The sequence below is a fragment of the Hypomesus transpacificus genome, unplaced genomic scaffold (assembly GCF_021917145.1).
Source record: "Hypomesus transpacificus isolate Combined female unplaced genomic scaffold, fHypTra1 scaffold_159, whole genome shotgun sequence".
Classification (NCBI taxonomy): Eukaryota; Metazoa; Chordata; class Actinopteri; order Osmeriformes; family Osmeridae; genus Hypomesus; species Hypomesus transpacificus.
In genome coordinates, this window is record NW_025813724.1 from 147,229 (window position 1) to 219,317 (window position 72,089).

The 72,089-nt window shown below is 39.9% G+C and overlaps 1 protein-coding gene across 4 annotated transcripts; it reads right to left on the minus strand.

Annotated features, from left to right (window-relative positions):
• Positions 1–2,716: 2,716 nt before the first annotated feature.
• On the minus strand, positions 2,717–59,767 carry si:dkey-81j8.6 (serine/threonine-protein kinase 10). 4 transcript variants are annotated; one of them, XM_047051535.1, is made up of 17 exons: positions 59,373–59,767; positions 49,902–50,066; positions 49,338–49,386; positions 44,164–44,313; positions 43,999–44,071; positions 43,593–43,787; positions 39,850–40,018; positions 38,083–39,450; positions 37,002–37,129; positions 36,262–36,385; positions 32,994–33,173; positions 32,711–32,840; positions 22,441–22,565; positions 14,705–14,890; positions 4,381–4,506; positions 4,008–4,121; positions 2,717–3,226 (listed from the first exon to the last, which is right to left on the minus strand). In XM_047051535.1, the coding sequence occupies exons 1-17, from the start codon at positions 59,520–59,522 to the stop codon at positions 3,101–3,103; spliced, it is 3,558 nt and encodes a 1,185-aa protein (XP_046907491.1). In that variant the 5' UTR covers positions 59,523–59,767; the 3' UTR covers positions 2,717–3,100. The 4 variants fall into 4 exon arrangements, with proteins under 4 accessions (XP_046907491.1, XP_046907492.1, XP_046907494.1 ...); XM_047051536.1 differs by having other exon boundaries at positions 2,723–3,226; positions 50,019–50,066; positions 59,373–59,758; XM_047051538.1 differs by lacking the exons at positions 2,717–3,226; positions 4,008–4,121; positions 4,381–4,506; positions 14,705–14,890; positions 22,441–22,565 and adding exons at positions 22,963–24,048; positions 24,247–24,327 and having other exon boundaries at positions 59,373–59,758.
• Between the last annotated feature and the right edge of the window lie 12,322 nt (positions 59,768–72,089).

Here is a 72,089-nt window from a genome sequence, read left to right on the forward strand (position 1 = left end):
TTCATTTTTGGTGCGGCGTTTAATCGAGGGCAGCGTTTAATCAAAGAAACATGATACATTAAACTGTAATTTTATGTGCTCTTGGGGGCCCTCTGGTGGCCACGGGGGCCCTAAGCAGCCGCTTACTTCGCTTCTGCCTTGGGCCGGCCCTGTATACGGTCATTAGATAAATGCTGCGATTATGTCCCGCCCTGGACGCTCAGCGTCTCTGGGGGTGAATGGAGGAGTGTGTTGGTCTGGACACTGGGCTTCTACGCTATGATTGGAAGGTCTGTCGAAAGACTGCATCTCCTTTTGATTGACAGCGATTTTGTACTATAAAAAGTCGCCGAAGCTATTCAAGCTCAGTCCCATCACGGATTTTGTAACTGTAGTTGAAAGACAAACTACTGCAACCTATTTCTTGGTATTTGCTTGGCGGAATTGCTAGCCAATTTTCATCATACATTTCATAAAATTATACATCACATTCCTTGTTTCAGTTGAACCAAATTCCCACATTTCCTTCGGGTTTAATATTTTTTCGTTAGATCGTTCATTCATTCATACAGTAGGCTAGGCTAGTGTCGTAGGGGTGAACTATCCAGTGAACTGAAAATGTATATGATGTAGGCCGAAAAATGAGCTTCCCCTGTTTGAAAGACCAGCAGCCGCCACTGGTATCCACTATCCCCAAGGAGAATGCCATTCCCTCTCCCTGCCTAAAATTCCTGATTAAGGGCACTCTTTCGGTAGCCTGGCTGCCAGCCCAACTTCTCCCCGCCTCCAAAAAAATTTGGTCGGGAAGTTGGGTCTGGAGGGTCTCGTATTGGGGACCAACTACAGAAAACCAGAATCTGGGCGAACCAATTAAATTGCCAGGGCGTGCTTTATACGATGATGGACAGATGATCAACAGTAACGTAATCACCCACGTCACAAAAGAGCGCTTAAGTTGAATTTGTTTTGAACAAACATGGCTACCGCTGGAGATCTGGGATGTTATGATTCTGCCATCGAGTCTGTTTTAGAAGACATCGACAGCGCATTAATTTTGAAAGAGGAACAGAGAGACGCAATCAAGGCATTCGTCGATGGAAAATATGTTTTTGCCGTCCTTCCTACGGGATTCGGGAAAAATTAAATTTATCAACTGGCCCCAATGGAGTTGTAATCCTAAACGGAGAACTTGTTCGTATATGCATTGCCCTTTATTGTTTCGCTCAAAAATGTTGACCTTGTGAACAAGTACTCTCCCTACCCTTAAATTAATTTTACAACATCGGCAAAAATCGTTTGTATTCATTCTTCAAGCATACTTCAAGTCTGCTTGTAGTTTAGTTCTGTTGACAACAACTATGCGGTGCTTAACATACGTCACATACTCTGTTGCTCTGATTGGTTGTAGATCTATCCAATTGAGCGAAGAGGCATTTGTTTTCCAGGCTCGTTTGAAACACGCCCTGTAGTCAAATCCCAACGGAGAGTTCTCAGACTCATATTCTGACTAGAATTATGAGTATGACAACGTCAGGCTACTCTTTCGGAGGATGCGCGCATCAGTTGACCCAGGCCATCTTGCCACAAGGTCGATAATGGACATGTCTGAGTTGCATACTATTTGCACATAAATTGAATGGTAACCCTTTCTATTTACATACAATATTCCTGATCGGAGGGGGCCTGAATACGAACATGGGTACCATCAATGCACCTGACAATACCAGGTATCCCAGCTTTCTAATAGAAGTCCTGCTTTGTTTTTGATGCTTCTTCTAGGGTGGGTAGGTTGGTATATTGCCTACAATAATACTACCTTGAACATATCCAGAAACCACCTTGTTTCAACACTAGTAAACTAGAGTGATATCGCAATTCACCCCCCCCCCCCCTGGGAGGAAGAAATCGTGTGCCTACCCCGTCGGCCGCCCCCCGACAGAGCGCCCCCAGAACGAACACCGCTACTACCTGGCTGCGACAAACGAAAATTCTGCACGGCAAGCAGGGGTGCTGAAGGGGGCGCCAATATGGAAATTCCCCACAAACTGAAATGATCGCTAAGAGAAAACCGCGCAGAGATTTCTTTTTTTTTAATGCTTGTGCGCCCCCCACGTGACATGAAAAAATGCCCCGGGCGGCCCGTGCCTAAAACCGCCCCTGGCTATGCTAGATTCTCCAATGCAGAGAGTTTCCCCTTAGATAGGTTTGTCTTTGGCAGGTGTGGTTCTATCTGTATTGCCTATTTGTGCATTTTGACCCAAATTGGCAGAGTTAGTTCTGGCATGGCACTTTGACTGCACATCACTTCATGATGTCACTCACCCAATCAACTGAATGTGTGTTGATTGAAGGTCTAGGCCTTCCCCTTTAGAGAACTTGAATACTACATAAATTCACAGACCCGTACACACACTTAACGTTTGGCCACAAAAACTTAAATTATGCCTAAACGTAAAACTTACCCTTCGCGGAGATACATGCAACACAATCGGGACCAAGATGAATGTTTTGACACAGACATTGTCTATGTAGTGCAAATATTGAGGGAGAAGTTAGGGTTGGGAAATAATAATAAATATATAAGACAGAATATAAGTTGTGCCTTGCCAAAGGCAAACACACACATCAATCTATAGCCAACTGAGATTAGCTAGGTTGTAAAACATCATGCAACTTTTTGATCAAGTTACTGTTAGGACTGATAGAACAGTAAAAAATAAAACAGTGGTTCCAAAAATGCATTATAACAATAATATGCTTTATTTGTGGCTTTATCACAAGGTACTAGTAAAACATACAATGTTAACTTCACCATCAGTTCCTTAATAGGGAAAAGAAAAAGCTACTGTAAGTGTAAAACACTACAATTAAATGTAATAATTGCAAGTAGAATAACCAACAATAAATGTAGATAAATATGTCACTGTAAATTATAAAATGGTATAGGTATTTAAAAATAGGTATTTGCTTTAACATTTGGTTGCAGATCAAGACACGGCAGTTAAAATTGTACTTTGTATCAATGTCTCTACTAAATGAATACTTGATATTGTTAATATTTTTTCCTGTAATGCTCCAATTTATGTGTCTGCCACACCATAGGTTATGATTGTTCATAAGGTTAAGAGAGGTTCAGGTTGGCAAAAAAAAAAGTTCTCCGATTTGTAGATTTTGACTCTTGTTCATGGTCACCTCTCCTTGTTCTGTCCTTTTCCCTTCTTTGATGAGTCAGGTCCTCCTCTAAAACCTTCACACAAAGATAGCTGTTTTATTTCAGTAGTAATAACTCAAATACGGAACCGTTTTGCATTCACGATAGAAAAGAAAATGTAGACACCTTATCTCGTAATATTGAGAGAATATCTCTTAATTACGAGAAGATATCTCATAATTAGTCAATAGGCCACGGCTCAGTGGCCTCACACAAGAGAGCTGTTTTCTGTTGTTGTGAAAATGCATTAATCTCGTAATTACGAGATCTTTTCTTAATATTACGAGATCTTTTCTCAATATTACGAGATAGGGTGTCCAATAGAAAAAACATATGGTCAATGCAATACGCTTCCGTACTTAAATGTACTTCAGAACAACAAATTATATGGCAAGCATCACCAAAGTTCACAATTCTTGCCATAACAAACACCTCTCTTTGTAACTATACAACTGCTCCACTTGGCAGAAAGGTGATGTAATACTAAATAAAACTCATTATAAAGCCATGTTGATTTAACTGATTGACTGATCAATGGTCATGATTATTAGAAGGTATACATTTAGAACAGACGTATTAAATAAAGGAAGCTAAATTTGGATAATCGTTGTAATCAGATTGTGTGGTAGGGAATCTGGATTGGATTGTTAATCAATAGATAATGAATGGGTGTTAGTTAAGGGTAGTATTAGCACAACAATTAAACTGACAGAATCAAGGCTTAATTTAGATACTTTGTTACTGATGTCCTCCTAGATAACTTATTATTCATTTGCATGACCTTTTATTTCCTTTATAACCTCCCTTACTCTCATACCTCTTTCCTGAAAGACAGTTTGTCTTTCCACTCATTGTGTTCCAGTTTGTGTTCATCATCTAGACCACGGATCTTCTTCTTTTCCATGTCCACCAGCAACTGCAATTTATCTTTCTACACACAGACATGCACCCATTTAGACAAGCATGTATGCACAATAACATAACACACCCAGAACACCGGCAAGGAATAGATATTATTTCTCACAAACTCAAATGCCGTAAATTAGTCTGATCACATCTCCATGAATACTACCTGTTTCACATTACATCTGCCAATGATTTACGTTAACACAACGTACCACAATGTAACACGTTTTTCTAAACTTAATTGCATGTATGGTTTTAGTTCGGTTGCATTATTCATCTTGTACCTGTAGTTGTTGGAATTCTGCCATGTTGGCTTCACACTGCTGCCGGAGATCCAGAAACTGACTCTCTTGGACCGCCTCTAAACTCTGCTTTATCTGTTTTTGTCTGACCTCCTCCTCTGCAACAAACTGAAAAGAGAGCTGTCATTATTTACAGGTATTATGAGTGTTGGGTGGGATGATGACATTGTTGTCTGTGAACGAACTAAGGTATTGGGTGTATGATAGGCAGATTTTCTGTGTACAGAGAAGCTTGAGTCTCTTGCTGTGAGTGTTGTAAACTTAGAATTGTCACACGGAGATGACGCTTGGGATTTTACCCGTATGAGAAGAGGGGTTTTGACCAAGTGAGTGTCTGTGTGGAGTGTAGTGTAGATTAGCCGCATGATCTTTTACTCATTCTTTGCCAAGTGTGGAGTGGGGTTTTGGTTGTGCAAGTATAGAGTACAAGTGACTGATAACTCATGCATCATTGGTAATTGTGATGGGAATTCAAGTTGATTCCAGATTGATTAAAGGGGTGCAGGCTTATCAGACAGTTGTTCAGTGATTTAGTGTGTTGAAAATGGTAAAACCATTTCCAAAGACAGAAGAGGGGGGACTGATAGGCAGATTTTCTGTGTACAGAGAAGCTTGAGTCTCTTGCTGTGGTCAAGAGGTCACGCAGCAGGTCTCGGACAATACACATATAGATAGGAGAATGTGCACTTTAACCTTTGGACAGAGCAACATGCAGAAAATAGTATAAACAATGAGTGATTGCTGCACCACCTGTGCGGTGTTCTTCCTATGCCTTAAGTTGTGGAATGTCTACCATTTAAGGACATGTTTTGGTGGTTACTATATTTGTATGGTCCAGCTCATATATAATGTCTATCTGAGAGACATGTTTCTCACTCATGCCTATCACTCTGTTGTGGACTGATGGTGTGATCCGAGCAGCTCGATTAATAAACGAAGTCAACTCTTTTTCATTGTGGTGCGTTCCTTGGCCCATCCTCCGGCAGAATATCATCATAACAATTGGCGTCTTGTAATGTTGTTGCAGCTGCTAGGATTGTTAATCTGAAATCAATTGATTTTCCTTTTTCAGATAAACTTATAGATCCAGATACCTTGCAGGAAGTGCCAAGGAACATATTTATCTCACCACATGGGATTCTGTTATTGTGGAAGACTACTTCTGGTAACATTGAGACTTTTGTGTGTGCAGTACGGAATGATTTTTTGGATGTCCCACATTTGATTGATTCTTGTACTCAATATTTATTGAAGTCCCCTGATCAGGAGGAGACTCATAAAAGTTGTGTCATCTGGACGTATGGCGTGGAACCTACTCACTTCTTTATTAAAGATTTGCAAACTGACGTGAAACCACAGATTCATATTCATGGCAATATTAAACTATCATTATGTGCACCATGTGTGTTGCGTGAGGTACCATCTACTCTATGGGCACTACATGCCAACCATGTAGGATTATTGGATGTACCACCTTATGAACCTAAGGTCAATATGAGTAGATATCCAGTTTACATTAAACAGTATCCTTTATCCAAAGAAAAAGAAGAGGGGATTAAACCTGTCATTGATAGTTTATTACAGCAAGGTGTTATATGTAAAGCTCAGTCCCCAAATAACACTCCTATTAATCCCATTTTGAAACCAGGTACTAACAAGTATCGCTTTACACAAGACTTGAGAAAGATTAATGAAGCAGTCATACCTAGTTCACCTATAGTACCTGACATTAATTCAATATTAACAGCATTACCAGCTGACTCTAAGTGGTATACAGTGGTGGACCTCTCCTCTGCATATTTCTCAATTCCAATACATAAAAATACCCAACCATTATTTGCATTCACATTTCAACAACAACAGTATATTTGGACACGCCTTCCAATGGGTTATGTTGACTCAGCAGCTGTCTACAGTGCCATGGTAAATAGACATCTGGCCCAGTTGTCCCTTCCTTGTAACTCAACCTTATTGCAATATGTGGACGACATTCTGGTGGCGGCCAGAAATGAGACAGAATGTGTCTCAGATTCGATAGCTCTGCTAAAACACTTGGCAGCAGGTGGACACCGGGCCTCACTTGCTAAACTTCAATTCTGCCAAGAATCAGTAAACTACCTGGGATACATCTTAAAGGATGGCTGTCGATTTTTGTCACAAGAAAGAGTGAACAGCATTAAGGACATTGTGCGACCGAGGAACGAAACTGAGATGTTGTCTTTCCTAGGACTGGTGAACTATTGTAGGAACTGGATAGCTGAGTATGCCGTCCATGATGCAGAATTGCGCAAAGCCACACTCAAAGACTCTCCTGAAGTCATTCAATGGAATGAGGAAATGAAACATGCCTTCCGTCACATCAAATATCTCTTGTGTACTGCTCCTGCACTGGGATTACCTGACTACAAACTAACTTTTCATCTCTATGTTGCAGACAATGGTGAAATAGTATCCGCAGTATTGGGACAGGAACATGGAAACAGAATCAGGCCGGTAGCCTATTATGGTAAAATGTTGCCATTAATTGTCAAGGGCATGGTTCCCTGTTTAAGAGCTGTTGCATCCGCCGCTTTGATGGTGGAGAAGGCACAAACTATAGTTTTGGGACATCCCATGGTGTTACATACTTCACATACCGTAAACATTATCTTAGTAAATATCACAACACAACACCTGACAAGCCAAAGACGTAGTAATTACGAACACATTTTGACAGGAACTCAAAATGTAACTATTTCCACGGCCACACACACAAATCCAGCTGTGCATCTAAAAACATTATTGCATGGAACAGAACCAGAGGAAGTAGCTCCTCATGATTGCATGGATATTATTAACTCCACATCCAGTGTAAGGACAGACTTGCAACAAACAGCTTTGGAACATAATGATTTTGTATTATTTTGTGATGGTTCAGCAATGCGCCCAGATGATAAAACTATTCTTTCAGGATATTCCATAGTGGATAATTTAGGAAATTGTATCGAAGCCTATAGATTACCTGTTTCCTCTGCTCAAGCTGCCGAGATAGTTGCTTTGACTAGAGCATGTCTATATGCCAAAGATAAATCAGTTACCATATATACAGACTCCAAATATGCATTTTCAGTGGCACATGACTTCAGTAAAATTTGGGAAAACAGAGGTTTTGTAACTACTGCAGGAAAACCCATACAACACGCAGATTTAGTAAGAGGTCTATTGGATGCTATGATGCTACCAACTAACCTTGCTATAGTAAAATGTGCGGGTCATTCAAAGGCAGATTCTGATATTGCTAAAGGTAATAATCTAGCAGACGAACATGCAAAAGATGCAGCGTTAAATGATTCCTTCCCACCATGGATGAATCATTCTTTTGTGAATATTCAAATTTCTGATCCTCCGTTTACTATTGATGATTTAATATTGTTTCAGAATCAGGCGAAACTATCTGAAGTTCTACTTTGGGAGAAGAAAGGATGTGTAAAGCACAATGATGGTTTATGGAAAAATATAGATGATAGAATAGCATTACCAAAAATAGCGTATGAATCCTTAATATCCTATGTACATGGTGTTACTCATGTAGGGTATAAGAGCATCATGCACTATATTTCACAACTGTTCTTTACAATAGGACTAGAACAACATATTAGAGAATTTGTAAAGAGATGCTTAATCTGTGCTCGTTGTAATCCACACGTCAATCCGGCTAAAAGAGATCATTTGCCAAAACCTGAAGGTCCTTTCCAACAATTACAGATAGATTTTACTCACATGCCCAAGTGCAGAGGATTTTCGTATCTTTTGGTGATAGTGGATCGATTTTCAAAATGGCCAGAAGCCTTTGCGACAAGGAAAGAAAACGCTCAAACAGTAGTCAAGTGTTTGATGGAACATGTTATTCCTCGCTTTGGGATACCAAATGGGATAGATTCTGACAATGGCACTCCTTTCACATCTAGAGTAACTAAACAATTGGCCGCTGTATTAGGGATTAATTGGACATTTCATATTCCCTATAACCCTCAAAGCTCAGCACAAGTGGAAAGAACAAATAGAACCATTAAAGACAAATTGGTAAAATTACATCAGACTAAACAAACAACTTGGATAGACGCCCTTCCACAAGTACTTCTATCTATCAGGGCGAGGGCAAATTCGGGTACGGGTTTGGCCCCTCATGAAGTTTTGATGGCTAGACCTTTTCCTCTAGGTGTGCTGATGGACAAAACACCGGCGAATGATTTAACCTTGTTGCAGGAGACTCAACAAAATTATGTGAAACAGTTGTGGTCTCTTGTGTCTGAAAATAATCAACAAGTCACAGATTCTCTTCCCACTCCAGGTGATCAGAGTATTCATAGTTTTAAGCCAGGAGATTATGTTTTGGTACGCAGTTTAAAAACATTGGCTCAGCAGGATCAACCGAGGTTCGGACCTCCGACTCCGGTTCTTTTGGTGACCAGAACAGCTGTTAAGGTTAAAGGCCAACCACAATGGATCCATGCATCTCGACTACGACAAGCACCTCCTATAGCAGATGCAGTATTGGACTTGTGGAGTGAAGCAGACAGAAAACCTCAAAGGATGGGTAATATTTCTCTCCTCAGCATAAATATTTCATTATCTTGAGTTTGGATATGGTGTTGTTTTTCTCTTTCTGTTTCATGTTATATAGAGAAGTGGTGACATTGGCGATAATACCGAGCAGTGAGCATCATGAGACCAGAAAAAAGGATGGGGGATACTCCACAGAGAACTCGAATCGAGTTCATGGTCGTGAGGAGCATCATCTCACTTCTAGCGTTGATCACGGTCAATTATGCGGTCATGCTCGAACACCCTACTAATTTGAATGATGTTTCAGGGATTGATACCAAAGCCGGGATAGAACTGATTGAACATTCTAATTCTGATCAGCATGTTCGTGTACAAAGTAACGTTCCACCACCTGCAAGATGCGAGAGGCCAGAGTGTTAGGAGGATATCATAAGAATCAGATCTTGGATGTCGTAGCTAACATGTTCAAAGGAAATTCTCTACTGACATAGATAATGGGTTACTGCTTTCCAATATTTAGAGCACTTATGGTGAGATCTCTGCACTCCATCACTAACATGCCGGTCATACCCACAGGGAATATAGCGGTTAACATCAGATCTATTAGAGGACGTTCTGATACTTCTTCTGAAGACTCATTCTCATCAATTGACTCCATCGAAAATGTTGATTAGGAAAGATAGTGTTGCATGCCATGTAATGTCTAATTATGGGTAAACTGAGTTGAACAGATGGAGAAGGAGAGGAGAAGGAGAGGCCATACCTAAAGAGGAATTTGAGTTCGGCTGAATCTCGGATGAAGACATCCTCTTTCTTGAAACTTGTTTGTGTGTGATGTTGATTTAGATTCATAAGTTCAGAACCTTCCTCCGTTAGGAATGTAATAAGGAATCATATTAAAAATTGTATTGAGTGTTATGTATATTTAGCATGTGAGTGTTGTAAACTTAGAATTGTCACACGGAGATGACGCTTGGGATTTTACCCGTATGAGAAGAGGGGTTTTGACCAAGTGAGTGTCTGTGTGGAGTGTAGTGTAGATTAGCCGCATGATCTTTTACTCATTCTTTGCCAAGTGTGGAGTGGGGTTTTGGTTGTGCGAGTATAGAGTACAGGTGACTGATAACTCATGCATCATTGGTAATTGTGATGGGAATTCAAGTTGATTCCAGATTGATTAAAGGGGTGCAGGCTTATCAGACAGTTGTTCAGTGATTTAGTGTGTTGAAAATGGTAAAACCATTTCCAAAGACAGAAGAGGGGGGACTGATGGCAGATTGCAGATGGCAGATTTTCTGTGTACAGAGAAGCTTGAGTCTCTTGCTGTGGTCAAGAGGTCACGCAGCAGGTCTCGGACAATACACATATAGATAGGAGAATGTGCACTTTAACCTTTGGACAGAGCAACATGCAGAAAATAGTATAAACAATGAGTGATTGCTGCACCACCTGTGCGGTGTTCTTCCTATGCCTTAAGTTGTGGAATGTCTACCATTTAAGGACATGTTTTGGTGGTTACTATATTTGTATGGTCCAGCTCATATATAATGTCTATCTGAGAGACATGTTTCTCACTCATGCCTATCACTCTGTTGTGGACTGATGGTGTGATCCGAGCAGCTCGATTAATAAACCAAGTCAACTCTTTTTCATTGTGGTGCGTTCCTTGGCCCATCCTCCGGCAGAATATCATCATAACAGTGTATAAAGAGGAAGTAATAAGTTGTGTTTCATTAACCACAGAGTAGAGGACCAGGGGGGTATTCCAGGTAGCGGGTTTAACAAACTCTGAGATTAACCCTGAATTCTGAGTTGAGTTACTCTAAAATGGGAAACTCAGAAACTTCAGTTCCAGAAAAGCTGATCTGAATTTGTTCACTCAACTCGGAGTACGTCAACTCTGAGTTAAGCGCGGGCATGAGAACTATACAAGCCAACATCAATGGAGCTCCGATACTAGGATCCACCATGGCACCCGGCGAGAAAAAACGTTGTCCTTCACCAAACTTCAGATACAAGTTTTATTTTGTGTTTATGGTCGAGCACATATTCCGGAAAAAAGCAACACGTCTGTAGCAGCGTATACAAGTGGCGTGGGAGACAATTGCTGCCGAGTCAATGCATACATTTGAAGGCAATAGCCAGTCCATACATTGAACATTTAACCCCACTGTCCTTTAATATTAGCATGTTCAATGTTTTACTAAATATAAAAACAGGTATTGCATATTTTGCTTAGGCTATACGCTTGTGACTGTAGCCTCGACGTCACCATGGTTTTAATCATATTCTGATGAAGAAAATTACGTCACCCTGCTGAAAATGATGGAGATGGGTTACGACAATTCGACATGATACAAAGTCTAAATATCAATTGGTGCCTATTTCAACTTGTAGTAGCAGTTTCCCCCAACAGAATGCTTTTCATCTAAGGATGATGATTAAGATGACGAAGAGACATTAATGACTGCTGCTGCAGTAATGGAATGCAGAGAATGATGTATGGTAGCTACTGGTAGTTCTCTCTCCATGTACATTTATTTACAGGCTTGTGTGGAATTGTCAGTTACACTGACATTATGAGATTAATGAATATAAAAACGATTTGCACATTCTGACAACAGAGCATGGATACTGTATATAGTGAGATGTTCATTTAATGGCAGGTGAATTATACATGTGGAACTGTGAAATGTAATGCAATCTCTTGTATTCCCAGTTACAAGTAAATGAGTTGTACAAACTGCATCTCATGAATAAAGTGTCAAAAACTGACCAAGAGATTTGGTGTAGGCCTATTAAGGGTAGAAGAATAAAGGCTGATCTTGAAAAAGATTTACTGGAACAGGAGGATGCATGGTCACAGGTGATTAGTAGGAACAATAACTTATATGAATATTATTTGTAGAATTTTCAGAATTTCTATTTTGACCAAGAGATGGCGTACTTAGGGCAGAATAATAAAGGCTGATCTTGTAAGGCTATCAACCTGCCCCCACCTCTCATTTGATAAAATATGGAGTTACTGGATGGAGTCTCAACTTGATGGCTCTCACACATCATTGTGTAACTTACTGTAAGCATTGCTAGTCATGTTGATAAGTAAGGGTTAAGATTGTGGTGTGATTGTAGTTGTTCTTGGGTATAAAAGGAATTGTGAAGCATTGGTCTGTGGATTTTTGATCTCCTGAGACCTTCTCCTTAGCTCTGGCTTGTCCTACTGCTTCCTCACCTCTTGCTTTCTATCTCTGGTTTACAATAATCATGGTAGAGCAGGAAGAGTTAACCTTCATTGATTTCGTTCATTTGCAATATGATTAATTGATTATATTATTTAACCTTAACAATAATTCTTTCTCTGATTTAACCCATAGAGTCAAACAACTGTAATTCCATTGGTATTGGCATTATTTGGTTAATGTTAATATACTGTTCAGTCAACAAACCATAGGGGAATTAGTTTCAGTTGTTTGGCCAATATTGACCCCCTACAATTTTGAAATAGATTTGCTGAAACACCAGTTACAGGTAGGGCTGTCACGATAACTACTTTTTCTTGTGCGATATATTGCACCAAAATTAATTGCAATAAACGATATTATTGAGCACACGTCAATTGTAATTTTCAATACATTTTATGCCACGGATTACATAATGACCGCCATCCCTTATTGTTTACAACGTTAACAGGGCTACTTGGTTGGCGTTGCCTTTTCAGCTTGAGATATACAAGGTGTGGCATGAGAGCGTGTGAAATGGTTGAAATGCGTGTCTCACGGCCAATGCGTGAGAGCTGGCAGCCCTGTGTTTGTCAAAAGTTTGCAGCATATTTGTAAATGCTGTTTTTTTGACCGTGTATAAAGGCTGCATCTCGTTGGCTATATAGCGAATTACGCTATCTGTGAGTGTGCGCCATTTCGCGCTGTCAGGTTTATATTTGCACTGTCGGGAAAAGGCATCTGTAACAGAACTGTATGGAAGACCCCTTTCCAGCTCCAGCTGTTGTTCACAGGTTGAAAAACTGGGTGGGATAGTCATGTATTGCTAAGTGAGATGTTAGGTTAGTTGCCTCTTTTCGTTTCCACTTTTTTTAAACAAAGTCGACATACCGGCTCGTTCACGTTAATTGGCTCTCATCTCATTCAGCTTAAAGACAAAATGTTCCCACACCGGAGCTCAAGATTGCGGCTTTGAAACCTAGTCCATTTTTACTTGTTCTTCCTAACTAGCTGTAGGTGTCACAAACACTTTATAACACAGTGAGTTCACGCCTTCTCTTCACCTGTCGGTGTCCACTCTGTGTGTGTGGAGACTAGTGATGTGTCGTTCGTGAACGATTCATTGATTTTGAACGAATCCTTACAAGGACTCGAGTGAACAAGTCCTCTCAAAGTGATTCGTTAATTTTCTCGTGGCCGCGCATCGGGACTGTTGCATAGGCTCGTCCAAGTAAACAGAAATGATTCGTTCATTTCCCGACTCGGTCTTCAGGTACTGGTCTTTGGATAATTTTTCACGTGACCTGCATAGGCTCTGTAGCTAGAGGAAACGAACTATTCGTTTATTTCCCGACTCGGTCTTTCTATGAGTCTTTGGATCATTTTTCACGTGACCTGCATAGGCTCTGTAGTTAGAGGAAACGAATGATTCGTTCATTTCCCGACTCAGTCTTTCAATGAGTCTTTGGATCCTTTTTTCATGTGACCCGCATTGTATTTTTTAGTGAGTCGAAAAAAGATTAGTTCCTTTAACTGAACGAGATTCAAAGAACCAAATCAGTAAAATGATCCGAACTTCCCATCACTAGTGGAGACGCTAGTTCCGCCTACGCTTTCGACACAGAAAGCAGACAAGATGACTGAGGCAGCGGGATCGAAAAAATTGTTGGTGACTTTGGTTTTTATGTAAAAATGTATATAATCATAATTTTTTATTATAAAAATTATCAGTTGCAATATATCGCGGCACCAAAAATTATTGCACTAATTTCCATATACCGTGTGATAAGTCAATATATTGACTATCGCGACAGACCTAGTTACAGGACGGTACATGGTGAATCATGTAAATTGTAGGAAGTTGGAACAATAGCCAATAAAAATACTAATTAGATTTCTATTAGTGGACAATGAAGAAGACCAAATACAATTTCAATTATTTGTCTTTATTTCAGTGCCAAAAAGCATTTGGTCAGTTCTGAGTGTAACATTAGCGGTGGCCCAAGTGCTTATAATGTTGCTAAAATAAATTAGATTGTGACGGGAAACGGTAACGTTAACCTAGGTATTCATCAGGGAATTAAAGCACATAAAATCGTAGTCTTAAAATCGTCTCCCAGCGTGTAACTAAGTGAATTAAATTTTGTTTGAGATCGCTCGGCTGAACCAGGAAAGGATATCCCATGTCTGCCAATGCTAGCAAGCTCAGAAAGTGGGAGGGGTATGGAAAACCTGCTAGCGAGCAGGTTAGTTTCACGGAGTAAGTTACCATGGAAACTTACAAAAGGTTTCGTTACCTCTCTTTCTGGAACGGAAACCTTGGAGTAAGCCTCTTTTCAGGGTTAAACAACTCAAAGTTTTCATTAAACCCACTACCTGGAATACCCCCCTGGGCTCAATCCTCCAACAGGTGTCTACTCCTAGCCAACAGTATATTCTTTTGTCAAATATTTAATAAGAAATATGGATAAAACAGCTGACAGAACTATGAGATACTGTTCAAATAAAAGATTTTCATACATATAAGAGGTTCATACACTCACCAGTGCTAGGCGATGTCTTTGCTCAGGACCACTCCACCCCAGTGTTTTTAGCTCCTCCTTAAAGAGGGAGAGCTTGGCCTTGGTCTCTATGCGGTGTGCTCGTTGGATCTCACCTTTCTTCTGTGCATGCTCAGACTGTAACTCATCTAGCAGAATACTGTGAAATTGGCATGTCCGCTCTGTATCCTACAAAGGGGAGGAGACGAGGGGAAAGTTGTTTGAGAAAAAAAAACAATCATGACAATAATGATGTTTCCCATTTAAGCCATAAAAATCTTATCTCAAATCATATAAAAAAAACCCTAGTGGCATTTCCCCGTATATAAAATAGCAAAACAAGTCTATTCCGCATTACCCCTCATGTGCCACAGGTTCATCTGATTTTAGTTTTGGCGTGAGACTGGCTTCACGCTAATTAGTAGTTTTTTCCACTCAAATTTAAAGGTCTAAAACTTGAGTGTCTGAATGATTTGATCGTTTGAAATTGACTAAAAAATGGCAGAGTGGGGCACAGAAAAGTCAAAACAAATTAAAAAATTTACGATTTGTAGCAAAAGTTCCCAATGTTTTTTCAAAAGCCAAAATCTTCCACTATACAGCACCGACATCCAGTCAGCGGCCTCTTTCTGAGAGCTTCGAGACCAGCCAGCTAGCAAGAGACCAAACAGTAATGCTGTGCCGAAAATACACACCCTAACTCACCTGCTTGTGAATGTGTGCACACTGTTTCTGGTTTGCTGCGACTTGCTTGCTTGTGAAGTTTGCAATTCACTTTGTGATCAATTTAACCTACATTTCGAAGTTCTTACATAGATATTGGAGTCCATTAAGACAACATTTTGGTGTTGTATGTTGTTTTGTTATATAAAAGAATTGTGGTGTGTCCGCGTGGGTGACATGCAGCAATGTGCAGTTTTCAAATGTAAGCTTATTAGTCTATAAATACATTTGTTTACAGTATATGCCCTTATCGCCCCACGTCTGATATTTGTAACAGCCACTAAAAGTATTTATTTCCAGTGACAAGGGGAGCACAATGTCAAGGTTTGCATTAAAGACGTTGGGCCCTATCTTGCACCTAGTGCAATTGTCTTTATCAACGACGCTAGTATCATTCCTAGTTTGCACTCGACGAAAAGCGGACTTTATCGTCCACAGACGCACGTCGGTAAGTTAGGGAATTACCTTGCGCTCCCGTGGGCGGTTCAGCAAAAGAAGGAGGCGTGTTCCGGCGCAAACGTTCCATGGAGCTATTTTGCAGTTTCAGAAAAAAAATTCTGCCAAAGATCACGAAAAACGTAGTCTAAAGTCTAAGATTTTAAGGGGCGCAAGCTGGTCCTCACATAGCTTATCAAAATGACGCCTCGTCTTCCTTTTCCGAGTGTCTTCAAATTAGTTCTGAGTTCCCCATTTGTCTGCAAGGGTCTTCGCAGTGACTTTGGCTTTCTCAACATTTTGTTGGAATCCGGTAATGACCTCTATAATTTTCCTGAGTAGGCTTACTGCCTTGTGCAGGTTTGCGTTTTTGACCTGTAGATTTTTGAGACAACGTTCACAGTTTCGCAGTCTAGAAAACAACAACCAAAAATACAACTATGTTTTTCAGTGCTGCTGCATCTTCAACCTCGTCCTTCTTGTCACTCAAAAGGACAATATTTGTGAGGGCTTTCATTATGTCCACATATCTGTATCTCAGGGCGACAAGGGACTCATACCAGATGATGACCAGCGAGTAGGATACATTCGTTTCAGAGTTGCATTTGTCCAGGATGCGCATATGCCTCCTGGTGAAATGGCAGCCGTAACCCGACCAAGACGAAGACATAGGCCAAATTATTTTTGCCACAAGGATCACACTTTTTGAGTTGACACAAAATCATTAGAATACGCGTTACAGATTAAGCAGCCATGCAATATTACAGTTACTGGAAGAAATCAAATATTACATCAAATCTCCTACTCAGGGTTCACATTCCATTCCAGCAGTTGTTAAACTCCTCGCTACATTACATTAGTGGCATCAGGATCATTTCAAACAGTCATCGCTGTTTTGACTTTGGTGGCTGATCCATGATAGAAAGAGGGTTGTAAAGTAGATCTGCCCCACTGGAGATGACTATAGGAGGGAGGATGTGAAGGAGCTTCAGAGTGTCGTAAAGGTGCTCTTGCAACTGACAATGCTAATATGTCCCAACTGCCAGCCATCCCAGCTGAAATTGACTTTTGGATTTTTAGAAACCAGCCCACAAAGAGCTTCTCAACAGAAAAATAAGTAATTGACTATTTCAGGTCAGGGTATGAGCTTGAGATTCTGAATCAGTTCCCAAACCTCAAAAAGATGTACATGAATTACAACATTCCAACTCAGAACGGTTGTTCAGTTTAGGTGGATTGGTGCTTTCCCTGAAAAGAAACAGACTGTCTGGAAGGCGATTTGAGAAGCTTCTGCTGATGCGATATAACCACTGTTTCACTCCGAAAGAAAACTAAAAAACATAGGGCCTTGTCAGGGTAGCCATAAAATGAGACTGGACTAATAGCCTAAATGTGTAATGCAACCTAAATGTGTAATGCACTTAACCAACTGTTAAAATATGTAAATGTTAATAATTCGGTATACAGTCAGGATATAATTTAATTTTAATTATTTTATTACTGTATTTTATTTACATCTATTTGTGCCAACCGTCTGGTGGTCCCACCGCTCAAGAGCGCCCGGTCCCAAAACAAGCTCTTCTCCTGTCTGGACCCCCAATGGATCCCCACCTCCGTCAGGGACACTGACTGTCTCCTCACCTTCAAGAAAAGGCTCAAGAGGCACTTGTTCCGGGAGTCCAACGGCACTTAAGAATGACTGGGTGGATGTTAGATTTCCCCCAGGATCACAATGACTCTTATTGAGAGACTTGTTGGTTTGTTGTAACTATCTTAAAATGATTGTACTCGCTGTGAAATGTGTTATTGTTGCTTGCTTTTTCCACAGGTACACTCTTGCACTTTTGAGGTTCTTGCTGTTTAATTGTAACTTGTCTAACTACATGCTCTTATTGTTCTTCCCTTAGGGACTTATTTGGTTTCACAATGTATGCTACATGTTTGGATACCCGCAATATTTGGGGCTATATCTCATTAAGATCAGTGACCTATGCAATTTTGTAAAACTCTTTCTTGGATGCAATGTGCATAGTTAAAAGATTGAAACTAATAAAACAAGTTTTTAAAGAGACAGTTTCATTTGATTCAATTTTATATGATGGAATATGCAGAAAGAATAGAATTAGGCTATTAGGTATATTGCTTATTCAGGTTGTACATCATGTTTTTGAAAAGTAACTAAGTAAAGTAACTATAGACCAATTATTTGTTTGTAAACATTCCGGATGCCCGCGCAATGTGGTTGCAGAAAACCGGGAAAGGATAGCATTTTAAATGACAAAAGGACCACACGGATAATACGAATAGTTAGATTTAAAAAGCACAATGTTGTATTTCACTCCATTATACACCAGAAACGTCAGGGAGGACTGCCTACTGTAGATACGAGCCTGATGAAGATAGCCAGCATCTCGGATTTCTTTAACCGAGCCCGTTTCTTTTGTCATTTGCCTGAGAAAGCGACCTCCGTTAGCTACGCTAGTTTTGCCCGATTACTTGGTCAGGCTATTTAAGGGTCCCGGGGTCAAGTGACTTTTGTGCATAGACAAGTGAAACGTAAATGTATTTGTCCAAAGGCCAAGAGCCTCAAAAAGTTAATATCAAGCTCTGCAATCCAGTGGCCAGAGATATATGATGACCTGATCGACACTCCAAGTGTATTAGATCGGGGAGAAGTTCGTCTTTTGCAACCGACATGCGCAGTTGAGCCTGCTTGACAGTTGTGTGACGTAGGGTGACAATGGGTCTATTAAAGTAACTAATTCATTTTGAAAATAAGTAGTCAGTAAAGTAACTGGATTATTTTCTTGGAGAGGTAATCAGTAACTAATTATTATTTCCAAGTAACTTGACCAACACTGGTCATTACGCACTATTTGAGACAGCCCTTGCGACACTATTTACGGTAATTGTGCATAATGATGTTGCGTTGGTACATTTAGCCTACAGATTGACTGGTCATTCTGCACAACACTATAACATACAGGGGCTCTCAAAAGCTTAAGTTTTCTGCACAAAATAAAGTTCTGGTGTTCTGAGGGCCTAGAGGGCCCTGACGGATCCCCCGTGTCCAAGAGACAGAACTAAACATGGAAAAGCAGCGTTCAGTTTTTCTGCTCCGCATATCTGAAACAAGGTACCTGAAAGCTGCAAAACTGAGACCCTCAGCTCCTTTAAATCCAGAGACTTTACTGTTTGCTGTTGCCTTTAATTGAACCAAATTCAAGGATATCAATTAATTTTTGCATATCCTGCATTATTATTCTTAAACTGCACTGCAACTTTTATTCTATTTCTTGCTTTTTGAATGTTTTATTTTGCATCATTTTGATGTTTTTGGTGGTTTTGTGTGAAGCACTTTGAATGACCTAGTTGTTGAAATGTGCTATTCAAATAAACTTGCATTGCCTATTGGCATGCTACCGACTGAGGCAGATAACAAGGCTAATTAACTAGCTAGCATCAGCTAGTTTCACATTAGCCTACGTTACACCAGAGCCATAGAAAAAAGAAAATTCTGTGGAAGAGCAGAGTAGCCGACTACAGGTCTCTCAAATCTCACCCATTTGCTGTGAGACACATTCCGACCATTTTTCAAGCTGAGAAGAGTTGATAGTTGTCTTGAGTTTTACAGAGTTAAAAACCAGACAATAAGAAACATGGTATGGTAATCTCATGCCAAACTTTTAATAAAACTTGAGACCTACAAAAAAGAAAATCTGCTATTTAGTACAAAAATGAGGGCCTACATTTAGCTTGTTTCATGTATATACTTTTATTTAAGTCTTCCACCGTCTATGTGTGTATAAGTTCAATTAAAACAAGAATTGTGTTGTTCTTTGTAGTTGTTTTTTTAAACAACTAAGAATTTAATTATTCAACTTGACATGTTTACTGCTGTATGTTGCTTAAAAATGTTATATATTGTGTTCAACAAAAATATTTTAAAGCTTTAATCGTGATACCGTGAAACTGTGGTATTTTTTCTCTAGGTTATCATACCGTCAAAATCTGATACCGGCCCATGCCTAACTGTTACGGCCACATGTGTGTTCTTTGTTTGTCATTTTCCTTCCCTTTTCTGTAGCTCCGCCCAGGTTGTGTCCCCCATGATTGCCAGATGAGATGCACCTGGCCAGGTGATCAAGCAGCAGATAAAGACTTCAGTTTCCTGCTGCCAGAGAGAGGCTTCTAGCTTGGGGACTGCTGTGGTCTTGCTGCCTCTTAGCCTGGGAGTTTGTTGTACCGTTATGTTTGTTAAATTATGTTGTATTAATAAATCCCATGGATTTGGTACTTTTAAAGGTGTTTCAAGTAGTTGTTTTGGGTCAGTGGCGGAATGTTTGTTTGCCCCATAGGGCCACTAGGGTTGACCTTTGGTCATGAGGTTTGGGCCATGTAGGGATGGGCGAACGATGCCTTGTGAAGCTTTGGTGGTTTCTTCCGGATTGTGCCGGCCCAAAGAAAATGAACAGCGTCATCTAGCAGCCGTTTAAACTGGCTGAATGAGGCGTAGTGGTTGTCTCCGACGGTAGACTACCCTACGTTATTCAATATTTAATTAAGGCTACATGTGTTCATTTTGATCTGATATTAGTGCTCACACATTAAAATGTTGTGATACATCCGTAGGCCTTTAGAATTATGTCATTTTCTCACAGTAAAAGTTAAAGAATATCGTACGAGATTCACTGGACTGGGGCGCGAACTTGGGATCCCAGATTCGCATTAACAATATGTAGTCGTACAACGCTTTAACCAACTACACCACCGAAGAGATCATTATTTGTTAAAGCGGTTGGACGGACTTTATACGATATGGTCTTTATATCAATTAAACTAGATAACACAGATTTTTTCTTAACATTTGTTATATGTAGGTCTATTGTGAACTGGGGGAACTTTATTTTTACGAATTATTATTACTGTTGACAATGTTGACAAATCATCAACATTTGTTTTCTGGGCACTGTATATACCTACCTAGTCCTATCATGTTACGTTTCATTTCAATAAAATAACACAACACAAATGCACGGATTTATAATTATTACTATACGGATTTGGCTAAATAATAATGACTGATGGAAGAAACTCTAGCGATGCCTGGTGCTGCTTCTCTGACAATGTGAGATTTGTCTTTAACAAGAAACGGTGGCTTCGTTCCTTCCATGGCTCTGGTTCAGAAGAGCGGCAAAACTTCGAACCAGTTCGTGACGTTTGAAGCATTGAACGTCATCTGTCACGTGGTTTCGTAATTTGATACAAGCTCCAAAACACTTTTTCGAAACTGTGCGTATTGGTTTTGCGACACAAGCATCGATGCGTCAGTGCCATACGTCCCATCCCTAGGGCCATGACCGAAAGAACTGGGTCGAGAGTACAAGTCTGTGCCCACGTTTCTATATAATGCAACTCATAATACGAGTCAATCAATTAAAGTAATTGCACACAGTACTGTACAGCACAGGTGAGCGAGTATAAAGGGGGCAGAAAATTTCAACGAAGCAGAGGAACATCTATCCTTCAAACTCCAACAAAAGTGAAAGATATATTTTGAAAAGGGCAAAGAGTTACCAATTAATTGGTAAGGCAAATCACACACCAGAACTTTATCCATTGCATTATAACATTTTGAAAATATAATTTTAAATGTTTATGACAATATATCTGTAGATGGTGAACTGTATTGCCAGGTGCCACAGGAAGCAAGATACACAACAGCATCACCCTGCAAAGGTTGTTGTGACTCGACAGGAAGGCAATAATATCTTTGTGGAGCTTCATGCCAGTGCCATTGGGGTTTACTGTGGAGTAGACAAGACCATACATGCAATCCATCTACGGTATTACTGGCCTGGGATGAAGGTAGATATCACAAAATAGTGCACCATTCAAGGGTCTAATCATACTTTTCTTCCTATATAGCCTAAATCATCTCATATTGTGTGCATGTAAAGGAATTACTGTCTGTTTTCCTATCTCGAAAAATGGGGCTTGACCACAGAAGCGACTGGGACAATTTATTTACTTATTTCAAAATGACGTTTTTTTAAGACGATATTTATTTATTTCATAATGCCACATTTATTTCCTAACACCACATTTATTTCTGTGCTTTGTTTTTTTCCAATCCTACATGCAAGCGAGAGGGGCGTGGTTATCTTCTGTTCTCCTGTTTGTGTGTTTTAATGTGTTTGTATGAGTTGGTGGTGTTGCCACAGTAATGAATAGTCTTCTGACGCACATCGCAGTTTAAGTTTTTTTACCGCCGTAAAATAATGCCACACAATGCTCCTCTTTCTTTCTGCCATCATGACATCTCTCACTCATGTACAGCCCAAAGTGTCTACTCTGCTAATTGGCTTGCACTTGCTTGTGCATGATGGCAGGACAACCTCAAAATTAAGCCGGGGAAGAGGAGCAACATGTGTGGCGTGGCAGTTGATATTTTTACTTAATTTGTATAGGCCACTGCAGGTAATATCCAACAAGAACCATCGTAGTTCACGTGTTTTGGAAGATTTAGGCTTGTGTGTGTACTTGTGTTTTGTAGGATTGTGTCAAATTGTGTGACTCACTTTTTTGTGCCTTTTGATGAGCTGCTGTCTTTGAAGAGAAAACTGCTCCTTAACCTGCTGTTTAAACAGGTGATACTTCTCTTGGAGATGACGCTGCTCCATCTCCCAAACCACAGATTCTCTAGCTGATGATCAACATGAAGAGGTATAAAAATTGTGGAAAAATAAATAAATTATATATATATATGAGTACAAGAATAAACAATGTCTACATATTTTGTAACAATTAGGTAGTCTTGAATTACAGTTTTTCTCCATTGCTTTGGCTCAATTCTTGAAACAGAAATGACATTTTCAAAGCTCTAAGTGCATTTGGCAAAATTGCTAATATGGTTCAGCACAAATACATAGATCACCCAAAACAGTTAACTCATGCTTCAAAACCAAATAATTTTCTCATAATAGTCAGTGCCCACAAAATGAAAAGTTCCTTCTCGATTGCTTTGGCTCGTCTCTCGAGAAAAAAGAGGACATTCTTAAAGGTTTAAATACATTTGCCAAAATAACCTAGATTGTTCAGCAAAACACCATGGAACACCTGCAAAGGGTCATCTCTCTCCTAAAACAGACAACTCATCAGTCAAAACTAAATCCTGCCCCCAAAATTAAAAGTTCCTTTGCTATTGTGTAAACACCGCAGGTCAAAATGTTTAGATGTTTTGTCAGTATGGCAGTGGACCATAGAAAAACCCTGTCATGTACACATTTCAATCTTGGCTCAGTCATTTGACACTGAATGGTTACTGTAGTAAATGTTTTATTTCCAGAATATTGTAATTGCCATACATCATGGCTAACAGAAAATGTGTACAGCACAATATACTGTCATACAATACATAAGCACATCAAAACTGAAATTATGCATAGCCTACACTACCAACACATACAGTAAGAAAGTACTGTAAAGCAAAGCTGGAGTTATATTAGTTGTCGTCCTCGTTCTCCTGCTCATCCTCGCACTCCTGTCTGTCTGGCCACAGATTTTTGTCTACATCGCATCTGATGTTCTCCCTTGCAATGCAATGGGGGAAGAATCGTTGCGCATGCAGCAACCATCCCCTGCACTGATCTGATGTGACATCACCACAAGCAGCATCCATTGCCTGGAGCAGGGACCTCTGGTTTTGAGCCCGATGCTCATAGACCCCCCCACCGCCACGCAGAAAAAAACTCCTCGATTGGATTGAGGAATGGGGAGTAGGCTGATAAGAGCACCATCAGCATTCTTGGATGGGCAGTGAACCACGCCCTGATTAGCGGGCCACGGTGAAAGCTTACATTGTCCCACACAATGACAAATGTAGGCAAGTGAGGCCATACCAAACCCCTCTCATTTAGAGGGATAAAATCGGAGTGCAGGCGGTCCACGAACACCAGGAGCTTCTGTGTATTGTATGGGCCAAGACTGGGAATGTGGGTGACTACACCATTCTCCGAAATGGCAGCACATATGGTGATGTTGCCCCCGCGCTGGCCTGGGACATCCACCGTTGCACGGTGGCCATCGATATTACGGCCACGCCGTCTTCCTTTGGCCAGGTTGAAGCCGGCTTCATCCACAAAAATGAGGGTGTGATGGGTCTTATTCGCCTCCAGCTCCATTATTCTCTACAAAACAGTAAACAAAATTGGTTATGTAAGCAGTAGAATCATACAACAAATTACATGGACATGTTCTGTGTTCTCTGCAAGTTCAATACTGTAACTGGGCTCTATGCTCCATTGCTAACAGGTACTACGTAATGATATACAATAGATAACACTGACTGCACAATATACTAAGCGTAGTGCACATTACTTCTTTACCTGTACATACTGGTAGCGCAGCTCCTTCGTTCTCTCAGAGTTCCTCTCAAATGGTACTCTGTACAGTTGCTTCATACTCATCTGATTTGGATTCAATGAAGTTGTGAGTACAGTATCGGCCAATTTTACCAGCAGTTTTCGTTGTTGTGATGTGCTCACATCCCAATTACTAACATCATGCTTAATCATCATCTCTTCAATTAGCTTGAGCACCTTATCTCCTTGTCTCCCCCTGAGTTATCTCGGAACGTAGAAAAACTGGTTTTGAGGATTTCAATTAAACCAATACACTCTGTTACACAAAGAAGCGCTTTGTGATCCCATCGTAGCAAAATCACTAGTGTCAAACAATTTACTAAACGTGACTAACAGGAATAAAAACTTATTGTTATGGATTTGATGTAAGAGGGCATCGGCTTCCAATTTGGTTTGTCCAAAAGCCTCTGAAAACTCTGCAAGGGCCTCTAAGATGACATCTTGCAGTAACAGCACTTTACTTACAGACCCTGATTTTGAAATCCGAAGTACATCCGTGGATCTTTCTAGCTTGATACATGGTCTGCCGGGATGTAACACTTTCTGAACTTCTATGAATCGAGCATGTCTATGGGATCCACTCATAAATCTGTGCAGGGCTCTCAAGTTTTGAAGACAGGCAAGAGTGAGATTCTGCCCCCCTCAAAATTAATTAACTGCTTTTTACCTGACATCTTTGAAAGGAAGTAATGATTGATGCATCCATGGCCAGGATATAATTATAAAATACAAAATTATTTTAAAAGTGACCTATAAGATCGACTATGAAAAACACTTATATGTATTTAGTGCTAATAAAATAATTATATTTACATGTATTTACATTTATTACGCCTATTTGGAAAGAGATGTTTATAATGTGACAATATGTCAGTCATCGTGTGATAACGAAAATATGACTAGGCCTATTATATGTAAAAGAAGAAGTACTGCAAGCTCCGTCAGAAGTATCGGGCCTATGGTCGTCCCGCACTGTCTTCGAACCTGCCACCTCTGACATCCCAAGCGCCACCATTACCAACTACGCCAAGGAAAAGCTAGCAAACCATTGAAGCGGGTGGCCTTTTACATTCCTGAGGAGTGAGTTTCACTGATACACACCGGCTACATCCATGAACTACTTGTTCTGAGCAGGTGTTGACAGTGAACAGGCTGTAAAACTGTTGGTTAAGACACTCATGAAAAACTGATGCTAATTATCTGGGAAACATTTTCTAACAGCAGTCAAGTTGTCATTGTTTGTGTCAAACAAGTTGTGAATTTGTTGTAACATTAAAACAGGAGATCATGACTGTGCTCAAAGTGATGCTCAAGCTCCAGTGGTGCTCAGTAGGTAAACGAAACGTTGGAAGACGTTGTAGCAGAATCACGTGAAAAATTACAGGATATGCTTCTTTTTCATTGGTTGTTGCATTAAATCTTACACAGATACAGCTATTGTATAGACCCTTTCTTTTTTTGGATTGGCTGATAAGTGGCAGGCTCCAGGGGAGACGCGCTTGATTCCTTCCGGTTCCATAGTGAGAGTAGCGCGGCCAAAGGAATTTTGTTTGGGTGCTGCGGGATATTAAATATATGAAAAATATTTTTTTCTGCGTGAGAAATACAATGTGTGGCGGGAGGGCGTGACAAAAGACCGAAATGAGTGACTGTCACGCTCAATGTGTGACACTTGAGAGCCCTGTGTGTGTAGCTGGTTTACTGTGTCAAAAAAAGTACTGACCAGAGATGCAAAATGCATACACAGAACCAAGTTCAGACGGTGGGAGTTGCAATGCACATATACCGCTTGCTTAAACGTCTGCTTTGGGAGATCATGTACCCCTCCTTTGTTGCCGGACATGACTGAAGCACCATCGAAACAAAAAGCCACACACAGAGTGGGATCCAACCCCAAGGGTTGCAACAGTTCCAGAATTTTCCGAGATATTCCTTGTGCAGACAAATCAGCAGCTTCCACAAATCCAACGGCTCTTTCCTTAATAATTCCGGAATAAATGTATCGGATGCACACAGCAATTAGTTCTGGTTTAGATTGCAGGGCTCTAGAGTGCGACCAATTTGCACGGGTGCGACAAAAATCCTAGGTCGCACCGGTGCACCTAACCTCCTCGCATCCTCTGCCTCTCCAGGAACGAAGCGTTTGTTTCTTCTTTGACGGAACTCACACTCATGGTTGGATCATATCGTGGTCTAAACTAATCAGAGACAGAGATGGGGCGGGTCTTTGCCTCTGATTGGCTGTGCTCCAGATATTCCTGTAGACCTACACTGCTCTGTGCTGTGTGATTGAAATTACGACCTGAGCACCAGAGAATCAGTTATGGCAGACAGGGCCGTACGCAGGGCCCAAAAAATACTGAGGTCATGAGTCAGAACTTCTAGGCGGGTTCGGGGGCATGCTCCCCCGGAATTTTTTTAAATTACATTATTTAAATATGGCCATTTTCTCTTATTGAGTCTTAAGGAGCAAAAACATCATCATTATGACATTTGAATATGGGGCGGTGTGGAGCTTTTGAAATTTTGAGGTAAACATGGGGCATTCTGAGGCTTTTTGAAGGACCTTTATGGGACTCATGAAGTAAGGGCAAGTTACCACAATTTTTTTAAAATTATTATTATATGGCAACGACGGTACGAGCGTTTTGATTGGATAACGGGTAGTCACCCCAGCGTGTTGCCCTCCTCGCCGGTCAATACGGATCCGTATTGCCCTCTGACGTCAGCTTCAAAATGAGCGATATCGACGAGTCAGCTGCTGAGTTTTACTATCCAGATAATGCTGAAAAGCTTTGTCATCGAAAGTGAGGATGAAGACCAGACTCTTTGAATCACTTGTGTCGTTATTTTGTGATGAAATTAAAGCCATTTTAGCAGAACCATGTTGTCCGCTTTCTATCAAAAGTAATGAGTTGCTTGGCAACACATGAAACACACCGTGAGAAGACTTAAGAGCTAGCTACAATTAGCCTAAAGGTACCATTTGTTTTCGTTTACAAAATGAAAAGAATCTAAAATTGCCATATAATAAACTACTTACTAACCTCGACCGTTCGGTCATGCCGGGAAATATCAAACTGAGGCTGGAACGTATCGACCGAGCGATAGCGAGTCAGTTTGATATTTCCCAATTGCCACTGAATTTCATTTTCAATCAATCACATCAATGACATATATCAATCGCAAAATGAATGTTGATTCAACCGGTGGAAATTGATTGACAACCGGTACTGACGGAGTTAACCAAACTTTGATTTGATGTTTCCTTATCTGAGTAGTACGCTGCTGCAATACAAATATTTCCACATGAAAATGAATCTTTCTTCTCACAGTCATCTGCCACTTAAACTTCTCTTAACCTACATGTTTAGTTTGCTGCGCTCCTCTTCCAGTGACTGTAACTAACATAGGCTATTCACTAACAGTAGCGGTATGTCTATGGCGGTAACATCAGCGTCCGACTTGTGTTTGGTGGTTACCATAACGACAGTACGTTTTGTTGATGACGCGCAGCACATATGTCCAAACTCTTGAGCTACTCGGCTCTTCAAGTATAAAATCACGTTACGGTTTGTGGGAGACCAAGATCATCGTCCTGCAGTCAGTTTCACGTGTACTTTATTTTGAGTTTATATACCACGATTTAAGCAAAAAAAAAACAGAAATACGAAAAAAATACCGAGGACACGACCTCGGTGTCCTCAATGGTAGTTACGGCCCTGATGGCAGACCTGGGCATTGTACGGCCCGCGGGCCACAACCGGCCCACAGACTGTCCCAATCAGGCCCGCGTGAGGTAAATCAAAAATTAAAAATAAATAAATGTGTTGAGCGGTAGTAAATGTGTAGTCCTGAAAGACTAGTGATCAGGCAATTTACAAAGGTGCGCTTGCGCAACCTCACCGACAGGAGAGTTAGCTGTTGGTTAGCCCTCGAAAATGAAAAACGAAAGGTTGATACAGAATGTAGAGTTTTAACAAGACATGGACTTCTAAGTATCTTAGAAGTATCTTCTAAGACTTCTGTTTACTGAGGTCAAAGTCAAAGCTGTGTTCTTAGTTTTGGAGAACAGGTCGTTGTGTTGAAGGATTACAATTTGAATCGGCCCTAAGGGACTAAAGAAAAAAACTAACGCGGACATAATAAGAACTTGACAACTTCAGTGGGCGCGGGCTGATGGTTTGCTAGTTAAATTGCAGACCCGGATCATCACCTGTGAGCTGTCCTTCGCATATCCACCTCAGACATTAAGCCAGATTTCAATGCACTTGTTCATGCCCACTGGACTCCTCTCACAGAACAAAAGGAACTGAAAAAAACGTATAGCTTTTTGTATAAAGTTGATCAATTGCATAACTTTAACATAATGTAAAACTACTTTTCAGTGTTTGTGAAGATTAACTAGTTACAAATAAAATGAAACACTGATTATTTTAGTTTTTACTGTTACTTCGATAATCTTTTCCTAGTTGACCAACATGTAAAATATTTATGTAAATATTTACAGAAAATCCTTATTCTTCTGATAACAAGTAGCAGCTAATCAAAATATATACTTTACTGCTTTTTACAATGGGGGAAAATGAATAGTAAGCAGAATTAAGTTCAAGTTATTGTTGATGCGGCCCTCCAACACATTTCAGGTTTCTCATGTGGCACCTTATCACAATTAATTGCCCACCCCTGAGTTACGGAGCTGGGCCATGGAGCTAACCCATGGAGCTAGGATTTTAATGCTAGAGAGTGTGGCAAGCTGGTTTAGTCAAGGCCAAAGGGCAAGAAAGCCAAATTACAGGTGTTGGCCATCTGAAGGGCATGCGACAGCAAAGGGGGGACCCGGTATAAGACTTTGAGCTATGAATTGTTAGGTCTCAGTTCAGGGAAGGACTTTTAAACAGTAGCACTTTCTATTTTAAAATGTTTTATTTTGCTTGCAATGTTTTAGTTTGGCAGGTCAGTGAAGCACTTAAAATATTATTTTTTTTATATACAGTTTAATTGTGCTTCAAATAAAAGCAATATTAACCTACACCTTATTCTTGTTTAAGGTCATTTACATAATATCTATATATGTATATGGAGCGTGATAAAATGGTGACCTTGAAATTGTGGTGACGCAAGGAAGAATTTGGGTGCACCTGCAACCAAGGGAAAAAGTTAGTCTGGAGCCCTGGATTGATCTTTATATTCATCTGTATGGGGCCATTATTGTTGCAAAACTATTCACAAATGCACAGCACGATCCACAAATGCACAGCACGATCCACAAATGTGTATGATCCACAAATGCGCACTGAGATTTGTGTATGTGTAAAACATTGTTCAAATATATAGTCACAAAGGCTGGCTTCTCACTTGGCTGTGTTTTTTACACATGACTTTTAACGTGGTACAAATCCACAACCTGTGTGCGTGTGCAACAATGGCTGTTTATCAATCAACGTTTTTCTCCATTCTTGTGTTCTTGCGAAATCGTTTGATGTAATCTTTCATTGCCAAACTACGGTTCCAATCCAAAGAACACAAGTCACCAAGAACGCCAAAAATCCCCCCCTTTTATCGAGGATGCATCGGATGGTGACTTGGCCAGCGAGAACGCACATGATTTCCCAGAAGTCATTGCAAGATGTCAGGAGAGGCGGAAAAACTTAACTTAAAGTTTTTACTATTCATATTTCAGCTAAATGGAACGTGAAAATCCACATCTGAATTAAATGTGACGAAAAATGGGCAGTTTAGTCGCTGAAATGTGTTTATTTAATTGATGAAACGATAACCTTTTCAATAACCTAGCTAGCGAGTCCAGGGTATTGCGCAATAGCCGAGAAAACCTGCAATTCATTCTCCGTTCTTGCGATCTTGCAAGACCATTCTCGCAAGGATGCTTGCAAGAACGTTCTTCAAAAAGACTGTGCTTGCGTTTTTAGCCTTCTTTGGATTGATAAGCAGCCAATATGTGCCTCAGTAGCTGGAAATCCTCCATACCACCAATCGGCGGTATAGCAGTCCAGTGATTTTTAAGGCAGCGTGACATTGCAGTTGGGATGCAAGGCAGACACCGATGGAGCCTCAAGAGCATCAGTGATGCTTGGCAGAAAAGCAGGGGTGGCTACACAACTTTGTGCCAAGTTCCCAGACTTGTTTGTGTGGCAATGTTTATCATGCCTCATCCAAAATCCAAAGAGAATTCCATCAACGTGTTGGGCAGCAGGTGCATCTTTTTGTCTTATATTGTAGAACAGAATTTAGATTCCAAATACTTCTGTTAAGAATACTTTGGGTTTCCTCTTCTGTCTTTCGCAATGAATGTGTCAGCACAATAGATTACAATGTATTCAATGTAACTTCCTCACTAAATGCACTACATTTCTATCTCTGAAAGCTTGTGCCTCACAAAGGCACCAAAAAAGCTGATGAACCCCATGTTCCTGGGATGCTGATGAACAACCCATAACATCCTGTTGCCAATCTGTAAGTATGAACACCTCTTATATAAATAAATGTGTTTTTTCAAGGCCAGAAATTATGCTACTTTCAAATATTCAATCAAATAATTTTACTTAATTGTCTACTGTTTCTTTAGAATAGCCGATTTGGATAATATCACAGCAGAATATCTTTAGACTGAATTCACTGCCATCTGTGTAGCTACTCTCTGATTTTATGTCTGGCATAGACCCAGTTCCCGCTGTCTCTGTTGCGTGTGTGTGTCTCCCCTAGGGATTGTTCAGTTCCAATCTCAGCACCGTTGCAGACTTGGAGGAGTTCCGTTTTCACACAACACGCATGCACACACACTCACACACACACACATGACATGTTTAAATAAATACATATATTTATGTTGTTAATAAATAACAATAAATTGTTGTTGAACCATCAATAAGCGCAGCTAGTTCAGGGAGGGCATTCGGGCAGCGGGCGTCAGTCATCGGGGACGTAAGGCGTCTTACTCCACCTTCCTTTCCTCCGCCCACTACCACACCCAGGTTAGCAGCACATATCCAGGGGGCCACGGCCAATAAGGCGTCTTTAAAAGACGCGCGGATACGCACACATACCCCCTTTCCACCAAAGTGAACCGGGAGCTAGTTCGGAGCTGGTGCTAGAGCCAGTTCGGAGCTGGTTCAAGAACGGAGCTTACTAAGAACCGGTTTGCTTTTCCACGGGCTAGAGCCACCACAGAGCCACGTCATTACGTCACTGTATACGTCTCATATTTCCCAGCAACGCTAGCGCGGTAGCGCCAAACACAACATCAACAAAGGCGGACGTTTCGTTGCTGTTGTTGCTCATGGTTTTGCGAACCTACATTGGCATCCAAACACGGCGCATCCGAGGTGTTTGTTCAACTCAATCAATAAAATAAGCACATTTTCAGCAACTACACTGCCCACTTCTCGATACATTTTCATTCAGATTCTGATTTACAAGTACCGTTTAGCTGAAATATGAATTGTAAAAACTTAGAGCAATGGCGGCCAAAGCGTTTTGTTGATCACGGTGACCCCGCCCCAAGCGGTTCTTTGTTGGTTCGTAAACTAGACCAGCTCCGAAGTGGTGCTCGTTGCGAACCACGTGCGAACCACGTACAAACCACGTACAAACCACTTTTCCGGTTCCCAGTCTGTCAAAAGAGAAAGAACTGGTTCGCGATTAGGCACAGGCTCCGAACCGGCACCCAAAATGCGTTGGTGGAAAAGGGGTAACACTTACCCCGGTTGTTGTATGATCAGTGCTGCTGCCACCTTCCACCATTCCCTTCTCCCCCATGCTGTCTGTATATTCTTTTCACCGGGGGGATTAAATCTCTATATGTCCCTGCCTCATATGTCAAGTATGGATGTGTTGCATCGAGGAGGCAGGGAGCGCTTCCTTTAGATCATCCACTCCACCAAAGTTCTTCATCTACATGTCCATGTCATGTAACAATAAATGCTCAAATCTAATATACGATTGTCTTGACTGAAATATCTCTAAGTTTAGTTTTTCACCGTAGAAATCTCAAATCTCACAATAATTTGCCAAAGCAAGAGAGTACCGGTACCTTTTTTCCCCCACTTCAAGCACTGGGACATACTGAACACTGAAGATTTTCAACTACAAAGTTATATTTACAAAAAAAAATTATACTCGGTTTAGGATTATCTGCAATTACTACTTGTACGTTTGATTTAAGCATTAATTGACAAATCTCATCTTTCCTCAAAAGGAAAAAAATTACACATTTTGTTTATGGTCAACTACAAAGTTATATTTACAATTTAGTTAATATTCGGTTTAGGATTATCTGCCATTACTACTTGTATGTTATATTCAAGCATTAATTAAATATTCTTATCTTTCCTCAGAAGGGATAATTCATTCATTTTGTTTATGGTCGGGATGACAGTGATTATATTTGTGTGCATAAGTATGTGCATACCTCTTTTAAGCTGCTGAGTTTTGATCACAAATTCTTTCTCCATAAAGGCAACCTTCCTTTTATGTTCCTGCACTACCTTCTGTAATGCCTCATTTAGCTCCTGCTGTTGCTTCTGTATGAATGGTTGTTCCTTGTAAAGGGGAAAAAATGTTGATGAAGGTGTTACAGTCTAATGGAAGGTCTTACAGAATTAAGTTATAATTTATTTTCATATGGGCACAGAAAGAAATGAGAACCTGTGACTGTGTGCAGCATGATGTATCACCCGTTGGGATGTATTTACCTTCATGGGCTGATTCCTCAGTGCTGATGCCTGGCGGCCTAGATCTTTCTCCTGCTGGCTTTTAAGTCTGCGGGCATCTTCTCTTAACCTGACTGTGTGATCGGCCTCCACCCGACTACTCTGCTGGAGGTACTGTTTCTCCACCTTCTCCAGCTCACCGTCGTAGTACTGCTTCTTAGTCTACACATGCAATAAAAACCCACAAGTGGAAACTGTAACCAATCCAAATTGTGCAGAACAGTAATCAAAACTCACTAATTTTACTAATTTCTTTACGTTTACAGTTTCAGGGTCTTGTCTTTTTATTGTAGGGGTTGCCATTTCTAGACGGACTGGGAGTAAAAATAGGCCCTGGACTTTGATCCAGACCGGCCCACCAGAACCGGTCCCGTATATGCCACAACAGCGAGCGCCCTGCTAATGCATGCAACTTCTGTGCCTGATGTGATGGTAGTTATAGGGACTTCCACACTTAATGCGAGCGCGCATGTCTGATTGGGGCTGATTTGTGCAAAAACGTTTTTGAGGCTTTATGTAAAACAAACAAACATAGCCGCCTTTTCAATTGATAAAACATTGTCTAGTGAAGGTAATTACGTTTACGATTCTTGGCGGTGGTTTTCCATCTTTATATTGTTTCTACTAGCTAGCTTTCGATCTGTCAGTGTCACTGTTGTGTGCATAGACGTTCATTAGGAATAGACCAACCGTCTAACCCTATTCCTGGGGGAAAGGGGGGCCGGCCAATCGTGTCGCTCAATCTTCTGCCGAAATTTGTATTAGTAGTAAAAAAAATATATATAAGGCAATCGGCCCTCGGGCCCAGAAGTGTCCAATTCTCCAGGTGCTCCCGATGGCCAGTCCGCTACTGTTTCTAGATATACGGTAGGGCCTAGTCCCAAACCATTGGGAAATTGAAGACTGATAAAGCCAAGAATTCTGTGACATCACACAAAGCTATTTGGAACATTTTGAAATCAGGTTTTGCACAAACATGTGGAGTCCATGCCAGCTCAAGTGCAAACGTATCTCTAAAGCAATAGTGGGACAAAATGCAACAAATAGATATTCTGAAATTCATTCTTCAAAGATTTCAGATTTTCACACACTTCAATTGTTAACCTGATATTATATCTCTAATAATGCCAGGAATCTCTATTTGTTTGTTTGTTTGTGTGTGTTAGTCAATGATTATCTGGAGAAACAGGCACTCTGCAAAGTTCATAATTTAGCAGGTGTCTTTTTTATAATCTACCGGAGTGCAGTGCCGCTAGTGACGTTGTTCGGATCAGCATTTCAACATGTCCTAAAACAATACCCATCTTTCATGTGCCTCCACAACCCCTTCACTCTAATTGGTCCTCCGGTCATCAGTGTTGCCACATTGGGCGGGTTCCCGCCCAATTGGGCTGCTTTTGATAATGCTGGGCGGGGCAAAATAGCCTTGGGCGGGTTGATCAAATTTGGGCGGGTTTCGTTACAATTGGGCGCTTTTTTTAAAGACTGAAAACATTCAAACAAACTATTTGATTGGCATGTGTTACATCCGCTACTTTCAAACCTCCCCGGCAAATGTTGGGGAGATTTGATTCTTCCATCTATTAGCCAGTAAGCTAATTGGCTTGTTCAGTGACTGTAGGGACAATCATTTGGAGTGGGGCTTTGGAATCCATGGATACTGCGATATCAACAATACTGTAAATTCTAGCAATTCATTTTTGTGTTTGTGTATAAGGGATAGAGAGGAACAATCGCGAAGGGGAGAGAACAATCGGAACAAATACAGGAGGCCTAGTAGTGTTTCTGTGCTTGTTGAAAAAAAAAATAGAGAGCTATATACATTTTAAATAGGTTGGATTTTGGAGTTTAATTGTGGCTTAATCTAGCGTTACATGTCATGGCAGAATGTCATTACTTTATTGTGTTGAGCTAAAAACTTCAGGTGTAATGTTTTTTCTCATTCTGCTCTTAGTGATCTGTAAATTTAATCTCAGTTACATGTCATGGCAGAATGTCATTACTTTATTGTGTTGAGCTAAAAACTTCAGGTGTAATGTTTTTTCTCATTCTGCTCTTAGTGATCTGTAAATTTAATCTCCGTTTTTGCAGATTAAAGCTTTGAATGTTTGTGGCGTATTTTCTATTGAACATGTCATGGTTTTACACGGCTTTCTGGAAAAGTAAGGATTTTGGCGGTTTTTTATAGAAGTGGGCGGGTTTTAAATTGTTATTGGGCGGAAAACTGTCAATCTAATCTGGCAACACTGCCGGTCATCCCTTCCACTATACGCTTCACTAGCGTGAGCACTAGGAGGTTGTATCGGAGGCTGTATAACTTCAGTGATTTAGTTTTGTCAATGGTCTAATGCGATTAAGAAAGGCATTCACAATTAAATGAAACAAAGCTCGTAACTCAACAAAGTTCGTTGAAAGGAAAATAGGGAAATTCAGTTTCGTTATTTAGAAGCGTAAATTTCTAAATCTGCTTTTACAACCGATATGGCCAGGTTAGTGCTGACTGCTGGCATAACATTGAATCTCTGCTTTCACAGGGGTTTATTTATGGATGAAATGCTGGCTAGCTAACAGAACAACAATATAAAGTTGACATACTTTAAGTGTAGATCAGGGAGTTTTGTTACACAAATTCATGTGTTCAATGTCCCAACTGCCTGCACATTCCAAATGTGCAAAATCTTTTAACACCAAATCAACTACACATTATAATCACCAGCTGCATCACGGACATGGGCATATAAGGAATGCATTTTTAGCAGTAGCAGTTACAGCAGTTTCCCTGTATAGTAGAGAGGAATAGCAGGTAAACTGTTGAATAAGGGGTACACAAAATGTAGGGTCTGCATTTAGTGCAGATGAACTGTCAATGTTGATGCTTAGGGTTCACCAGTGTAGAAATGTGAACGTGAGTTGAACTTTTGTTTAAATACTTTCTTTCTTACCCTAGCCTTAACCCTACCTATTCCATTTATATGTTAACATCTATACAGAATTTAGTATATTTTGGTGTTGCTTCTTTAAAGTAGAGCGCAAGAGAGGCTGGGATTAAGAAGGGGGGCTCTGGGTTACCAACAGTGTCAACCACAACAGTGTTTGCTAAGGAAATGCATTTCTTAAAGGGTGAATTGATCACTGCTTACGCTCAGTAATGACCCATTGCTAATTAATACTCCCTTAAATCTTTGTATAAGTGTATCTTTTTTGCCAAATGCTAGATGAGATGAAACTACATTTAGGAAAAGTTCCTCACATTCATTTGCTGTGCAACTTGTCGAAACATCATCTGTCTCTGTTGATGCTGTCGCTGCTCCAACCGGGCATGCTCTCTCTGCTCCTCCCTCTGCAGGATTTTCAGGGCCTGCAGCTCCTGGCGTCTGCATTCAAAGTGTACCCGAGTGAAACACTGAACGGGTTAGCTTGCACATCTAATCATCACTGCTGATCCAACCATTTTAAAATAAGTTAATGAGATATTTCATGTTGACATTAATTACGATTGTTTGCAAAGCAAGTAGAGAAGCTATTTTTTGTGTTGGATCAGTTGTACAGTTTAAAGAACAAAAGCTGCCAAAGTCAAAAGAAGAGTTTTAACAGGATTAAGACTGTTTCACAGTATGTATATAATTTACAGTAGCCTTACAGTATACCATGTTTTGAGTATGAAGGGTATGATGTTTTTTAACTTTGACCAAAACTTTGAATCAGAGGCTTGATTAAAATGGATGCAGACTAATGTAATCTGATAGTTACGTCATCTGTGTCTGAACTTTTCTTTGTAAATGTGTAGTTACAACCAGAAAAACGTGGAATTGGAATATACGGTCGGATTCACATATTTCTTTGTTTTGTCCAATATTAAGATGGCACTTACAGTGCTACGTGTATTTTTGTTTTGTTTATGGATGTGGAAAACATTTGAACATTATTTTAACTCAAATAAACTAATGACGTGTGAACCTAAAAAAAAAAAATTCAGGAAATATGGTTTACCTGGCAGACCTCATTTGCTCTTTGTTGTCGCTCTCACAAACAATTTTTGATGTGGTTATACTAACTTCCCGGCCATCCACCATGAACGTTCGAGTCTTCTTTATAGTCATCCTATTATTGGTTAACTCCTGAAATACAAAAAAGAATGGCTGACTGTTAACCTCTATCCAATCTTTTAGTTGGATATTTTACCTTACATCCTGCCAAATGTCTGAGCTGTTTTACATCATATAGTATGTTCTATTTCCTGGATTCACTCTGAGGCCCTATTTGAAAAGCTAAGTTGTACAGGGGGACATGGGCTAAGCTAATGTTCTCAAGAACAAATCACCACAAACATAGATTTCTTTAAATCCTGTCCAAATCGGTCTTTGTTTCAGAAAATTCTTTCACTTTCCTCTGTTGAAAAAGTAAGAGGCAATGGTAAGAGAATGTCCTGTATTGTGTAAGGAATTGTGTTACATTTTCCTAGTGCCAATACTGCCGGCCTGTGGCCAGTCTCTTACAACTTCTCTTCTCTACAACTGCCCTCTTACCAGTTCCTTACGACAGCTGTAGTCATGATCAATTTGAAGAAGATTCTTTAAACCTTTACTTGACAATGATTTAATAAGCATTTTGCTGAATGATTTAGAGATCAATTGCAGTTTTAATGCACAATTAATGTTATGTAGGAGATTTGTTACTTAACAATGATTTCAATAACTATATTAAAGTTGCAGTATGCATGAACTGATTGAGATTGAGGAACTAATGCGTTGTGCAATTGTCATGTAGTTCCTCAACCTTTCCAGTGGATGGTAACATAGAACTGTTTATCTGGATTTGGTCACCTTCAAAAGTTCTTATAAACATCATATTGATCCTATCCCACAGAATGTTATTTTGAATGACTTCTCAAATGGATTGAATTTGCCTGGGATTGATTCTAGATAGAATGTAGCATAATACCAAATATCTATAATTATTAATTACATAAAATACTCTACAGGCCCTGGGATTTTTTTAAGATAGGCTAGATCTTAACTTTCATTGTCATATAGGATTGAATACCTTTCCGCAGTGTTAAATGAGAACTCACCTTACAAGGTGGGAAAATTGTTGAAACTTCATTTTTTGATGTTATATTGTCATCTGTGGTCCTCTTGATTTTACACTCTGTCATTTGGTGCAATTTTTCATTTGATTCTGGGTTTGACTGTTTTGTGTCTGAGGGTGTAGTCTGAGCAGAGGAAAGTATCAGACTTGTAACTTCTGTCTCTTTCTTCTGTGTGTCTGACACAAAGTTGACCTGGTTTTTTGCTTTAATTGTATCTGTTTTGGCTTCTCTCCTGTTATAGGCTTGTGCGTCCTCTTCTTCTAGTCCTTGGTTCATTGGTATTTCTGTGACTGGGTATTGTTCACTAAAGCTACACTTTTCCATTAGTTCCACTTTTATCTCAGCATTTGAGTGGTTTTCATCTGTCTCATCAAATCTTCTGTCCTCCTGCTTTATATCTTTACCTTTCAACAATAGTTTGTCTATAGTTTCCTTCATCCTTCCACTTTCCTCCTGCTTTTTGTCTTGACTTGTTTCAGTAGTTTCCACTTTGATACTTGATTCCATCTCCTTCAACTTCCTGCCCATGGCCATTTTCCAGTGCTTGGCTCCGAGTCCATTCAAGTTCAGATCAGAACAGTCTCGCATTGAAAGACACCGATCCCCTTGGCACTTTTTTGGTGACCTTGGAAATTCCAAAGCCAAGGCAATAATCAATAGACTGTGTGTGTTCATTAAGTGACAGATGCAACCTAAAGCCTTACTATTTGTATCACAGGATGCTGTCTGTTGACAGAATGACATCTCTACTAAGGGATGATGAGGGTCTACAGTGTCATTCACAACTTGTATTTTGTTTTCTTTCATATCATAATGGGGGTATTCTTTGGCCTGTACTCCATGTCTAGGAACCTCGCTCAGGGAAAGGAATCTGAATCTGCAGTCCACTGCTTCTTTTAGCCACTCTTTTTGCTGCCATTCAACTTTTTCAGTCTTTTTTTCATTATTATGTGCATTGTCTTTTGTTTTGCCAAAGTTCTCCATTGATTTGCTCACTTGTGTTGCAATTGCCTCCGTCTGAGCAAACAAACCAGTCATTGGTCTCTGATTGGTTGTCATATTTTTGGTGTTATCCCAATGTCCAGCTTCCAAAAGGGAGGAGAATGCAGTTTTTGTCTTTGCTACTATGTTATGGTTATTTTCATTCATTGGTACAGTTTTGTCATGTTTACTTTGCGTAAGAGGATGGTTTTGGTTTGGGGTGGCAATATTATTTATACAGTAATCAGGGCAAGGTTGTTTGGAAATATGTGCCATGTCCATGTCTTCCTGCTGAGTGCAGTTTGTCTTTGTTACATGGCTCTTCACTTGCATGACCTCATCAAGGGAAGCCCTGAAGTCGGTTATGGACTGGAAAGAGTAGGAAAAGGAAAAACATGTTCAGTATGCAGTATTATGCTTTCTTGGTGATTATGTATGAATAAACCATGTGGCTTTTTCATTGACTGAAACCATATGGTGAAGCCACATGGCTTCACAAAGATCTGTGGTATTTTTCTTTCATATACATAACGTACTTAATTCAGCTTTCTTCACACCAATCACTAACGTGATCTCCTTTCACAGATGCTGTTTTCAGTCTCATGTTATTGTTTTCCTAAACATGTGTATTTGTGGATGTGGTATACATACATCTGCTAGCTTCTACAAGGCTTTCAGTGTGCTAATTATTTATGATGTACTTTTGTGTAAGACATCATTTACATTATAGCCATCCATGAAAGTCTTTACTGAAAATGTGTTTCCTACCGCAGCTTCCTCCATGACATCAGCTTTAGCCTCAGCTATAAGTTCTCTGAGGGCTCGGTTTGTCTGTCCTGTGGAAGGGAAAGGGTGGTTTAGGAGCTGCTGAAGTCCCCAACGCATCTCAGGGCTTTTCTGTAGCACTCTTTGTAGAAAGTCCTGGAAGTGATAGGACCTGAGGGCCCAAGTTAACAGAGGGAGAAATGTGTATCATAGTAGTCATAGAAACGAGGACATACACCACATGTTACTACTTAAGCGACATGTATTGGAACTTCCCATTACATTTATTTGGATATAATGATTGCTTGATTGCTCATTACTGAACAGGATTATCAAAAAGCACTTCCCAATCAATCTAGTATAAGACCACATCACTACTGTGTTTTGAAAGGAGCTATTCTAAAATTGCTATTCATTCATTGCTTTTAAGTTACTGTATACTTCACTTTCCATTGTAAAATAACTGAGAACGTGACTACTTATTCTAAAGAAATCTAATCTTTTGAATAGCAAAAAGACTAATCCTGGAGAGTCTAGATTACAGATACCATATTTTTCGGCAAAAGCCATTTCGGAGAAAAGCCATTTTCTATAAGCCGCACCCCACCATAATGGGAGCTTTGTGTTTGTAAACCGCACTGGAATATAGGCTACACTTGATACGGGAACAATGATACCAAGCAATGCACAAGAATAGGGCACCTTACAGCACATCCTTGTGCTACACACATTATGCACTTACAACGAAAGTAAGTGCATAATGTATGTTTTTCTATTGCCTGGAAATTAACTAATATTTACCTTTAAACGCGATCTACCACAGCTAGCTAGTAGGGGTGCAACAATTCAACAAGCCCACGGTTCGGTTTGGTTTGTTTAGCACATTAGGGGGAAGAAAAAACATTACCATTTCAATGTTCTCTCTGTATTGTCAGTGTATTTTTTGTATATCCGGTGTAAATGCCCCATCATGTTAGATGTATAACCGTTAGGACAGGGCTGCCAACTTTTCAAAAAACCTTGGAGTGGGATTTGGTGGGGCCAACCCACATTTTGCTGTGTACTAACCCCCCTCTAAAGGCCAAAATATGCTTCTGCGTCTCCGCTTACGGATGGGCGGGCGCACGGATACACACTGATACGGACGGATAGACGTTTATGGTTCTCCGTAGGCTGTGGGTGCTGAAAACAATTCACCGCCAGAAGAGTAAGAGGCGCAACGGTTTTGTGTTTAGACGTTGTTGAGTGTTTATTTACCTAGGTTACTGAGAAGTCGCGGTCTTCCCCACCGCCCTTTCCCATTGCAAGTGTTTGTAATGTTGTGTTGTTAATGTTTGTGGGCTTATGTGCTGAGGTTTTTGCCTGTTCCCACACTGTACTCCTCTAGGAGCATTGTATGGGGGTTGCCTTTTTCTCTCCTCCTCCTCCTCATGTTATGCTTTGCTGTAATCTTTCTGGTGGGCGCCTCTGATGGCTGCCTAGGTAGGCTCTCCTGCCAAAGTAAATTCCGTGTCTGTGCAAACTTTCATGGCCAATAAACATCAATTCAAGTCGGAGCAAATTTACAAATTAGCCGTTTCATCAATAAAATATGCACATTTTCGGCAACTACACTGCCCATTTCTCGTCACATTTTAATTCAGATGCTGATTTACATGTACCGTTTAGCTGAAATATGAATTGTAAAAACTTTACAAGCAATGGCGGTCAAAGGATTCTGTTCGTCCTGCTATCACGGCAACCCCGCCCCTGACGCAAGCGGTACTTAATACTGACCAATCACAGCCAAGGGGCTCTTCGTAGCTTTCCGTAGCTTTCCGTAGCTACGACGGATAGTTAAGGCCGATTTATACTTCTCCGACTCCGTTACGGACAGACGCACAGAGTCGGACGGATTGGGTGAATTTATACTACTCCGACGGCTCTGCGTGCTGAAAGCAATTCACCGCCAGAACAGTAGATTGCGCTGCACTGCGATGCTAACTAGGTTATCAAAAAGTCGGAGCAAATTTACAAATGAGCCGTTTCATCAATAAAATAAGCACATTTTCAGCAACTACACTGCCCATTTCTCATCACATTTTAATTCAGATGCTGATTTACATGTACTGTTTAGCTGAAATAAGAATTGTAAAAACTTACAACAATGGCAGTCAAAGGATTCTGTTTTCTTGTTGGCCACGGCAACCCCGCCCCCGCGCCTGACTCAAGCAGTTCTTAATACGGACCAATCACACCCAAGGGGTTTCCGTAAAATGACGGACGCACGGACGGATAAGGTCAATTTATACTTCTGCGTTTTTACGGACACGCACACAGGGAATGCCCTCTCCGTCAAGGAACTCCCTCTCCGTGCCCTCGCCAGAGCCCCTCGTAGAGCTCTGCGTGCACCTCCTGATTTTCCTGACTATCCGTCCTTGCGTCCGTCATTTTAGCAAAACATTTTAGCAAAACAATCCATGTTTACTCATAATACTGCAATTCTACTACCATGGTAGTGTTACTTGTTAGCCTTCTCACAGGGCTGCCCAACTTTTGCAAAAACCTTGGAGTGAGATTTGATATTTGGTCCCCCCCCGGACCACTTTTTTTGTATACCAAAGAGGGCCGGATGCAGCCTGCTTTAACTGGGGGTGCAGTGAACTTTTCTGGGGGGTATCATAATTACAGAAAGGGATCGTAGGCTATTATTTTTTATATTGATACATTTTTTGAGACTGCTAACAATCTGAGTGTTAATCAGGCATGGAGCCAGACTTTGCAAACATTCGGGGCTTAGGCCAAACCTAGGACGTATGGATTTGAACTGATGCAAGATAGGGACTTCCACACGTAATGCGAGCGCGCACAACGTGCAAGTGAAAAATTTGGGCCATTATTTGAGCGCAAAATCATTGAATTGAGCTTAATGAAAAAATAGACAGACGTTTTTCATTGGTAAAACCTTGTCTAGTGATGCCATGCTCCCATCCATCCTCGCTAACGCGTATCATTACGGTAGGTCCCCCCAGCCCAGCTATCTGTAGCCTATCTGAGTAAACATTTGTGAAAAGACGGGCTATGAACCCAACCAACTCTATTTGGGAGGGGAGAACTCCCTTACATGGTACAACCCATGCAGAGGCTGAGGTGTCAGAATGTGGAACGTGTGTAGCCTACTTAGAAGATAATACTAACGTGACAAATGTCAACAACAAAAAATCCTCAAACGGCCCAAAAGTGAAGCGGCCCACCGGCCCAAAAGTGAAGCGGTCCACCGGGAACTCTCCCGATTACCCACCCCGGCCCTGTTTACAAAGTTAACAGGGCTACTTGGTTGGCGTTGCCTTTTCAGCGTGAGATACAAGGTGTGGCGTGAGAGCGTGTGAAATGGTTGAAATGCATGTGTTTCACGGCCAATGTGTGAGAGTTAGAAGCCCTGTTCTCCTTAGTACATTTTGAAGCCATACTAAAGCATTTTTGGCATAGTTTTTGTCCATCGGAAAATATTCAGTTGGAATGTTCGAAATTGCATATATGCGACGTTACGCTGTGAGACCCGCATTCAAACGATCACATATGTGCGTCGCTACTCCTTAATGGGTTAAATAGCGTTCACGAAAAAGGTGTTTCTACTGTTGTTCTGTTAAAAAAACGGGCTACAATCCTCATCAAAATATAAGCTGCACCACTACAAGAAAAATGTAAAATCAGGGTATAAATTGCGGCATTATTTCCGAAAAATACAGTAATGTATGTGGTCTAACCATAGGTGTGGGTTTCTAAGAGTGGGTGGTGGTGACTTGGTGATCTTCAGCAGGACCCTCATGGGAGTAAGGGAGTGGTGTGGAGGCTCCATCTCTGCTGCCTCAATAAGCGTTATGCCCAGCGACCACAAATCTGCCTCAGGGCCATAAGGGTTCTCCTTGGATGTCTCACACTGGATAACCTCTGGAGCCATCCTTGGATGGGTCGATAGTTAAAGAAGACAAACAGATATACGTACATTTCACATGTATATTTATAATTATGTAAATTAAGCATATAAATACATGATTAATTAACAGTAAAAAATAAATTATCTAACTATCTTGCCAGTTACCAGTTAGTTAATTAAAATCTAATGATGGACAACTCACTTTTGGATGTCTATTGTATATAGTAGATACAAACCAGTATGGTGTTCCAATGTACGTGGTCCTATTCTGGAGGGTGTGCGTGTTTTTTACAGAAACTCCAAAGTCCGCTACAAGAGAAAGGTATAATTAGAGTTGTCATATCATCAACAGGGTAGGTGGTAGGGATTAATGAATAGATGGATAGAGAGCATGGCTATACCCAATTTGACCTGTCCATCAAACATGAGGAGGATGTTGCCTGCCTTTAGGTCTCTGTGGATTATGTGGAGTTGATGCAGGTAAGACAGACCCTGCAAGGTCTGGTAGCACACTTCACTGATCTGTTGCTCTGATAGGCCCCGCTCTAGCTCTGGGTTGGTTTCAAAACAGTGAATGCATACACACACAAAACAGAACTTCATTATAGTTAGTTAATCTTTTTGGGTCAAGATGAGGAGGTGTAAACATAATATATACATAAATACATACATAAAAAAATACATACATTTCAACAGTGACACATTTACACAAATTCAGTCCTGTTCATACTCGATTTGGAAGTGATAAAATTACTATGGAGGTTTATTGTCAACCCACCCCCCATTTTATGGTGTCAAAAGTATTTAGAAAGCCATTCTGTGTCTGGCCAAACAAATGCATACTGGTCACTTAGAACACTGCTAAATAAATAACTAAATACTGCTGTTAAAACCATCTGCAGTAACGTCTTCAATGAAGACACATTAGTAGTTCCTCCAAGAAGTATATATTAATGGTTGTCTTCCCTGTACTGTAATCTATGAACCTTAGTTTAAGTTTTTTGCCCAGACTGTAGTCTGTACAACTTTTTACAGCCAATTGCAATCTGACCTTCTGTTATGGACTGTTATAATATTTTGCTGGTATTGCTATCTACAAATTATATTCTCTGTCCCATAAAAGCCGATTTCTGTATTCTGAGTTGTTTTTCCACAGTTCTGGGGTTTAAATAAGTTGTCGCCATTGCTGAGGTCACCAACTCTTTTTATTAAATTATAAACCAGACCATATATTCTGGTAATTGCATAATGTTTAAGCCATGTCAACTGATTTAGAGAAGCTCAGCGGAAATTCAGCCAAGGAAAATCTTGCCAAAAGAATCTCCTCGTCCCTTATCATTGTCTTTCTTCATTCACCGAATTACAGAACCATCACCAGAACCTCAGGAGCAAACATCTTAGGTAAAATGAAAATGCAATCAGTGTATTGATCATTGCTCACACTGAGTTGTAACACAATATTGCAAAACAACTTTGTGCAATATCAATCAGTTTAATATTGTGCTGTGTGTGACTCACCACATGTAACTCTTAAGGTTCTGTGTCACCATGTGCGGCTAATCTCTTCCAGGGGCCCAGCTAGTTAGTGAAGGTTCAGAGCTTTAAGATTCCAAACAATGATTGCATGAATTCAACAAAGGACTAAAGTAGCTTTATAAATACAGATTGTTGCCGAAACAATACTTCCTGGGTGCAGTAGCCAACTGTTTGCCTTTGATTCACGCTGCAGGCAAACACAACAGCAATCAAGGCCGCATAACGTGTTACATTTTCGGAATGGAAATATTTACACAATTTCGCTTTCATTGAAGATATAGGAAAAAACATTAAAGTGAACTGAAAACTGCGCCCCAACAAAATACCATCTAATGCCAAAAGCAGCACTAATGCAAAAAACACACCTTGAAGGTGTCCACAGAGAAACAAAGCTGGAAGCTAGCGAAAAATCCACTTTAAACCTTAAGAGAGATGGCGACCCGACTCCACAATGACTGCTAACAGTACAATTTATTCACACAAATATTTTATTATTTGTGAATTTATTGCGTCTTGCGTTATTTCAAATGTAGCCTACTGTGTCTAAAATGTTCTTGCAAATTTTTTACAAAGTTAAAATTGCTACTATTAAAAGTAATAGTAAACTTAATATATAAAGTAATAATATTACTTTGGACAGAAAGTAATAATGTAACTTAATCACTCTACTCTTACTGAACCATAATAAGTAATAACTAATATATAACTTTTTGAGTAATTTCCCCCAACACTGTTGGTCATTCAGAGTAAATTTATGGTGAACATACTTTCTGACAGTCTTTTAACTGGTTATTCATTGGTTTACTCTGATTTACTCAGCTTATGCGTGACACTTAGAAACTTCAGAAAGCAACACCATTAAGTAGCTTATAATGTCTGACAAATGTTCACAGTCCACCCCTATAGATGAGTCACACAAAGCAAATAATTTAAAATGCACAGAAAACCCTGCTGAGACTAGTGACAAACAGTTTTGCTGTTTTGAAAGCAGTACAGATGAGCATGCCCTGTGACACTCAACTTTTCCCCCCCACGGTCCCCATATTCATACTTATTATACCATGGTCAGGGTGAATACTCGATTCTGATTGGCTGCAGGGGTGTCCATTATCAGGTGATATATGGACACCTACTATGTAGTTGCCGCAAAACTGTCTGTTCACTAGTGATGGGAAGTTCGGATCATTTTACTAATTTGGTTCTTTGAATCTCGTTCAGGGGGGGGGGGGGGGGGGGGGGGGGCATCCGTCCACTGCAAACACGTATCATATTCTCATGTAGGTTAGTGCATGACATGTGTTCCCGCAGATACTATTTTCCTGCATTAAAATACTGTATCATGACATTTTGTATGATTTGGTTATTTATTTTCGCACTAGCATTTAATTATCATGGCAAACAATTACACTGCACTAAACTGTAAGTGTAAATGTAAAGTGAAAATAACAAAACCAGTCAGTATGATGACTTGAGCGAATATCATTCACGTCTTACTAAAACAGCGGCCACGCGAAAGGGAATGAGGAAACTGTTTCCTCTACAAAAAAATACGGGTCACGTGAAAAAAGGATCCAAAGACTCGTAGAAAGACCGAGTCAGGAAATGAACAAATCGTTGGTTTCCTCTAGCTCACAGTACAGAGCCTATGCACGTCACGTGAAACATGATCCAAAGACTCGTAGAAAGACCGAATCGGGAAATGAAAGAATAGTTTGTTTCCTCTAGCTACCAGTACAGATTCTATGCAGGCCACGTGAACAATGATCCAGAAACTCGTACCCGAAGACCGAGTCGGGAAATAAACTAATAATTTCTGTTTACTGGGACAAGCCTATGCAACAGTCCCGATGCACGGGCACAAGAAAATGAACAAATCACTCTTTGAGAGGACTGATTACTCCCGAGTCCTCGGAACGAATCGTTCACAAACGACACATCACTGCTGTTAACCATTCTAAATTATTGCGCTGGCTACATAGTGTGAGCCTGTACAAAGTGTCTGAAATCAGTAACCATAACAACAGGGTCAAACAACAGTCAAAGCCTAGCATGTAATTAGCTACAACAATGAGTGACCTCAATATTTCCTATTTGGAAAATGTTACTTTTGTGAATTTATGTCAGTCTCACATAACCGCTCATCTCACATTCCATTTGCTATTCACCTTGCTAGTCAATCTCCAGTGCTTCAAACATTTCATTACATAAAAACATAAATTAATGTTTGTAAAAAAAAATGGGTGACCATGGTGTAAGTGGTATAATGCCCTTAGAGGTATACATTATCACCTGATAAGAAACCTCCGCTGCTTGTTGGATGGTTCACACCTCATCGTCCATTATACCTTTACTTAATGTAAACATATCATCCATTTTCTTTGGCTTCAGGCAAGCTTTGAATCGTCAAGGATTGCAAAGTCACCCAAATGCCAGAAAATGCACTCCAATAAAATGTTTAACCATTTAGGTAATGGTAATGGCCTCTATGTACGCCTGCCTATTTCTTTAGCAGAACTGCAATGCCCCCCAAAAAATCATCAAAAGTTTGAGTTGCCTGTCAGATCCATTTGCTGTCATTTTATCATTTCTGTTACTGTACTTTGCTGGCCAATAGTATAATAACAACCTACAAGCCCAGAGCCCCCCACTCCATTAGTAACAACTCTCACCTGGCCAATGACCTGAATGAGTTCTACTGTCGATTTGAAAGACAATTGGTCTGTCCAGACCCACACCTACCCACCCCAGAGGCCCCCTCCACCACCACCTTGGGGGCACATCCTATGCTAGGATCCTGTTTGCTGTTTGTGGACTTTAACTCTGCCTTCAGAACCATCATCCCAGCTCTGCTACAGGACAAGCTCTACCAGCAAAACCTGCCTGACTCCACCTGCGGGTGGATCCCTGACTTCCTGTCCGACAGGAAGCAATGCGGGAAGATAGGGAAACACTTCTCTGACTCCCGGTCCATCAGCACAGGATCTCCTCAAGGCTGCGTCCTTTCCCCTCTGCTCTTCTCCCTGTACACCAACAGCTGCACCTCCAACAATCAGTCCATCAAACTCCTGAAGTTTGCGGATGACACTACCCTCATTGGAGTCATCTCTAGTGGGGATGTGTCTGACTACAGGTGGGAAGCTGAGAACCTAGTGACCTGGTGCAGCCAGAACAACTTAGAGCTCAATGCTATTAAGACAGTGGAGACACTCAGCCCCGTCACCCTGTGCCACTCCCCAGTCAACACTGTGGAGTCCTTCTACTTCCTGGGCACTATCCTCTCCCAGGATCTCAAATGGAAACTGAAAATCAGCGCCTTCACCAAGAAAGCACAACAGAGGATGTACTTCCTGCAGCAGCGGAAGAAGGTCAACCTGCCAAAGACAATGATGGTGCACTTCTACACAGCCATCATTGAGTCCATCCTCACATCCTCCATCATCATCTGGTACACTGCTGCCACTGCCAAGTACGAGGGCAGACTAAAGCGTATCAACCGCACTGCTGAGAAGGTGATTGGCTGCAATCTTATGTCTCTCGAGGACCTGCACACCTCTAGGTCCCTAAAGCGAGCAAGACTCTTCCCACCCTGGACACAGACTGTTCCAGCCCCCTCCGGTAGGAGGCTGCGGACCGAAACCTCACACCACAAGAACATTTTCTTTCTGTCTGCAGCTGGCCTCATCAATAAGGCCCAAAACTCCCAACTGTCACTTGCACTCTCATAAAATCCATCTTTCTTTTTATATTTCATATTTTAGATTGTATAGAATTAGAGTTAGATACTGCACCTTCCTGCCATAGTAAATTCCTTGTTTGTGCAAACTTACTTGCTGAATAAATCAATTTCTGATTCTGATTCTGACCGTAGCATTGGAAAACAAGTGCATAGACATATTTAAAATGTATTTATTCAAAATTGTATATGTTTGAGGGAGTGTTTTTAAACTCTTGAATTCATATACAAATTTTACCTATTTAACTCCCACTTTTCAGCTACTACACATATGTCTAATTTCATGATAAATGTTGATGCACTTACCCAGTATGATGTCATCCAGTGCACCCCCTGGACAAAATTCTACCATGATCTGGGGCATAAATAATCTCTATTAATAGTGATTAATTACCACACAAAGTAACTAAAAACATTTTCTACAATTTTCAAAGCAAAAGAACAACTCTTTCGCTTTCATTAAACTTAAGTTTGATATATTCCACAGACAAACTTTACTCAATTTTATATTAAGGCACTACTGGTTTGAGATGGCATTTAATAGGCAACTTAACTACAAGGATGTGTTTATGTTTTTTGTTCTAATATAAATAAACATGAGACTTTATTTTCTACACTAGCCTTTCAAAACATTGACTACTGACATTGACAACTCAGCACAGAGTCTAACCATCTTAAAAGCATCAAAACACATTTTGATTCAATTACTTGACTGATAACTACATTTCACGAGAACAAGCACAGATTCAAACTCATTGAGCATTCAAACTTGATTACCAAGTAAGTAGATGTAATGTTATAACATGTGTCTATTGTCTTATATGTTCGTTAGTTACTATTCATAGACCAACATATCTACAAATTCCTCACCCATAACCAACCCTCAAAGAAGGTGGCATCCAAAAATGCAAGAACGTTGTCATGGTGACAGGTTGCCAGTATGTCAATTTCAGTAATGTGGTCCTCAAGCTGCTCCTCATTGCGCACCTTGATCACTTTAGCAGCTGCTGCAGTACCTTTTTTCTTGTTCTGCACCTAGATTCAAAGGAATGGAATGAAGATATGTAAGAGAAGGCATGTCACAGTGGTCTGAATTCAAGCTGTGCCTTTCTGTAGATAATTTTTGAAAAAAACATAAACCTTAAAATGTTCCTTTATTCATGATAGTAGTCTACTACTGTAGTCAGTAGTATCATTTTACATAATAGTGTAATAAGGATCTTGGTGTATAGGTTAAGACATAAGCAAACATGTATTTGGCATACTACGCTGTGCTGTTCATAATCCACAGATACATAGAATTCTAAATCAGTATCACCAAGATAAGATTTTAGACTTAATTTATCGTTCCCTAACTACATTACATTTACATTTAGTCATTTGGCAGACGCTCTTATCCAGAGCGACTTACAGTAAGTACAGGGACAGTCCCCCTGAGGGAAGTGGGGTGAAGTGCCTTGCCCAAGGACACAACATCATGTGGCATGGCGGGGAATCGATCCGGCAACCTTCTGATTACTAGCCCGACTCCCCCACCACTCAGCCATCTGACTCCCGGTCAACTAAACAAATAGTGACAGTGACAATGTCACTGAGGGCTTAACTGATGCCCACTGGTCAGCGCTTATAACCAATCCAAATCTTCAAAGAAGACTGATTTTTGACAATCACTATGACACTTTTTTTCAGTACTTCTAACAAGTTTCCTAAACTCTTAACGTGCCTACACACCTATGACACACAATTGGCAAAACAGTTTATTTCATGCTCAAAATCACACAATGTAAACTAAAATCAAACAGTAATTGTCATAACACAAAAATACACTAAACATAACACCATGTCTACCAAAACACTAACACACGTTCTCTTTCAAGAGAAACATTTAATCTTTCATAGCACAATGTCATAAAAAGCACTAACATCATATGGAATTACAGAAACTGCATTATTTTATATGTGTCAGGTCTCACAGTATATAGATTATAGATTGTGTTTGCAGTGCAGTTTCTTTTGAAGCCTCTCTACATTTTTGTTTTGTTGGGTTTTGTAAATGCATGCATTTTGTTTCTTTTGCTGCATAAATTCAGAACAAAAAACGAATGACCCATCTCAGAGTAGCTTTATAGAATGTACGATTACTGTATTGAAAAAAAGACGACAGAAACACAATTGCTGCAGTAAAGGCTTCATTTGCAACAGGACATTACTGCAAGAAATATGCAATATAGCTTCCATATACAGTATTACCCTAGCTCTGGCCCTTCTCTGAGTGCCACCACACATTCTAACTCCTCTCCCTCTCCCTTGTCCCACTCCTTTCCCTTGTCCTGGTACTTGTCTTCCTCTCTCTCGTGCAGGCATAACTGTATTCTTACTTTCTTTGTGTTGCTCTATATTGTTCTTTTTCAGATCAGCCCAAAGGTCCTCTTTATATGTACCATAGGGTCATGTGATTGAAAGAACCTCAACATCTGAGTGTTTCCTAGTTGGGAATCAGCTGTGATTTAAAGTATTTGTATAACTTCAACCAGCTTTTTCTCAGTAGCAAGAGAATAAAATACAGGGGATATATTTGTGTTTCAATTCACAATATGAACAGCTGTTCACTTTGACTTTTGCCAATAAGTTAGGTTTTGAACATGATGTTATCTGTTCTGACATATAGTGTTAAAGCATTGGTAAATTTGTCCCTAAAAATCGATTGTTTTCGTCTTGGTTGAGCTTGTGTGTAAAAGAAGTTCAAGCATTTTAAATTTGTGTTTACTCTATGCATTTTGCGTCAAAGCAACAATAAATGTGTTAATTGTATAGCCAACACAGGCGGATGTTGTGCTAACTGTGTCAAGAGTTTAGGTAACGTGTTAAAGGTATTGAAAAAAAGTGTCATAGCGATTGTAAAAAACTGTAATAAGGACATTCCGACTGGCGAACAGGTATATCTTCAAGTTTCTACTTCAGACTGTGCCAACTGTATGTGTCACATGATTCTGTATCATGTTACAGTATTTCTGTACTACTGTAAGTGTACTATACAAAAATGGGTAGTGCTGTGAAGTATATGTAAAGGAATACCATTGTAATGTTACAGTACTGTGTACAGTTTGAAAGTACAGTATGTAAAAAAGAACCTAACCAATGACATCTTGTGGTGGCATTTCCTACAGAATGGTTGGAACACCTATTCAAGGTGGAAGGGGACGACTCTTCACTCAACAACAAGAGCTTGCCATTATTGAAATGGTGCGAGAAAATAATGCAATCTGACTTTGTGAGTTGCAACAATGCATAATTGCAAATGGAAACGTATTCAACAATATCAACAGGGTCAGCATTTCTACACTAAGTCGCATCTTACAGAAACATAACTTCAAAATGAAGCAGCTGTACAGGGTGACATTTGAGAGGAACAGTGTCAGAACAAGGATCTGAGCCATGATTATGTGCAGGTATGTTGCATGCACAACCCTCCCTCTTCAGAGGATTCAGAACGCAGCGGCCCGCTTGGTCTACAATCTACCCAGACGCTCCCACGTTACCCCGCTCCTCATCTCCCTCCACTGGCTACCCATCACGGCCCGCATCAGATTCAAGACCCTGGTACTGACCTTCCGAGCAGTGAACGGGACTGCACCCGACTACATCAAGTCTCTCCTGCAGCCTTACACCCCCACCCGCCACCTACGGTCTTCTTCAGACAACCCTCTGGTGGTCCCACCGCTCAAGACTGCCCGGTCCCAGCACAAGCTCTTCTCCTGCCTGGCCCCCCAGTGGTGGAATCAACTCCCCACCTCCATCAGAGACACAGACTGTCTCTCCACCTTCAAGAGAAGGCTCAAGACGCACTTGTTCAGGGAGTACAACGGTACTTAGGAATGGTTTACTGAACCCAATGCTAGTTTCCTCAAGGATCACAATGACTCTTGCTTAGAGACTTGTTGCTCTTGTTGGTTAGTGGTAGCTGATTTAAACTGTTGTATTCTATTTTAATCAATCTTATATTTTTATTTTACTGTTGCTTGTTTTTCTACAGGTACACTTGCACTTACATATTCATGTTGTTTAAATTGTAACTTGCTTAACTGTATGCTCTTATGGTTTTTCCCTTTGGCACAAATGTTTTGGTTGTTCACAATGTGTGCTTGTTTTGGCTACCCGCAATGCAATGGGCTATCTTGTTGTTATTATCAGTGACCTATGCACTTTGTAAAGCTCTCTCTTGGAAGTCGCTTTGGATAAAAGCATCTGCTAAAAGAATAAATGTAAATGTAGGTATGTGTCACTTTACTTTTCATACTATAATTGTAATGTGAGAATGAGGGTTTATGCTGCCACCTGCCCTGCCTGTAGCTTGTAGTTTTTGTCTATACTGACCCAAACAGTACCGGTACTAGCACATCTGGCGCCCTAGGCGAAATGTATCAACAGCACCCCCCCTCCCCCGCGAACCAAAATCTTGATGGTTTGATGTCATCTGGGATAATGTTAGTTTCCACCGGGCTGCTCTGGTCCGAGATTGGTTCAACAACCATAACCATTTCACACCTTTATACTTGCCCCCTTACAGACCCTTTCTAAATGCAATCAAGGAATAATTTTCAGCATGGTGGTGGAAAGTTTATTATTGGCAACCACACGCCCGCATGCCTATTCTGCAAGCAATGGAAGAGGCATGCGGAGACATTGAGGTGTGATCAATCCAAGGGTGGATTCGGCACACAAAGCAATATTTTCCCTGATGCCTAGCCTGCGAGGACATTGCCTGTAATGTTGACGAGGTCTTGTGGCCAGATCCAAACAGAAGGCGGGATCCATAAGCCCCCCACCACGCACACGCACACACCAGTATCCAGTAATTGTATTGTTTTTTCTTTTGTTTTGTTGCTAAATTTGATGATTTGTGATTCTATTTTTCTTTATGTTTGTAAGAATGTTTGTTTTTTGTAAAAACTCTTCTTTGATTACTGCATAAATTCTACTTTTGAGGTTTACAGAAAACTGAGTCTGAGAAAATGACAATAAAAATAGAAACACAAAGACTGCAGTGTTTCATAAAAAGCCCATCAGTGTGATGCTGTTGATATGAAAGAGTAATTCAAATGGTTCTTATGTGTATGGTTTTGTTGCAAGAATTAGATTTTTAGAATGGAGTGTTAAGTTTTGATTGCAGTGTTTCATTTTGGCATAGATGTGAGTTGTTAATCTCCAAGTGCTATGTCTGATTGGCTTGTGTGTAGAGTTTTTACATTACGAGCCAAATTCTGCAAAAAGTGTGGAAGCAATAGGCAAAAACTGTAAACGGCCTTAATGTCTAAAAAACATATCTCATATCATAAGATGCATCTCTTTAGTCAGTCCAACTGTAAAATGTAACATCTCCAATAGCCAACAGATAGCCAACATATACTTTCTCTTGTCTAACCCCTTCTTTCTCATGTCCACTGCCCACCCCCTCCTGTCTTCTCAGAGGGTTTCAGGTTGGTTTGGTATTATCTGTGGGCTACTGTGAATAATTTTGTGTCACATAAAAAAGATCATGCATGTGTGAAGTATTGTAAAATACTTGTCATTCGTGTAAAATAGTTACCATGCTACCACATTACCACTACAGATAGGCCTAATGATTCTATCTTATTATTAGAAGGTAATGTCTCACACGCAAACATTAAATCCCAACAAAGACAGTTCCTTGAGACTTCTCAATGAAACGGATTTCAACAAAATGTGTTGGAATCACTTAAAACATGGAAAATGAATGATAAACCACCTTCATATTCTCAGTTTTGCAATTGAAAAGTTTAACTCATAACTCATTCAGGTTTTCAGGTCCAGATGAGTTGTTTCTGATTTTTTGTAACTGCTCATTTAAAAGTGGATCATTATAGCTCATGAGTGCAGAGGAAATGGTGCACAATTGAAAAGCTTCTGTGCATGCTCAAAAAAGAGCAGGTTTTACATGCTAAGTGCAATGTAACATCCAAAATCCTTTCCAAAAGTGCTTTATTATTCTCTTTTTGCATGGATCAGGCTCTGCAGCTACCTGTCTAATCCTGTAGATGTCATTAAGTAAAATGATGTGTAGCTGTGTACTGTACATTCTGTGTAATTTCACTATTCTTATCAGTTATATCATACTAAATGGATCTGGACAATACAATGAAGACATGAAAAAAGGCACAGTAAAATATTGTGTTAATATAGTTGTTTATTTGTGTGTACTTCTCTCTGGGTTTAGTGGGCAAATATTTTAAATGTTTTAAAATTATGTAATGTATCAGGTTAGCCCTTGGGCTGGGACTGCACTGTAGATAAAATATTTGTGTTACAATTTGATGGGATTATGACTCTCTTAAATTTGAGTTTTATTTTCTCCAAGCCCATGAAAAATTAAATATTTGTGATGAAGTGGCAGATTTGTGTCTGCAACTGAACATTAAATTCAACGGCGGGATCATTGAGCTGCTGATGTTCAAACGATCATCGATCATTTTGAGTTTTAAGTGTTTTCGTGAATATTTGAAAGAGAGTACACTGTTCCAAATGAACGCAAACACGGAAGAAACACTTAAAACACCATTTGAACAAATCAGGGCTACCCCTACCCCTCCCAGGTAAAGTACTCACCACTGCCTACTGGAGTAGCTCCAATTGAAATCAATGGAATCACATGAAATTGTTACACCTTATGCCACATTTATCCACCTCCTGGAGCTTAACGCTTGGTAGTGTAGTGGTCAGGCAAAATATTAATGAGATTATCTGTCACAGTCTATTCCCACTGCCATCCTTTCCTCATCTAAACCTCTGTGACAGGTTTGCTGTCCTTGCCTCACTATCTCTGGACCCTGCACCCTCTTTTAGTTCCATTCATGGCTGAAGTAAATTTGACGGGTGTGCAGCCTGACAACGGGAACAGCCAGGAGACTGTTGATATTGGGCATTCAAGCGTCTAGGATGTTCTATGGATGCAGTTTTAAATACTAACCTGGAGCTATGGCATTTATTGGCAGTTATTTGATTAGTTATCTATTTATCTAGTCTTACTATGATTACCCTTCATCCTTGTGTGGCGTGCAGGTCCATGGGACTGCATTTTTTACTGTTCATTGTGCACCCTCTGTCACCCCCACCACCACACACACACAGGGGCGCTGTATAGGGGGGGAAAGCTAGGACGATTCCAAGGGCCCGTGACTGACAGGGGCCCCAAAAAAATAGAAAAACTAATGGAAATCATCAGAAAATATAAATGTATATTTTCATTTTCATGGGGCCCAAAATTCCTGGCGGCGCTGTCAGGCCAAATAGTGTCTTAGGGCCGAATAGTGTCCTACCTGACGTCACAATGCCGTTCCGAAGCAAGGAAGCATTCGTCGCTATGCCGTCGCTTAAATTCCTGAGATAGCTACGCGTGCTAGCAGGAAACTGTAATGGTTGCTATACTGGTTACTAGGTTGGAAGTTTTGTATTTAGGCTTATTTAAACCAGTTTATTCTACTCTACTATTTAAAGTTTTCACTCGTTCGAAAGCTGGTGCTAGCTAGTTAGTTGTTTTCGTCAAAAAAATAACTTATTTAGCATCAATTTGAACAGACAGGGAAGGCAACATGTATAGTATTTTACCTGCGCCCGTTGCTGTCTCGGCAATGTCGAACGAGTGAAAACTTTAAATAGTAGAGTAGAATAAACTGGTTTAAATAAGTCTAAATCCAAAACTTCCTACCTAGTAACCAGTATAGCAACCATGACTTTCCTGCTAGCACGCGTAGATATCTCAGGAATTTAAGGTCGGCATAGGAACGGACGCGTCCTTGCTTCGGAACGGAATTGTGACGTCAGGTAGGACAGTATTTGGCCCTAGGACACTATTTGGCCTGACACACACACATAATAATACATTAATATGTATTACAAGTGTGTGTTAAAAGTGGTTAAAAGTGGCAAAAAGGTTTACTGTGTGCCTTCATTCTGTCTTCCTCTTCCATAGCTCCAAGCAAGTCTGTCTCCTTGCATGTCTGAATGTCTGCTGCTTTTGTTCCACTGTTTATCACTCATTACTATACGTTATTGAAGACATTACTTAGATACAATTTAATAAATTAACTTTGTTCCCACTCCGTCCCAGCCAGGTGCAAATTGGCAGTGCATTTATAGAAAGTGTTATTGTTTGAAAACCCAAATGATATTGTAGATCCATCAGACTCATGAATATTGAGGGTTAACATCGCAGCCGGATACAGAGGGCTGCAGAGGTGGGCTAAGAGAAAAGTAAAAATAGCAAAGATAAGAATCTAGGTTATAAAATTGCCTGTTGATTTCTGATATAATTGAATTTGGCACCTCATGATTACAATGACTCTAAATTAATGTTTATATTACATAAGCCTCAAAAAACAGTATTTTGTGCTCAAATTAATGTATATTTTCATAATATGATTACATTTATTATGATTATATTGTTACCACTCGGTGACATAATCAGAGAACATAACATCAATTTCCATAGCTATGCGGATGACACACAACTATATATATCCACAGAACCCAACGATGGAACGGCCATCAATTCCATTACCAACTGCCTGTTGGCAATATACCAATGGATGAATGATAACTTTCTTAAATTAAATGAAAACAAAACCGAAGTCCTACTATGTGCCCCCAAATCGAAAAGAGAGATGCTTACTACGAATTTAAGAGGCTTAACCCCCTGCCTTAAACCAGAGGTGACAAGTCTCTGTGTAATCCTGGACTCAAATTTGAATTTCAACTCTCACATTAATAAAGTGACCAAAACAGCTTTCTTTCACATGAGGAATATAGCAAAGGTATGACCATGCATAAACCAAAATGATGCAGATAAGTTAATTTATGCTTTTATATCCAGCTGGCTGGACTACTGTAACACACTTTTCAGTGGTCTTCCCAAGAAAACCACTAAAAGACTACAGCTCATTCAAAAGTCTGCAGCTAAATTAATAACAAAAACTGAAAGGAGAGAACACATTAGTCCTGTCTCAGCCACTTTACTGTGGCTCCCTGTTACCTTCAAAATTGACTTCAAGCTCCTTTTCCTCACATATAAAGCTCTACACGGACAAGCACCTAGCTACATTGCTAACTCCCTTATAAACTACACACCAACCAGAACACTGCGATCATCAAATGCAGGCCTATTAGAGGTCACCAGAAGCAGTCAAAAGAAGATTGGTGATTCGGCCTTTGTCAATTACGCCCCAAAACTATGGAACAAATTACCCATAAATATTAGGGAAGCAAACACGCTAGACATTTTTTTAAAACAGCTTAAAACCTACCTTTTTACCGAAGCATATAAGTAATTTTATCTCAAAAGGGTTTTACTACTTTTATTAGTTATATTATTGTTCTTATAGATTTGCTGTTTTAATTGTTACTTGTATTATTGTTTTTATTTATTTTATGTAAAGCACCTTGAGCTACAATTCTTGTATGAAATGTGCTATATAAATAAAGTCTTGCTTACTTACTTACTATATTATTATATTTATTTACACAATGACTCTTATTGAGAGACTTGTTGCTCTTGTTGGTTAGTTGTAATTGATTTAACTTGTTGTACTCGCTGTGAATTATATTACTGTTGCTTGCTTTTCTACTGGTACACTCTTGCACTTTTGAGGTTCATGTCGTTTAATTGTAACTTGTTTAACTGCATGCTCTTATGGTTCTTCCCATTTGCACTTATTTGTTTTTTCACAATGGATGCTTCATGTTTTGGATACTCGCAAGTTTTGGGGGATATCTCGTTGTTATGATCAGTGACCTTTGAACTTTTGTAAAGCTCTCTCTTGGAAGTCGCTTTGGATAAAAGCATCTGCTAAATGAATAAATGCAATGTAAATGTAATGTAATTTTCAGAGTTGAAGTCAAATTAAGCATACTCAAGGTCCGATGTTAGGTTTGGGCTAAGCCCCAAATGTTAACAATGTCTGGCAATGGCCCTGATTATGATTGTTAACAAGTTAGTACTTTGCAAGGTTGTCCCCAGGGACATTCCCCCGAGGCAAGTAGGGTGAAGTGCCTTGCCCAAGGACACAATGTATTTTTTCACAGCCGGAATCGAACCAGCAACCTCCTAATTACTAGCCCGATTCCCTAACTGATCAGCCACCTGACTCCTGTGTATGTGACTAAATTCAACTACTAGCTCAAAGACATCGCCACAGGTTTTACTGCTCAGAATTGTCTAACAAACATCCCTGTTTATATGTTTTTATATCCTTTAACAGCTTAGTCAATTGGGATTTTCAAATAAAATAGAGGTCTTAAGTATTGGGGCACAATTTACAGCATTCTTACCTTATAGACCTTCCCGAAGGCCCCATCTCCAAGTTCTCCCTGTGTTTCCCATGTTTCTCGTGGGTCAATGTCCCTTTGTAAGTTCTCATAGTATTTGACCTTCTTTTTCTCAACTCCCAAGTGCAGGATGCGCATAATGATGGATGCCATTTCATGTACCTAAACTTTCTCTTTAACCTTAGTGTCTCTGACCACGCTGATCCAAAGACATGTAATTAGGCTATTGATTACTCCAATACCAGTTTTATTGTCCATCCAGCCACATCCACGAAAGCCAATCCTAATATTGATACTCTAACTCTGAAATGAATGCCAGTAAACTATCAGAAGTCTACTCTAGCCTGTATACAATGCAGAATCATGACAGAAAGGCAAACGACTTAATGCGCCTGCACACCTCTGCTACTCAGGAAGCTGCTACACCACATCCTGTACACAAAACTAAAATGTGTGCAGTGAAGACCAAACACAATAATTGCATAAGCTTATGTGGCAGTTTGATGCAAACATCAGGTACAATGCTTGACTTTCAGCTGCCCTTTTAAATATAAAGTACTCTAATGTATCTTGATTTTGTGTGTTATTTAATTAGAGTTGGTGAAAAGCTCGAAAATGCAACCAATGGACACATGGACCTTTCTCATGATGTTGATGATGCTTCCCACATGATCTCATCAGAGTGACACAGGATAAAAAATGATTTATCAAATGAACATATATTATTTAAGTATTCTTATCGATTGGTTGTGTTTTATACTTTATTAATGTAAAACAATTAGCTGTTCTCTCTAAAAAATCCCAAACTGTGAAACCTTGCTGGTATTATAATCTGTCATTAAAAAGCAGGAACTGTCACGGCCACAGCCGTGCCCCCCTGTTGTTTTTGGTTTTGCCCTGCCCTAGTGTTTCGCTGTCATTGTCGTCACCTGTCTCGTTCAGTTGTCGTTAGTTTCATTGTGTTCACCTGTGTCTTGTTTGTTTCTGTGTATTTAGGTTCCTGCTTTGTGTCCAGTCTTTGTCTTAGCATTACCCTTTGTCCCTGCGTGTACCCTGTCTGTTTCCCGTTTTGAGCATTAAACCCTTTTGTTTTTGGACCATGCCTGCTGACTCTCCTGCGTTTGGGTCCTACCCCTCCACACGTCGTGACAGGAACAAATGTAGACATCCACATTTTTTTTTTTGTCATTTTCTATTGAAAATGCTGCCAAACTATTATCCATTTAAATATAATTTATAATTAACACATTTCACATTTACTGTATATTGATTTGTATAATATATACACAACAAACGTTTATCGAATTTAATACACAACAGCATATTACAAAACTACCATCACTGCCCTGGTAAGTGGTTGGTAAGTGACCTGGTAACAATACCTTGAAAAAGCATTCACACATTACTAGTTTATCCACTTAATTCATTCAGGCCCTTTGAGAAACACGTGTTTCTCAGGCGTGTCGCCTGAAGGAGCTGAATCTCTGCCCCCTCAAATATATGGAATTTAGCAACAACAGCAACACTAGCTAAATCATTTGCAGATATCAGAACAGCCATACCTGCAGTCTCTGAGTGTTTTATGTATTAACTACTTTGTCTTTGCATCGTACCAGCTAAGTGACAGAATGCAACTGTCTGTGATCTGATGTAGATCGGTCGCTGTGACGTAGATCGGTTGGGTTTTGGCTCCGCCAATACAAAACCTGAGCTGAAAACGGAAGAAAAACTGTTCAATGGTCTAACTCCACATTTCAGTGCAACAAAGTTTTCACGCTTTGCACATGCTTTCAGGAACTCATTTCACACGTATATAATGTACTGAGAAGTATGTATGTAACTGTTGTATATTGTCACACATCACACAATATAAGTTATCAAACATTCAATTATGACATTCAGTTGTAATCGGGTGATCCCAAGTGTAACGGACAGACTCCCAGGACAGAGGGTACTGGATCCTGGTGCAGGTTTTATTAGGCGTAGTCAGACAAGCAGAGGTCACACCAGGGACGGACTGGGGGGAAAAAGTGGCCCGCTAGTTTTACTGTCAGACCGGCCCACTCAGTAAACGGCACGCGGCCCACTCAAAACACGGCGTGTTGTCCACTCAATGCATTGTATGTATCGACCAGTCATTGGCCTACTTGGAAAAATACCCATATACACAATTAGCATTATTTTGGACGATTACAAAGAAAATCATATTTCTTACGTTAAACTTCCGAAGTCCGTAAGAACAGAAGACACGCCAGAACATTTTCAAAAAATCGGCACCATGAGTGTGAATACAGATCGCGAGGAGCAGTATAAATCCCAGTCAGTGAAATTAGACTAGAAAAGGTCTTAGAGCTATTTTTACGTCTTCAAGCTGTGACGTTTGAAATAATATAAGATGCTGGCGATGTCAAAGGGCCGGTTGGTAATGGAAGTGGGCCGGTGTTTTGGACCATCCCAACCCCGTCGGCCCACCAGGGATTCTCCCGGTATCCCCTATGGCCAGTCTGCCCCTGGGTCACACAGATAATCAGAGCAAAGGAGGACATCCGACAGGGTAGTCAGGTCACAAGCGCAAGTCTGGCAGGGGCGGACTGGTTGACAAAGGCCAGGACAAGCTCAGGTTCCATGGGACAGGCAAGGTCGGGATGACCGCATCTAGGTATGATACAGGGAAAGCAGAGGCAAGGTTGCGTGAAAAAACAAAGTCGGTATAACAAAGTATCAATGTCGGAATTGCTAGCCCGATTCCCTACCGCTCAGCTACCTGACTCCCATTAACAAGATTTCCCCAGGAGTGAAGGGAGTGACTGGCTTAAGCACACTTGAGTACTGGAGGCCTGATTGTCACACCTGGCTCTATCTAGTTCAAATACAAAAGGATGTTGAGGCATTATAACATTTTAAGTTGGGTAACGAGTGCATTAGGTTACTTGATCAATCCATGGGCTAACTTTGTTAAGTGCATGAGGTACTATGCATATAGTGCAGTAAAACATTTTTTTTATTATGTTTCGTACTATTCAAATTTTGTGTAGAATGGGGGGTTAGTTTGAAAGCAAAATTAATTGTTTGAACAGTTGACTGATTTGCTTCATCCAGAATGAAAGACTTTCATTACTGTGAGACACAATTAGGCCATTGCGTAACAAAGCCACCTAGGCAGCACATGCATAGATGCAGTTGTACTGCCCTCTGCTGGTTGGCCGCAGCTGCGGATACATTTGAAGGACAAACTATGGAGTGCTCTCTGTATCAGATAACCAACTCTCTGGACAGGAAACTAGCTTATATGTTAAGTAAGTGGAAACCTAATTGGGTGTGCTCAAGCCTTCGGCGAGCACAACCTTTGTTCTCTCTCATATATATTTATTCTTTATTAGGGTTTCTCCGGTAGTAGGAAACCTATTGTTTTTGTTAGTATTTTCATTATTATATTTCTTTGTGAAATGGCTCAATAGCTCAAAAAGTCCATAACCCGATTTTTTTTAAATTTAGCCCAATGATACAACAGGTCACTCACTACTGCCAGGCAGCTAGTGGCCCACACACGCCCATAGGTGGCGCTATAAGCCACGCCCAAAGTCTTAGTGATTTCCCCAGCGCCCCATTACTCAAAAATGCCTGGAAATTGGTATACATGCCTTATTTTTCATGGGGAACAAAAAAGCCTCAGGGACCCATAAGGTCAACCATGATAGATTTTGCTGTACTGTCCAAATTTGGTACAACCTTCAAAACCATACTCCTCATGAAATTTGTTACAGATTTGTAGAATACATGTCTTTATATAGGGTGAGATGGAATATGAAATGCAATACAAAATGACTGAAAGGGCTGTATTTGTGTAAATGTCCACATTACCTCAATATCTTTGTGTCAATAAATCAAATATGATTTTGACTGATGGTTTCAAAGCCTTATTGGCTTCAAGATGACATAATTCTGAAGTACCAGATGCAAGATGGACCAAAACCTCACGGACAACAGTTTTTTCCCTTCCGCTGTTGGCCTCCTCAACAAGGCCAAGAGCTCACACTGACTGAATGTCTTAAAACTATTTACATTTTGCACTACATTCAATTCCTGTAATATTTTAATTTTAGATTGTATTTTATATTGTAAATTGGCAACTTATATTTTATTGTATATTTTACATTTACATTTAGTCATAGCATAGTCTTAGCATTTTATTTTAATTGTATTCCACTTAGTATTGCTAGTACTCCACTTAGTATCGCTAGTTTATATATCATTCCACTTAGTATTGCTAGTTTATGTATCCTTAGTATAGTTAGACCACATTTAAATTTAAGATTCATATATGTTTATTGTATGCACCTCCCTGCCAAAGCAAATTCCTTGTCTGTGTAAACATTCATGGCGAATAAATCCATTTCTGATTCTGATTCTGAATTTCACCTTGATATGTCAAAATATGATAAAATGTACGATTTTGTATGCAATGGTAAAAAGTTCTCACATTCTAATTTCCACTCCATTCCACACTAAAATGTCGGAAACTATACATGCCTTATTTATCATGGGAAACCATACAGTGGTGACCCATAGAGTCCGACATGTATGGTAAACATTTTGAATAACGTAGAAATATCTTCTTCGGAACCATGACTCCAATTAACTTACGGTATGTATGTGTAGGCCACACATGTAGTTATGCTAGTTTGAGACCACAATAGCTATGGAAATAGAGTGAATGCACATAGGAGGGCGACAAGAGGAATTCCATGAGTGCTGACATTTAATGGCCTCAGACAGCATGAGTCCGCCACTGGGCCTTATGAAAAGGCTCTTGTCTTGATTTGATTTGCAACTAGGGGATGTTCTAGACCAGCTGGGGCCAGTTGCACTGTTAGAAAGACCAGTTACATTAAACATTATTGTTGTCATATAGTTTTCTTCCCAGCATTGCAAGCACTAACTATAGTAGGGCAGAATAGAGGAACTGGGCAAAGGGTGCTAGTGTGGAAAGTCCCCAAAAACTGTGCAGATTGGGCAGAAAATATTAGAGGGTATTGTATCGAGGCCCAATTGGAGAAGTGGCCATAGGATATTTACAGTTGTAGTAGGCCATTAGATCTGTTTTAAAAGTCCAGGGGGGTGTTATTTGTGGATATGAAGCCTCCACCCACCACTCCAGAGACACTGCCTGGAAACATACCTTCTACTCTTAACGCATGACTATGTTCAACTTAATGTCTGCACCTCTCTGTCACCAACTGTCTCTGGAGTGGTGGGTCTGCAACCAACGTAAGCACACCCCACGATTACCACAGAAATTGTACCCTCTCTAGTTATATTTAAGACAGCAGCAGGCATTTGAAGTTTGACAAATTACAACCAATAAAACTAGTTATATATGTATATATCATAACAACATCAATGTTTTAAGGAAAGATGTACATTGTATTACATTTTGATTAGAATACAACAATTAATTTCTGAGAAACTGACAATTATATATCAATATAATATCTGGTCTCCCCCACTTAAAATATTAAATAAAGCTTAACTTCTACACAGGTTGCATTACTGTAAATATTTTAGGACTTACAACCATGCAAAATGTATGTCTGTCAGGCAATAACATAGAAATGAGTGTGTGTGCGTAGTGGTGAAAGTGTATGCCTTTGTGGCCATTTTGCATGACTCTTGGGAAACAAAACTATACGATCTGCACTTGTCTAGGCGGGCAAGGAGCTGTCTGTGGTGCTGATTTGAATTCTCTCTCTCTCTCTCTCTCTCTCTCTCTCTCTCTCTCTCTCTCTCTCTCTCTCTCTCTCTCTCTCTCTCTCTCTCTCTCCCCTTGGGTCTCAGTTCGGTATAGCATCCCTGTCTGACTCGCCTATAGACTTGTCTGCTTTCAAACGTGAATGAACTGCTCAGTAATGGGGACAGCAGTGGACAGGGGAGCTTGCATTTCCCCTCACTGGAAAAACACAGACACAACGGACAAATAACAGGCATATTATAAAAAATACAAGGAGTACCGTCACTGATTATCATATCATCCGTGTTTTTCCAGAAGCCGGAAGGTTTTGGAACGTATCGACGGCAGTAGCCAGAAGAGGATACACAAAATACACGTTTTTCAAGACTAATTCGATAAAAAATATACTAAAAACCAATACGTGGGCTCCTCCAGAGGTAAGGTTATGAAGATCAAGCTGTTGAATTCGATGTGTTATTGCTTACCGATTCTTATTCAGTGTTGACGAGTGATTAATAATAGAAGCATGACAGACTCTTAACAAATCATTAGCTTGATTCGTTTTACTTCGGCTGCAGTAAGTGCGAGTTCCTTTGTTGACAAATATGTGCACTAAGAATGTACTTGCCGGTTTAAAAAAAAGACAGGACGCTTGATCATGACTGTTTGCGTTATCGGTCGTGTTTCCCACGAGGCGTTTAAGCCTTAATTAACACTAGCAGCCTAAAAAGCAAAGGCAATAGTTTTATGTCAATTAGATATAGATTCACAAGAGCACTTTGAATCTGTTATTTGAATGGATGAGGAAAAAGTGACGAGTTCTTTCAATTAATTAATTAATGTTAGGTTATACGAACGCCAATAAAACCTAAATAGGCTTCGATCCAGTGGCTGAGAAACTAAAAACTCATGGGGAGCATTTTTACCAACGTGTCATGCTGTTTTTAACAAGCCTGGAGCAAGATGTCTTGACAATAAATATCCAACCTGCTTGATACATACGCAGAGAATTTAAAACTGGGTGGCCTGCCAGATGGCACAGGGAGGAGAGTAAACATTTGAATTTGGTTCTACAACATCAGGGGTGTTGGTCGATTATACAGACAAACTATTGTAATGTATTTCCTTAGGAAGGAATGCCAATTACTTCATACTACTTGATATGCAGTACACTCAGTGCACAGTGTAGCCTACTTAAAATATAACAGAAGTATGACTTTAATAGCAGTAATGATTAATTATGTGCAACCTCTTATTCCAAAGGGCATAAGGTCTAGCTAATCATGAGCAATCAGAGGCAAAATTCACCTCTTAAACTTTTTGTCCATTAGCCTTAAATCGAATGTAGACTGTCTCAAGCGGACATAACATGAAGAATAGGAACTGAGTGAGTGCAACAATGCCATCATGTATGTGACTCTTATACTATTTTAGATCATTGTGGAAAGAGATAATATATATGTTAGTTACACCAGATCTACTGTGGCTTTCTCACCATTGAATAGCATGGGATTTAGTGCCACACTTTAAACATAGCTTTTTATTTTTTTGATTGACCTCAATACCTTGGCCTAACTGCATTAGTGGCCTCAATTTACCTCAGAAACGAAAAACTTAACATTTTGAAAAGAGCTGCCAAGGTATGGTTGCAATATGGCTTACACATTGCCTGTTCTGTTATTTGTATCCCAATATATAGTTCATATCTTTCAGTATCTTCCTCTCTTGTCTCAGTTATTGTCAATATCAGTTATTCATCTTTTATAATCTCTTTGGTCATTTTAACCACATGTTTATTGTTAGTTTACAATAAGAACTTAAAATATCATAAGAGCTCCGCTATTATGTCCACTCATATACACCCATATATCTGCCATGAACAATATATTTATATAGCAAATATAACTACAAATGTAACTCCCAACGCTATCAGTACATGAAGGGCAAGTCATAATCTATTTGTGCAACAACTCTATTTAATCAAAAAGTGTTTTGCAGAGGGCTATGCATTATGTATAGCTCATCCTGTATTGAATATCTGCAGTGTTGGAGGTGTACATTCCAGTCTAAAGAAAGGTGGAGGAGGCAGATTCTTGCTGTATGATCAGGTGTTGCATAACTAGAATACATGCACAGTGACTATTTTGTAACTACTGCACTGTAACAATTTGGTAACTTCTGTCATGTAACTATTTTGTAACCACTGCACTGTAACTGTAGTGAAGTGAGAGGGAAACATCTTGGATGGAGGTTTCCAACATACAGTGGCAATCTTTTTAAATAATATTTTGTTCTTACCATATTAACAACATTAGGGAGTACCTTATTAAATGTAGCTATATATAGTAGCTTGTCAAGTTACAAATTAAACCCTATGGGCTAGTTAGCTAGACCGATCAAGCCATTGGCAGCAAAGTCATACATAGTGAACAGAGGATGATGGCAATATTAGGTAACCTGCATTTGTACCCTTCTAGGAGGTGTGGTCATAATAAGGCACAATCTTTCATGTGTATCCATGCACTTGTGAATCCAGTATGTGAATTTGTCCTACTTGGACAACAAAGCCTGTGCATTAGTCAAACCAGATCCTGTTGTACAACAAGCTAGATGGTATGAAGGAAACGTGGAAATATAGCTACCAAATGTTTAGTTACTACAGTGTTTGTCCTTTGGCATAGCCAAGGACAAACACTGTAGGCATCTCTCCATCAGCATTGCCAGATGGGAAATGTTAAAGTATTGTACCAAAGGCTTTAAATGATGGTATTTTGAGGACGATTTTCATATGCCAGTCATAAAAAGGCAAATAAATACATTTGAAAAACTAAATCGCAATGTCTCTTTCCAGAGATCATGACCCGGTTACTCAAGATAATCCACAGACCTTGTTGGGGTCAGTTTCATGTGGAGCTATTTTCTTTCTATCAAACTAAACCCACCACCCGTGTGTAACCTATGTCAACACAACATATGTCTTAATTGTGTAGTTGGTTATCCACATGCATGGCAACCATTAATTCTTAGCATTGTATTAAGGTAGGTGTCAGCCAGAGCTTTGTCTCTGCTTGCATTTACATTGAAGGATCAGCACTGCCAACTCAATAAGGAATTGTAACCTAGTAGAGATCTGAAGTCAGCATTGTAAGCAAATAATGCTAGCTTTCGTCTGCTCTGGAATTGACCTTGCTTAAACATAGGCATTGTTAGGTATAAAAAAAAAGGTAAAACCCGTCATGTCTCTTTCTCCAAGTATGACTGGATCAAGAAATTTGATTTTCTGGACCAGTGAAACTAATTGAAAAGGTATAAAGACCAAACAAAGAAGATACATTTGTGACATTGGGTGAGCAACACAGACAGATATTTATAATCATTTTTGCATCTCTTGGCACACATTCAGTAAGTAGAGAGTGAATAAGTTTACTGACCACATAATAATGATAATACTATCCTTAGTTTGTTTAATGAATTTGTATTGATGAGAAATGTGTTGTAATTCCTAGAATATCACCAGTACCATAACAGTAACATAATATTGTAAACACAAACTCTGAAAATTGGACACATTTCCATAACATGTACAAATTACCATGATTTGTTTGACTCTTTTTCATGCATGTTGTTTGAGCTCTTTATTTTTGTCATATCATCTCTCGTTCCACCTCTTTCTCCTTCTCTCATTATATTATTTGCCACTCTTCTCTATTCATCCCTTTCTTTCTGATCTGCACCCTCCTCCTGCCCCTAAATAACCAGTCTAGTCTGTTGTATGGTACAGGCCAGATTAAGATGCAGACCCTGAGCTCTATCTACTTCTCCTATGAATGGCCTCAGTCCCCTCGCCCCTTGTATTAATGAATGATAGCCCTCACAGCTAGCCTCTGGCAGCCATGACAACCCACAAAATATAATGGAGAGAAAATGGCTGCTTTTGACAGATGTATCTCTACAAGGAGAGATTGAGCTGGTCAATCCTTGAGCTAAAGCTTAGTCGATAAATAACCTTTGTAAATCACACTGAAAGGTCTTTACCTGGTTAACATAGCAGTTAAGGTCAAATGTGGTTAATGTAGAGTTGCCAGGTGAATTGTGGTTGTTCAACTAGGGGTACATTGTAAAACTTTATCCTCAATTTAAGACAAAGAGAGACAACGTTTTATAATGTAATCCTAGATTTGGTGCGACAAGACCTAATTGTAATGCATCTCGTAGTATGTAGAAAGATAAGAAACAAAAAGAAGGACTAACAGAGATGTTATCTTTTAGCTGCTATGCAACCGTTGTGTTTGAGTAATTATCTCTCAGTTAAGGTGAATAGACTAAATTAACTGACTGTCCGTGACTAGTATCTTGCATACTGTCGTCCAGATGAGGCTGTCCCAGGGAGTACAGATTATGCTGCCCTGATCTCTCAAATATTGTGCTAGCAGTCTTTTACTTTTATTAGTCGTAAGGGATGACCAAGTTTGTGATGAGATACTAGTTATAGACGTCACATACAAGGTTATCAGTACATATGTTTTGGATTTGTTTGTGGCTTAATCCAGTATAAGGCTGAAGGTCTGACAGTACTTTACAGCCATTATGAAGCCTTATGTGGTTTGCACTCAACAAAATGGGAAAACTAACGCAAATAAGCTGTACTTGTTGTTCTCTATGTTAAAGTCTGTGTGTGTCAGAGTTCTTAGTATGCTTTTATTTATTTGATGGAGCGGCCGCTGTGAGTGCGAGCTAAGCCTTATGTAGGGTAAGCTACAATACATAATTGTTTTGTGCATGTTTGTTGTTAGAGTGAACACCACCATAATTAGTGAATAGTAAAACAATGCACCACAATGAATATCTCAGCACCACTGGGAAAAGACAACTGGTTAGATTGTGAGTTAAACTGTGCTCATGTGTGAGAATTTATGACAACATATAATACACTTGTGTGTACTGTACGGGCATTTGCGTGTGTGTAATCTTTGTGCAAATTTGAGATTGTTTTACTGTTAAAGTGTTTAGAGTCCTGGATCAAATAATCAATCTAATGTGCAAAACAAGTAGAGTTATCAGTGCCAATATTGATCTTTCAAAACCCTTTAGGTTAGCAGTGTTGTAGTAGCCCTGTTAATACTCCCAAAACCAATCCCAAATGTCCCAAGTCTGTTACACCGTCTGCAGACCAACCTGCAAACTGCTACCCTCCTGTGTGTACTGTGCCATAAAGACAGAAACGTTTAATAAACAAATATCTGTAAAGTTGGTAACAGCCTGTACTGCATTGCTAACAACAAAGCCAACATATTTCCCAATAATAGCTACTGCTACAAACATAGTTTGCCTGACAAATCCTACCTGACATAATGAAGCTGAAACTGAGTGAGCTAGCCACATGCATAGCTGACACTCCCAGAGTGACAAGGCCCATTTATGTGGGCCCATGAAACAGTCAGCTCAAACTGGTTTAGACATAGTACCGATTTGTACGCTTTTGCATAAAAAATGGTTTACAATGTGCATTTTTCTCAATTTAAGGTCTATGGATTGACAATATGAGACTTTTTGATTAGAATGCTGCTGTTGTTTTACTATGCATGAGCTAACATAGGTGTTGATGTTTCTAAAGAAGCTGTTCCATGTGAAATAAGAATAAGAATAACTATTCTAGAGGGGAAAGCATAATGGTGTCAATAAAAAATGTATTGGTACAGTATTAAACATACATGATTCCATATGAACATATTTTGTTTTGTATTGATAACCAGATACATTTATTTTTGCAGTTATTGAAATTATGAAATTATGATCAGATTCCAAATGGTATAAATGAAAGGTGCTGGTATTTTGGTCCGCATGTAGGTCATGGTAATTTTGTGTTTGTTTTTTTACAGATCATGAAAAACAGATTGTAAGCTTTCAAATGATGTATCATACATTGATATCAGAATTTAGCCTAGTAAAAGAAACGGTTGTTTGAATGTTGGTAGCCCTTAAATGAACTAGCAGAATTTTAAGAAACCCCTTTCATGCTTCCCACAAGCAGGCGGGTATTCCAGAAAGCGGGTTCAACAAACTGTGAACCTAACTCTGAGTTGATTTACTCTAAATTGGGAAACTCTGACTTTTCGGTTCCAGAAAAGCTTATTTGAATGAGTTAAGTGCGGCAGGAGAACTATTAAATGCAAACATCAATGGAACTCCGATACTAGGATCCACCATGGCGCCCGGCGTCAAAAAAACTTTGTCCTACTTCATAACACTTCAGATAGAAGTGTTAATATGTGTTTATGGTGAATCTGAGCACATATCCTGGAAAAAAGCAACACGGCTGTAGCAGCGTAGGAGAGACATTTGGCATGGGAGACAATTACTGGCCGGGTCAATGCATACATTTGAATGCAGTAGCCAGTCCATATATTGAACATTTAACCACACTGTCCATTAATATTACAGGTGAAAAAGTGGTGGACTTGATAGCAACTAAAATAGCATGTTTAATGTTATATAAAATATAAAAACATACTACGAACAGGTCTAAAAGCTCGTGATTGTAGCCTATACAACACCTTGGTTTTAATCATATTTGACATGATACAAAGTAAATATCAGTTGGTGCCTATTTCAACTTGTAGTAGCAGTAATCTGCAACAGAATGCTCTTCATCACAGGTTGATGATGATGATTAAGATGATGAAGAGATGTTGACTGCTGCCGCAAAGATGGATGCAGAGAGGCCTACATGGTAGCTACTGGTAGTTCTCTCCCCATGTACTTTTATTTACAGGCTTGTATGGAATTGTTAAATACACTGAAATGATGAGATTAATGAGTAGAAAAACGATTTGCACATTCTGATTCTGTTGAATCAGCATGGATGCTGTACACAGTGAGATGTTCATGTATTCTCATGTATTCTCATGTATGATTTGCTGTAACACCAGTTACAGGAGTTCCAAGTTCTACACATAAACAACTTGAATTTCTTACTAGAGCAATCTTTACTG

What these genes read in the sequence shown, in the direction of transcription:
- si:dkey-81j8.6 (XM_047051535.1), bottom strand. Translation starts at nt 59,522, where the DNA reads ATGGCATCCATCATTATGCGCATCCTGCACTTGGGAGTTGAGAAAAAG. An exon ending in TACATTGGAACACCATACTG is followed by an intron (nt 43,788 to 43,998) that starts GTTTGTATCTAC and finishes GACCCATCCAAG; the next exon opens with GATGGCTCCAGAGGTTATCC. An exon ending in GAGCAAATGAGGTCTGCCAG is followed by an intron (nt 36,386 to 37,001) that starts GTAAACCATATT and finishes CTTTGAATGCAG; the next exon opens with ACGCCAGGAGCTGCAGGCCC.